This window comes from Oryctolagus cuniculus, chromosome 4, assembly GCF_051225735.1.
Source record: "Oryctolagus cuniculus isolate XC-2025 breed Fujian yellow rabbit chromosome 4, ASM5122573v1, whole genome shotgun sequence".
Classification (NCBI taxonomy): Eukaryota; Metazoa; Chordata; class Mammalia; order Lagomorpha; family Leporidae; genus Oryctolagus; species Oryctolagus cuniculus.
Window position 1 is genome coordinate 4125886 of NC_142870.1, and position 71378 is coordinate 4197263.

Below are 71378 nucleotides of genomic sequence, written 5' to 3' on the forward strand. Positions count from 1 at the left end.
GAGGGATTTGAAAAGGTGTGGAAAATCACGTGTTAGGCGTGTCACATGCTGAGTCACCTGTCAGTCATGTCACTCACCTGTTAGAGTGTCACTTGTTGAGTCACCTGTTAGAAGTGTCACATGTTGACTCACTTGTTAGATGTGTCACATGTTGAATACATGTTATATGTGTCGCATGTTGATTCACATGTTAGATGTGTCACATGCAGAATCATGTGTTAGGCATGTCAATGGTGAATCACCTGTTGGATGTGTCACGTGCTGAATCACCTGTTAGACGTGTCACGTGTTGAAGTCCATGCTAGACATGTCACATGTGGGAGTGGCAGCATGGCGTCAGCTCGGCTACACCCTGAGCACCGTGGGAAGTGTTTTGCAGCAGCCTGGGGCCCTCGGTGCTCCCCAACTTCACACGAGGACAGCAGCTTTACAATGTTCCTCAGTTCAGAGTTCACACCGACGTGAACGACTTTGTTCTCTTGGGATTCTCATGCTGAGACCACCCCGCAGCCGTGTTCCCTGTGTGGAGGCACCACGTCCCCTCGCTGGAGCCAGCAGCATCCTGCGGTGAGGCCGGTGGGTCTCCGCTCAGACGGAGGCAGCTCCCGGCCCAACAGATCCCAGCTTCTGCAGGAAGGCCCGGCCCTGAGAGCCGTGACGGATTGTGTGTGTGCATGCATGTGTGTGGTGTGTATGTAGTGTGTGTATATGTGTGTATGTGTGGGGTGTATGGGTGTGTGGGGTGTGTATGTGTGTGTATGTGTGTAGTGTATGTGTGTGTATGTGTGTAGTGTATGTGTATGTATGTGTGGTGTGTATGTGTATGTGTGTAGTGTGTATGTGTATATGCACATGTGTGTGTAGTGTGTGAGGTGTGTGGTATGTGTACATGCATGATGTGTGGTGTTTATGTGTATATATGTGTGTGTATATGTACACATGTGCGTGTAGCGTGTATGTTTGAGTGTGTGGTGTGTATATGTGTGTATGTGCATGTGTAGTGTGTATTGGTGGTGTGTGTATATGTATGATGTGTGGTGTTTATGTGTGTATATGTGTGTATGTATATATGTACATATGTGTGTGTAGCGTGTATGAGTGTGTGGTGTGTGTATATGTGTGTATGTGCATGTGCAGTGTGTATTGGTGGTGTGTGTATGTAGTGTGTGTATATGTGTGTACGTGTGGGGTGTATGGGTGTGTGGGTGTGTATGTGTGTAATGTATGTGTGTGTATGTGTGGTATGTATGTGTATGTGTGTAGTGTGTATGTGTATATGCACGTGTGTGAGTGTGTGGTATGTGTACATGTATGATGTGTGGTGTTTATGCGTGTACATGTGTGTATGTGTATATGTACACATATGTGCGTAGCGTGTGTTTGAGTGTGTGGTGTGTGTATATGTGTGTAGGTGCATGTTCAGTGTGTATTGGTGGTGTGTGTATATATATATGTGTATATGTGTGTACGTGTGGGGTGTATGGGTGTGTGGGGTGTGTATGTGTGTAGTGTATGTGTATATGCACGTGTGTGTGTGGTGTGAGGTGTGGGGTATGTGTACATGTATGATGTGTGGTGTTTATGTGTGTATGTGTATATGTACACATGTGCATGTAGCGTGCATGTTTGAGTGTGTGGTGTGTGTGTGGTGTGTATGTGCATGTGTAGTGTGCATTGGTGGTGTGTGTATATATATGTGTGCGTGTACATACATGTGTGTAGTGTGTATGTGTGAGGGAGAGTCGGCGGGAACTGGGCTACCTCTCGGTGGGTTTGGCGCCGGCCAGCTGTGCCCGTGCTGAGCCCAGTGAGGTCATGCGCTGTGTGTGGAGATGGCCTCTCCCCTCCTCGCCCAGCTCATTCCTCCCCCGGTGCCCACACCCAGCAGAACAACGGCTGCTAATGCAGGTCACAGAGGCCTCGGCTGCAGCCCAGCCCTGCTGCGGGCCTGGCCCTGGGCAGCCGCCCGTGGGGGGTCCTGCGGGTGGAGGGGCAGGGCCAGGCCTTTCAGATCTGTTTGCCCAGAGCGGCCAAGCCTTGGGTGGAGACTCTGGGGCCAGCCGAGTCTGGGACTGCAGCTCTGGAACCCTCGGCCCCGAGCCCTAGACAGGAAGTGGGCGGAGAGGGTGGCGTCCAGTGGTCAGGGAGCTGTCTGCGAGCCACCTGCCCATTTCCCGGGTGCTTTCACTCCTCTGTCACCCACGCCGACTCCCTCCCCGCTCATCCACCAGCTGCACCATTTGGGGTGCGCAGAACAGAGAGACGGAAGACTATTGTTCTGAGCCTTTTAGGGATTGGCTGCATAACAGGCCCTATAATTCCCAAGAAAATTGCTTATTCGATGCAAAATCTGCTGTGCGTTCACTCCTCACCTGAGCCGCTCCTCTCCGGCGTGGAGTACGCACGTGTGCACTGCAGCCTGGAACTCCCTTCTAGACCCGAGCTGTTTGGAAAATGTCACCTCTGCCAGACGGGCGATGGCGTCGACGTTCCTGCGGCCTGGCAGTAGGTGAGGGAGCTTTTCTCCCACTGCCTGGAAGGCGCCTGCTGGGGGCCGAGTCTGTGAGCACGTCTGTATTGAAGACTCGCTATCCTCAGAACGTGGCATCCGGAGTCACCGCCGGCGCTGGTATTCACGTCAAGTTGCCGAACACAGGTTAAACATCTCTCCATTGTGTGGGAACTTGGGAGCTCTAGGACTATTTCAGACCATTGCATTCCATGTAATTACTACGTCTTCGAAAGGAGTTTCTGCGTAATTACCATGCGGTTTATTTCATGGTAACTATGCAATTAACTTGTCTCATTTCTCTAAACGGAAAGTACTATAATTCTAATACAAATCGTTTGGATGTTAGCTTTCTTAACCATGCTTTAGGAATATCTATATTTGAAATGCTTTCAAATGCACTTTCTCCTTCAAATAACATAGCTGGTTTAGTTATTATTTTCTTTTTTTTGAATCAAAGAAAGGTGAAGCTGCTAGAATTTTACTGGGCAGCCCCAAATTATCCAGAGATCTTTTTAGGACGTACAAAAGGGCACCAGTGGTTAAACCAACCACACAAACAGAGTCTTGAAATGATCACTTGAGGTCTAACAGAAACCAAGGCGGGTGCACCTGTACTCACTTTTCCTTAGGTTGGGGGATTGTAGACCCTTCTGCTGTGAAGGTGAGGGGGCCATCTGGACATTGTCTCGGGGGACGTCCCCTCCCCCTGGGTGAGGCACAGATGCACAGGTGGCACTGGGCAGAAGTAAGTAGCTTTGAAAGGGACATGACCCCAGTGCTAACGCAGCGGGGAAATGGGGGGTGTCGACTCACGGACTGGGTCCAGGCACATGTTGCTGGTTCCTGGCTTCCTGTCTGGGTCAGCAGCTCAGATGACACTGGACGTGGCCCACTGAAATGACTGTCAAGTTAATTTTTAAAGACTTATTTATTTGAAAGGCAGAGTTGAGAGAGAGAGAGAGAGAGCGAGAGCGAGAGAGAGAAAGAGAATCTTTTATCTGCTGGTTCACTCCCCAAGTGGCTGCAACAGGCAGAGCTGGGCCAGGCTGAAGGCAGGAGTCTGGAGCTCCATCCGAGTGTCCCACATGAGTGACAGGGGCCCAGGCATTGGAGCCACCCTCTGCTGCTTTTCCAGGCACTTTGGCAGGGAGCTGTTTTGGAAGAAGAGCAGCTGGGACTCAAACCAGCGACCATATGGGATGCCAGCATCACACATGGCAGCTTAACTGGCTGCGCCACAACGTTGGCCCCCGAAGAGTTAATTTCTAAAAGTAAACCAAGTCACTGGTGACACCACGGGCCCTAGGACCAGCCCTCGGTATAATCCTGACTCATCTGTCTAATCAGACTGTCTGCCCAGCCACCCCTCCATCCAGACACCCAGTGAAGAGTTGGCCCTCTGCTCCCTGGGATTCCACGACAGAGGACAGGTGCACAGCCTGCATGCATACTGAGCCTGTGCAGCCAGAGCGTTCCACTGCGGTGGGCGTCACAAGTCGTCTAGAGTGGATCACAAATGCTGCGCCTTTTTGTAGAAGGGACTTGGGCGTGCTCAGAGGGGTTCTGGAGCAGTCTCCTGGGGGTCCCAAGGCCAACTCCATGTGCGATGTCTAGGAATCAGGGTCAGGATCCGCCCTTGACCCAGTCACAGCCCATCAGGATACAGCAAGAGGGCTCCACCATGACGCTGGCCGCTGTACTAGAACACGTGTGGGTGCTGTCCTTGGTGCTGAAGTTACAGAGGCAAATGAGGGCTGGGGGGCGGGCGCAATAAACAAGTCCACACGAACACGCGTGTGCCGACTGCAGGCACTGACGTGTTTTGTTCTGCAAGGGGACAGGGAGACGGGATGGGGAAGCATAGAACCATGTCGCTGTGGTGGTCACAGACGGCTTCTGCAAGAACGTCGTCCGAGTAGGACACCAGGAAGGCCCAGTGTGAGCCCCGGGGCTGTCCCAGGGCACCAGGGCTCTGCTTATGCAGCAAGTGCATAAGCACAGTGGCTTTCGTCTGGGGGAATGGGGAGGCCGGCAGTCCTGAGCCAGGGTGGGAGCTGCTGGGGCTGGGGCCAGAGGCAGGCCAGGTGGGGGCCAGGTGGGGCGGCCAGGGAGCTTAGGACTTCCCTGTGGAGTGCACGCTTTCCCTGTGCATGATGGGACGTCACGGCAAGATTTCCTGCAGGGGAAGGCAGAATGTGATTTTTATTTTTGGGAAAGAAGCTGCTGCTTTGGCTGCTGCATTGAACCAAGACCTCAGGTGGGACAAGAGAGGAGGTGGGCGTGGTGGGCGGAGCATTTGCCCTGGAGGGCAGCAGGGGCTGACGGGAGGCAGAGGAAGCTGTGCAGGGCAGAGTGGCTTCCGGCTGTGGTGAAGCAGTAAGCTTGAGCCAGGAGAGCTGGGCCTGTGGGGGCAGTGAGAGCAGGCAAAGCACCACCCAGAATTTGGGTTCAGGCTGCTACAGAGGAGACTCAGTGAGGTGGGCGCGGCGTGGGAGCGGCAGGGCTGGAGCGGGTGTGTGACGTCTGCGGGTGGATGTGGGAGCTGAGTTAGGCAGGGGTCTGCGCCGGCAGCACAGGTGAGGGAGATGCTAGATGCAGGGAGCACTCCGAGTGGTGAGCCTGGCTGAGGCCACTGAGGCGGCAATGCAGGAAGAGACCTGCAGCTGAGCCCGCGGCACCGGGTGTGGACAGGCCGGCGAGGGGAGGGTCAGTAGTGAGCTGAGCAGGTCCAGACAGGGAGAGGGGCAGGCCGGGAAACGCTACAGAGAGAGGGGTGGGCGAGCTCTCCGTGGTGGTGGTGGGGGGGCGCAGAGTCCAAGAAGGCTCACACACTGGCCCCAGGCTGGTGGGATGGAGGCCACTGCCGTTCCCAACCACAGCATTTCAAGGGAGAGTCTGGGGCAGAAACCCAGGAGGCGCGGCCTCGGCGAGGAGGTGGAGGTGGCCACGCACACTGAGTGAGCCGGATGTTGCTTTCGCAACAGCAGAGCCTGGGTGATTGCCACCATATCAGCGAGCGCTGCTTTAATGCGAGCAGAGAAAGGAGGCAGGTGGCTGGAGGGGACCCCGGGGCCGGAGAGCTCCTACTCACAAAACAGCCATTGCGGCGTGTTGTGGTTCACAGCACCAAGGACTACAAGAGTGTACAACAGTGAGCAGGTGGGAGGGAGGTGCAGGGAACCAGCGAGGGGTGTGTGCGGGGTGGGGCGGCCAAAGGCTGCAGAGTGACAGGGCTCAGGAAGGCACGTGACCGGAGACTGGCCCAGTTCACAGGGAAAGGCGGCAGCTGGGCTGCCCCACACCTGGTCTCCCACCTGCAGCCCGGAGCTCCTGTTCCGGTCCTCTCCTCCTCCACTCTGCCAGTCTCTGCACCCCTCTTCCTTTCTCCTGCCTCCTCCTCGGCGGCTCCTGGGGGCTTAGACCTTGTATTGGCCACCATTGGCAAGTGCACACTCTCCATCTTTGACAGACGGAGCCTCCTTCTGCATCCCACCCTGGTCTTTCGTCTTGGGACGGCCACGCGCCGATCCCAGCACCTGCAGCTACGCCACCTGCCATGGAAAAGGCGACTTTGCTGATGATTCAGGCGAGGCTTCTGAGATTTCTGGGTGGGCGCACAGCCGCCCCAGGGGTCCTGGTACGAGAGGAGCAGGAGGGTAGAGCCAGCAGAGGACGCTGAGCAGCTGTGCCAGGCAGGGGTGCAGGCCAAGGACGGTGCCCGGAATCCTGGCTCTGGGAAAGACCGACGGGCGGTTCCCCCAAACGTGGAGGAGCCTGGCCCTGAGCCCACCTACAGCTCAGTCTTGTGGTTGCCCAAGCTTCCCACCTCCAGTCCACTGGAGGAGATGAGTTATTCTGCGAGCCACGGGGACTGAGGTCATCTGCGCTTGCAGCAACATGGAACTCAGGCCCCCCATTTATGGGGACGCTCTGGTGTGAGGGCCACTTCCCTGAGCCCAGCCCGCCTGGACGGTGCGCTGACTGACCCCTGTGGAGCACCGCCCTGACTCCCGGCTGCCGGCGGCTCCTGTGCGTCCTGCATCCCGGAGGCCGGGTGAGCCAGAGGCATGGCTGCACTGGCCCCAGCTGTGGTGTCGCCTCGGCAACGCTCCTTGTGACGTCAGGGACTCCAGGGCAGGAGTGTGAATGTTCTTTGCGGCTGGTGAAGAGGAGACCATGAGCTCCCTTAGCTCCCACGCCTGTTCACACGCACGGCCGCACGCCGCGGGGAGGATCCGCATCGCGTCCAGGCTCTGGGGTTGCTGGTGCAGCCGTCTCCAGGCTTTGCTGAACGGGGTTCACTCTGCCTTCATGAGAACTCCCAAGCCCTCCATTCTGTGAATTACACAAAGAAGACAGTGCAGGGACGTGGTAGCGTAAGAGCTGCAGGTGCCTCTAGCTTAGCCACAGAGGAGGCCGTGCCAGGACCCGGTGTGGGCCTGGCGCAGGGCGGGCGTGAGGGGCGGGGAGCTGAGGATGGGGCACACCAGGACTGGGGCCGCAGCGGGGAGACACATCAGCCAGGCACAGGACCGGCCTCTGCAGAAGACACGGCTGGATCAGGCATCTGCAGCTCCTGGACATCTGTCGGTGAGGTCTTGGTGTAGACCACCCTCCCCCTGGTGTGTGCCGGGGGGCCCTGCTGCTTCTGTCTCGGCTTCTCCTGGATCTGCTCGGAGCTGTCGCCCTCGCTGCAGGCTGCCCGCTCCGTAAGATCTGTGTCCAGTAGCTTGTCCGGTGTCTCCAGACCCCCCAGTGCCCGGCTCCCGGTGAGACTCCAAACATGTCAGCTGCGAGAACCAGAGGTTTAGTGCACCACGGCCCTTGGACCAGTCTGGCCTCGGGCCTGCTTTTGTCAATAAAGTTTTATTGGAACACAGAGCATTGTTGATGGCCGGCTGCAGGCGTGGGATCAAGCGGTGGTTACTGCCTGGCTCACAAGACCTCAAATGTGGACTCCGGCCCCTGGGAGACCCCTGCTCTGGACAACTCTGTCTTTGTGATAGTGTCTCGAAGCCCGCTACGACGGTGCAGTGAGAAGCTTCCGTAGGCTTCCTCATTTGTCCCTGGAGATCACCAGGGACAGCCTAAGCCAAGTTAATTCCAGATCAGGAAGTGGCACCATTTGTCCCCTTTATCAGGGCTGCCCTGCCCTTGGACCCGGAAGGCCATCGGCCCCTGCAGGAGCTGCCCACGGCGGGGGATACTGGAGGGGCTTTCTCAGCCTGCCTGACCCCTGCTTCACGTGTGCACGGCGTCCAGAATTTCCTCCAAGGCTCCCGCGAGGATGAGGGATGTTCTGAACTTGACGTTCCTCTCGCCCACCCGAGGGCAGGTGAAGGTGTGTTTCCTGCAGTGGGAGCTGTGAGGATACTCACAGCTAGTGGGGAGTCGGGCTCTGTGGAGGAGGAGGGGGGCTGAGTGGTCATTCCGTGAGGAGAAGCAGCAGGTGCAGGGGCCCTGGGGATGAAGGGAGGGGCATGAGAGGAGGGGTGTCCCCAGACACACCCCGCCTCCTGGCGAGTGTCCTGGCCATCTGCCACACACACAAGCTTCCTCCTCACCAGCTGAGCAAAACTGTGTTACCCAGGGGTTCCCATTGGGGGTCTCTTTTGCCTCCAAGGGCACTTGAGTGATGTTTGGACGCATTTTTGGTTGCCAATGAAGTGGAGGTGGTGGAGACCACCCCCATAACACACAGGAGACCCCCACCCTCTCGAAGACCCTCCCTACACACACTCCACAGCATCATCTGGCTCCAGGTGTCAGGGGACCCTCGGCCCTGACCCTCGGCCACTCCCACACGCCCTCTTGGACCTCGGGAAAGACACTTGGAGGCAGCCGAGGAGGGAAAGGTGAGGCTTGGCTGGGCCTAGCAACCACTGTTGCCTAGACGGTGGCAAAGCAATTAGACGGGGCAGCTCCGTTCTGTTGTGGGAGAACGGGGAGAATTATCTTGTCATCACAGGGCGATTATCCCGTGAGTGTTTTGGCAGCACGTTCTGCTTTGCTGTGTAATTGCAATTAACAGGTAAGCGATCTAGTACTGCTGGTGCGTGTCACTCCTCCTCAAGAAATTATGACTCATGGTGCGGTGACAGCTCCACACGCGTGACACACGTCTAAGAGGAGAGCTGGCAGTGGTGGAGTCAGATGCTTCCTGCCCAGCCTTGGGGATCAGCTGCTGGGGTCCTGGCTCTCCTATGGGGCAAGCGTGCACCAAGCAGGCTCGGATGGCCACAGCACACTTTCCACGCTGGGCACGGTCACGGAATACCTGGCTTCCCTGGGTCCTACAGGCACCTTCAGCCCAGCACGGATTCTTCCGAGAGGTGGCAGGACTACCCAGTCCCAGGACAGTGGCTCATGCAGCTTCTCCCCGTGCACCTGCTGATGTCCCATCCTGGATTTCAGTAACTTTTAGCAAATGTGGGGCTCACTTTGTGTTAGCGGTCTCAGGGGTGTGAGCTGTGCTCTGGCGAGGAACCGCCACCGTGCAGGTGTGCAGCTAACCGTGGTACCCTTTGCTTGGGATCTTCTACTGGCCGACTTCCTCCAGGAAGGACATCTTCAGGAGCTGTTCCATCTTGAACTGGATTCTTTTACTCCTGCACAGGGTGGGGCAGCCCTGGCGTGTGCATGGGGGTTGAGGGAACTTTGGTGGGGTCCTGCTTAGCTGCTGGGGGCTAACGCCGGCGTCCTGGCTCCCCGCGGGCACCCGGTTGGGAGCAGGTGCAGGTCCTGCCTGATGCTGAGCGTGGGGTCTGTAGACTGCGTGTGATTAGAGATCTGCTGGTGGGGCCTCGGCTCTGTTTTCACGTTTCTGGATCTGGGAACTCGATTCCGTCAGTCTCTGGGGACCGCACCTGCTGAGCCTGCACCAGGTGCTTGTGGGACCCCCAGGCTGAGATCCCGACTCTCAGTGGGTGGTGTCTGCCGGCTCTGCCGGGGAGACTGGATGGGCTGCCGTCCACTGTCCCCTGTGTGGGAGCCCCAGTCCGGCTTCACCCCAATGCTCTCTGAGGCCTGGCTACGGCAGTAGCACCTTAAGCAGCCCAGGCCCACCCTGCTTGGTCCCTGATGGCCGAGGACTTTATTTCCACAGTCAGGCAAATGGCAAAAGTTCACAGAAAATGGAATGAAAAGGTGTTTATCTTGGTGCAAAAAATTAGAAATTCAAGCATTAAAAATACTTGAATTTTCACCTTACTTAGAGAAGCAGAGACAGTTTTAAAAAAGATGCATTTTCATAAAGTTTTTGAAAGATTCATGTAGGTAGGATTGAAAAAAAATTGTTTCTTGCACCAAAACCCTATCTTTCAATTTTATTTTCCATGGTGTTTTTGAAGTTCCCTTGTTCAATCAGCCCCAAATTGTCTTTGTTTTTGCCGTTTCTTTACCACGCGCTAAGAGTTTGGCTCCTCCCTCCAGAGCCCCGTGAGCTGGTTCGGACGGAGGCTGCTGGGACCAGCAGTGTCCACGCCATGCTTCCAGGTGCTCCAGCTCTGTTTGTCCTCTAAGGCACAGACAGGAAACCACGGGGACAGGGTTCTTCATTCGCAAGTGAGGGAAGCAGTACTCCACTGTCATTTCGCCCCTTGGGACTCTGGGTCGGGCTACAGCGACACAGCAGCTGTGTAGACCCTGCCATCAATTAGTGAGTATTTTTGGGCTTCACAAATTTTCAAAGCAATTGTGCATGTGTGACCTCGTCTGCATTGTAAGCAGTTCTTTTCACACAATTATTCATTCATTTATTTGTGATTTTTTTTTCAAAAACATGTATTTTATTTGAAAGGCCGAGTGACAAAGAGAGGAGAGACAGAGTTCTCCCATCCCCTGGTTCACTTCCCAGATGGCTGCAAAGGCCAGGCCAAAGCTAGGAACTCCATCTGGGTCTCCCATGTGGGTGGCAGAGGACACGCCAAGGACTTGGGCCATCTTCTGCTGCTTTCCCAGGGCGTTAGCAGAGGTCGGAACAGAAGCAGAGCAGCCGGGACTCGAACCGGCGTGCATGAGGGATGCTGGTGTTGCAGGTGGTGGCTTAACCGGCTGCACCAGCACGCCATTGCCCACAATTATTTATTTATTTATTTATTGACAGGCAGAGTGGACAGTGAGAGAGAGACAGAGAGAAAGGTCTTCCTTTGCCATTGGTTCATCCTCCAACGGCTGCCGCGTCTGGTGCACGGCGCTGATCTGAAGCCAGGAGCCAGGTACTTCTCCTGGTCTCCCATGGGGTGCAGGGCCCAAGCACCTGGGCCATCCTCCACTGCACTCCCGGGCCACAGCAGAGAGCTGGCCTGGAAGAGGGGCAACCGGGACAGAATCCGGAGCCCCGACCGGGACTAGAACCCGGTGTGCCGGCGCCGCAGGTGGAGGATTAGCCTAATGAGCTGTGGCACCGGCCAATCACCCACAATGATTTAGATACCTATAGAGTCTACTTATTGTAACTGTACGCGATGGATGTGGGGTTGAAGATACAGTCTGCTTATGGTTAAGAGCAGAGGCGCGGATGGGGCCTCCCTGGGGGTCCCCGCCCTTCCTCTGCCTGCACCCGGTAGCCCTGACATCCCAGCGGGCTCCCTGCACCCTGTCTAACTGGGCGCCTGTCTTACAATATTCCTCCTGTACAATCATTTCATAACAGTTGCATCTAGGCTGCTAGTTTAATAATCTCGATAATAACACACTCCGTACAGAATCATCGATGATAGCTGCATATTTATAATCCACGCTGCGGATGTTTTCATCCTGAGAAACACAATCACACGTTGCTCACACCAGTGCAAACCCCCACGTGGTCTTATTTTCTTCTTAACTGCTGACTGCGGCTCGCTACCTCGGCGCTGCCATCGTCACCGCGGCGGGGGAAGCCCCTCTCACTGGTCTCCCGCACACGGATGGGCCCTGCCCGCACCTCTTGCCCTCTCCTGGGGTCTCAGTCATGCCAATCCTCTTGGCCAGCACACACACGCCTCGGCCTTGGTCTGGGGCTGTATCGGTGGGGGTTCTGACAAGGCTGTGGGAACAGATGTGTGCGTGTGTGTGGCGGGGAGGAGGGTCAGCAGGGGAACTGGGCACAGCTTTGTGGGGGCTGAATCAGTCCCTGGGCGGGCTGTCTGCAGCTGGCAGAGGCCATGGCTGGGCTCAGTCCCTGTCTGACAGCTCAGGACCAGCGCGACAGAATGGATACTGGCACCCTCCTCAGAGGCTGAGAGCCTGGGGACACTGGGGTAGGTCGTGGGCTCCAAAGACAGGGAAGCTAGGAGTTCCCATGTCCAAGACAGGAGATGGAGTCATGAGAGAGAGAGGGAGAGAGAGAGAGGGAGAGGGGGAGAGAGGGAGAGAGAGAGGGAGAAAGAGGGAGGGAGGGGGAGAGGGAGAGAGAGGGAGGGGGAGTGAGAGGGGGCAGAGAGGGAGAGAGAGGGGGAGAGGGGGAGAGAGAGAGAGGGAGAGAGGGGGAGAGAGAGGGAGGGAGGGAGAGGGAGAGAGGGGGAGAGAGGGGGAGAGAGAGGGGGAGAGAGGAGAGAGGGAGGGAGAGGGGAGAGGGGGGAGAGGGAGAGAGAGGGAGGGAGGGAGAGGGAGAGAGGGGGAGAGAGGGGGAGAAAGAGGGGGAGAGAGGAGAGAGGGAGGGAGAGGGGAGAGGGGGGAGAGGGAGAGAGAGGGAGGGGGGAGACAGGGGGGAGAGAGAGGGGGAGAGAGGGAGGGAGTGGGGAGAGGGAGGGAGAGGGGAGAGAGGGGGGAGAGGGAGAGAGAGGGAGGGGGGAGAGTGGGGGAGAGAGGGAGAGAGGGGGAGAGAGAGAGAAAGGATTCATTTTCCCTGTGCGTTTGGTCTCCAGCCCCCAGCCCGTGGGACGAGGTGCTGGGTGGGTCTCTCGGACACCAGCCTCCTGCCTCTCTCTCTCTCTTTCTCCCTCCCTCTCTCTCCTCTCTCTCTCTCTCTCGTTGGCCTTCGATTCAGGGAAGTTAAGCCTGGAACTCTGGTCTTGGAGTTGAGCCCTCGCAGCGCCCTTTCTGCTCACCTCTGTCACAATCCTGTGGTTTGCCCGGAGCTTCCTCTCTGCTCTGAAGATGAGGCGGCGTCTGCTCACCTGAGGGCGCCCAGCGGCTGCCCCGCAGTGGAGCCTGGTGCAGTCACACTCTGCTTCCTGTGGCAAGTGAGTGCCAGGGCGCCAGCGGCCCCGCCCTGGTTCCCGCCCACCAGGCTCCCTGGCCACATCCCCAGTCAGTCACCAAAAGGTTTAAGAAACCCTGACACTGCAGGAGGCTGTTTTGTTCTTCTCAACTTTGGTGTGAAATGTTCATTAGGATATGTTTTGATATCAGCTTTGGTCTGGCTGCTATGGGCAAGGAACCCAGAAAGTTCTGGGTTTAGCTGATTCTTTTTGGAGCTGATGAGCCATTTGACAGTAAGCCAGGAACTCATCTCAAAGGTGGATGATGGGGGTTTACACATGCTCTGGGAGAGAGGTGTCTCTCCTCTGTAGCAGAAGGGGCTTGCCTCACGTACACCTGCTCCGGGGGACCGGGCGCCTCTCCTGGGGTGGCCTGGTGTAGCACGGGCATGCATATCATGGCTCTGTTACCCCTTTTTCTTTATTATTTTTTTAGATTTATTTATTTATTTGAAAGTCAGAGTTACACAGAGAGAGAAGGAGAGGCAGAGAGAGAGAGAGAGAGAGAGAGAGAGAGAGAGGTCTTCCATCCACTGGTTCACTCCCCAGTTGGCTGCAATAGCTGGAGCTGTGCTGATCTGAAGCCAGGAGCCAGGAGCTTCTTCTGGGTCTCCCAAGTGGGTGCAGGGGCCCAAGGACTTGTGCCATTTTTTTCCACCTTTCCAGGCACGTTAGCAGGGAGCTGGATTGGAAGTGGAGCAGCCGGGACTCGAACCTGCATTCATATGGGATGTAGGAGCTACAGACAGCGGCATAACCAGCTGTGCCACAGAGTCAGCCCCTGTTTTTAGCTTTTCAAAAATATGTACTTTCTTGATTTCTTAACAGAGTTGAGAACAAGCATATGTATTGATCCTGACAGGCGGACAGAAGTCAACCAAATAAATTCCGATAAGGATGAAAGGAAATTCTGACGTTTTATGCAATAACTATTTTCACAAGTATGAGTTTACAAAGGTCAGGTTTAACTCAAGTTTAAGTGAAGAACATCTGGGGTTTCACTTGACTGAGAACTCAGTCGGGGAAATATTGCCAACGCGATGTTAAATTGATCAAGGGAGAAATAGCGCCCAGATAAAGGAAGATGGAACATACTTGAGTCTATGCTGTCGTCATCATGGGAAGAATTAGAGCGTGTGCTCAATGTAATTATATACAACTGTATTTAATATTTAATATATAATATGATATACATATACAATAGAAGTTTCTGTAATTACGTGTATGTCCTGTGAGTATAAAGGATAGGTAAGATTCGCCGTATTTATTTCTTATATTGTGGTTAGTTTCTCATCCCTGGGGTATTTACACCTCGTGTTGGGAATCTTTGGTCTGAAACAATGTTGTCTACCCTGGACATTTCCGTCCCTGGAAGGAATCCGGGCTGGAGACTGATGCCCGGAAAATCAGAAAAAAAATTTTTTTAAATGTTTTTGGGAGGTAGTGAGATAGACAGACCAACACACACACACACACACACACACACACACACACGTTAGTTCACTCAGTAGATGCCCCTAATGACAGGCCCTCGGCTGGAAGCCAGGAGCTTCCTCCAGGTCTCCCACGGGGCTGACAAAGACCCAATCACTTGACCCATCATCTGCTGCCTCCCAGGGAGTGCAATGGCCGGAAGCTGGGTCCAGGCTGGAGCTGCGTCCTGAACTCAGGCACTCTGGGGCAGGTTTGGACACCTTAAGTGCCCGCCCCAGGTCTCAGAGATGGAATTCCTTAAGGGCCGATGGATGACTGGCTATGCTCTGCGAATCCTGTTCCAGACTTCAGACCTCCTGGGTCACTGCCTGTCCCTGTGACGAAGCATTTGTCACCTTCGTTCCCGTCCTCTTGGCTTTTTGTCTGCTTTTGTGACCATTGTACCTGTGGGATTGGTGATTGTGCTCCAGCATTGCTGCCGCAGGCAAGGCCTGTGCAGTCCCTCCTGCTATGGAAAGAACCAAGGAGAGACGTGAGGGATCGTGAAAGTGGCGCCCGTGAGCTCCCGTGCTCGGTGTGCACACTCCCACCCTACACAGCTACATGCCCAGGACACATCTTAAAAACCACATTCTTAGGGCCGGTGCTGTGGCACAGCAGGTTAACACCCTGGCCTGAAGTGCCGGCATCCCATATCGGCACCGGTTCGAGACCCGGCTGCTCCTCTTCTGATCCAGCTCTCTGCTATGACCTGGGAAAGCAGCAGAAGATGGCCCAAGTCCTTGGGCCCCTGCACTCACGTGGGAGACCCGGAAGAAGCTCCTGGCTTCTGGCTCTTGGCTTCGAATCGGCCCAGCTCCGGCCATTGTGGCCATCTGGGGAGTGAACCATTGGATGGAAGACCTCTCTCTCTCTCTCTCTCTCTCTCTCTCTCTCTCTGCTGTCTCTGTGTAACTCTGACTTTCAAATAAATAAATAAATCTTAAAGAAAATCTGCATTCTTGTTTCTGACACAGTTAGGCTTAAAGAGGATGCGTGGATGGATAACAAGGAGCACTGATTTTCTTCAAAGCTGTGTCCTGAGATGTTAATAAATTACCGGGTCCTTGAGAGCAGAAACTCACAGTGTTACTCAGGGAAAATCTACGGTGAGTGGTCAGGGAGCCGAGTTCCGGGCAATGCGCCCTGCGCTTGTCTCCCGGGAGAGGACCTCGTCCCTAAGGCTGCCTCTCCTTCTCCTCCTCTCCAGCCTTCTCACTAGCCGGTGGCTGGCTCTCATTCATTTATTCCTCTAGGAAGAAGAGGAGTTAATTGGTTCAAAACTGTTACAAGAAAGCGACACAGGGCAGAGAAGCATCGGGGTTCTGCGGTGGGGGCCCTGGTGGCTGGTGGGCTCACTCCCCCCCCGGCCAGGTGGTCTGCTCCGTGCTCCAGCCTCTGACCGGCATCCACCATGACCACAGTGAAATCACACATCACAGATGCAGGGCTGGGAAGAACAGTTTAACTGAATTCTTGAATCCTGAAGGGCAGTTGCGATGTTGTTTTTTAAAAGATTTATTAGTTTCAAAGAAAGAGTGACATGGAGAGAGAGAGAGAGAGAGAGAGAGAGAGAGAGAGAGAGAGAGAGAATATTCCATACACTGGTTCACTCCTCAAATGGCCACAGTGGCCAGGGCTAGGCCAGGGCCAGGCCAGGATCCAGGAGCTCCACCCCAGGTGGAGGTGGCCCAGGTCCCTGGGCCGTCCTCTGCTGCTTTTCCCTGGTGCATTAGCAGGGAGCTGGATCAGAAGCAGAGCAGCTGGGACTCAAACCGTAGCTCCAACATGGGATCCTGGCCTTGCAGGCGGTGGCCAAGCCCGTGGCACCCCAACACCAACCCCGCCTCTGCGGTTTCTTAGTTGTTGTACATCCTGGGGAGGTTCCCAGAGTCCTGGAGAGGAGGGAGTTGGACAGTAGCAGGGGCTTCAGTACCTCCAAGATGACCTTAGGGCTGTCAGTCACAACCTGTACTGCACCGTACGGCCCACCACCACCCTGTACCATGACGTGGTGGGGATGGGACTGTAGGCAGTCTACGTAACATACCCAGAGACGACCCCCAAATAAGCAGGCTTTCCCAAAGCAGGACCGAACCCCAGAGCTCCTGTGTCTTAATCCTGACGGTGCTTTGAAACGGTAGCCATGCCAATAGCCCATCTATCCAAGGCGATGGACTTGACCTGTGGCCACGACCATGGGGCTGCTGCTGCAATGTGAGAGGCACAGCGGCACTGTTCCAAAATCACTTTTTCCATTGCAGCTCTTCCTACGTGGCCATTTTTGAGAGCGCCACACTCAGAGGGAATGATGCCGTGTGCGGATTATGCCAGTCATGGGCATAATTTCCTGGCAGTGGGATATAAACCCAAGATCTCCCTGTAATAAACAAAAAGCATTGTGCATAATTTCCCACTGGTCTTTTTTGTTAATTGGGCTCTCACTGCTGAAGCCTTTAATGTCGTGAATAAATGAGTAATGGGCTTTTATGCACAGTCTCCTTTCATTATGTACCAGGACTCAAAATTTAAAGTGAACTATTTTTAGATTGTATATGATGATATAAAGGGTTGTTTATTGCTGGTAACGCAGGAAGCAAATCGCATTTCTGCTTCTGCCTGGCTTCCCCGTGGTGGTTTATGCGCGCTCGCATTCTTGCTGATTCATTAATTACGTCCAAAACCGACTTGAGTCAACTGTGATCATTTCTTACATAGAATGTGGTTCTCAAACATTCTAGGACAATCCAGTACAGGTCAAGTTCAAATTCTGCCTTGGCTAATCAGGATGGTGTGTGTTAGATGCATCTCAGTAGGAATCTCACGTTTTGCCCTCTGGGGTGAACCACAGGAAGGGGATGTCTTGCTCCAGGGTTATGGTTTCTTCGTCATGAGCTGGTTCTCCGCTCTCTCTCTCCACACCTGCCCTCCTCCTATTCTGTTCTCCTCTCCTCCTCCTGATTTGTGTCCCAACATTAACAACTGCTTTTGCCTGTGACAAAATGTCATGGAACCTCCCTGGACAGGTCTTGTACTTGTAGTAACTTCTAGAAGTTGACACTCAGAAGATCCTGACTGAACCCAGCAACCTCCATCCCAATGCTTTCTGTAAACATTTTAAACCCATTTCACAGAAACACTTGAGGATTTATTTTTCAGTTAATGGACGAGTATGGACCCAAGGCCACCTCACAGGGCATTACACCTGCCCCTGGGTTGGGAAGCAATGAACGCATGACACGTGTTTCCATTTGTGTATCTGCTAGTGCTGATGGGCTGCCAAGGATGCTCTGGGCATGGAGGGTAAGCAGATAAACGAGAGACAGTTTTGCCTTTAGGTAGACACCGGTGAGCCCCAACAGGGTGCTTCAGAGCTGGGGACGCTGGGGTGAGCTTTCTCCTTGGCGACACGGAGGTGACGTCAGTAGCCTCCTGCGTTGGACCATGTCAGGCAGCCAATGAGTGATGGTGGATGAAGCACTTAGAAGTGTTTTATGCGCAGGCTTTTGGTTGGAATCAGCACACACGATAGAGGTGTGGTGCCCGGCCCCAGCCTCCCCAGCTTAGGGTGCAGATGAGAATCTGACCGTTGAAATGAGGGGGGCTCCCAGCCTCTCTCCTTGGCAGGACCTGGTCCTTCTGGGCTTGTTGGGAGTGGCCAGCCAGGTGCACGGATCTCCTAGGCCACACCCCTCCGCAGGAGCGGGGTGGGGAGGGAGAGCCGAGGAGGGCGGGGCAGGGGGCCCTCGGTCAGCAGACTGGCACGCCCTGGGGCAGAGATGGCCGGTGGGAATCCTTCCCGGCTCTGATCTGCTGCCAAGCCCAGGCGTTGCTGGGAGCAGCAGGGGGAGCTGACTGTGGGAGGATCCTGCAGGTGGTTCAGCGGGAGGCGGGGCGTTCAAGGCGCCCTCCTGCAGTTCTCCCCGGCGTGGTCTGGGACAGCCTCCCGGGCCCTCCACCTGCCCTCTTACCCCTGAGTCTTTGGAATATTCCAGGTATGGGCAGAAATCTTCCCAACACCCTCGCCCCAGCCCCTAGAGGGGTTTGCGGCCATCAGGGCTGTCTCCTCCTGTGGCAGGAGCCTTGCGTGGTCCCAGGCACACGAGCCGTGGTGTGGAGGGAGTCTGCGTAAGCCCCTGGCCGTAAGGAGAAGCTCTTTGTGCCTGAGTCTTCCCCAACAGGCGTCTCTCAGTATAACTCCCGCGGTTCCCCGTCCAGCCCCTGCTTTCTAGCTCTCTCCTGAGCCCTCCCCTCAGCACAGGGACAGGTGGGGACCCTTCCCCTTCCTCCCTCCCCCTCTCTGCCCTCTTTTCCAAAGTGCCTGTAGGTAAAACAGGCTGCGCCTAAGCCTCCCTCCTCCACACTCACCCCTGCTGGTGCAGGACCCCATGATCAGCTGGGGACAGAGGCTAAGAGTCACCAGCCCTCCAAGAGCCCAGGGAAGCCCCCCACCAGGCGGGGAGGGGAGGGGTCCCCAGCTACTGGGCATTTCGTGGCCCAGGGGAGTCTTCCTCCAGGGAGCCTCCTGCTGATGCTGTGGCAGGTGGCACGCTCAGGGAAGTGACCTGCAGGGCAAAGAGACGTGGGTCCGCCTGTGCTGTCCACTGTACCCTTTCTCAGGCGTCTGCCTGTCCCAGCCTCAGCCTCTGGGGGACACGCAGGGCATTTCTGTAGGAAGGACGCAGCAGCTCCTCGGTGTCTCTCCCGGATCAAGGCTTAGAACGCGAACAGCGAGCGCTTTTGGCCGTGTGTTCTCCCTGTTGCTGTTAAGAGCAGGTGTTGCTACCGCACGGTGGGCGAGGTCAGTACAATCCCGGAGCCGCTTTTCTCCAAACTCGCGCCTGCCTGGAGCAGGAAGCTGTGTCACCTGGCGGGCACTAGACGGAAGTCCGGGCCCACCCCAGCCTCCCACGCCGTGGCTCTGGGCAGTGCCCAAGAATCTTCCTTACCAACACTCTCCCAGCTGGTCCAGGGGCTGCACTGGGAGAATGGCGAGGGCCACCGCGCCCTGGGCTATGGTGCAGTTCCAAGGGCTCTCCACAGAGGGCAGTGTCATGTCCTTTGTCTTCAGGGCAGGGACTTATTGACGCCGACATTTGATTGCTTCTTTGACGAGGACTGACAGCGCAGAGCCTCTTTCCTACCCAGCGGCCCCTTTCAGGGGTCTGCGTAGATGACTCCTTCCCTTCTCCAGTTCTGATTTCCTGTTTTGCCACTTTTTTTTCTTTAAGTTCTGCAGATTTGAGGTGTGCTGTTGACTGCAGGGTTCAAGTCCATCCATCCTCTCTCCTGGGTGGCACCCCAGCTGCACCCTTGCCCCTCAAACCTGCCAATTCCATCAACTCACTGGCCACAGTCCAGGGAAGGGGACCGGCCGGTTAATGGTCGGCCTGCGTGTGACTTGACGCCTCGCTGGTCTGGTCTGTGGCAGCTGCAGGTGAGCTGCTCTTTGTCCTTTGCAATCCTCCTCCTGGTATTCGTGGAAGGCCCGGCTGCTGCCCGGGAGGGTGGCTGTCGGGGTCAGAGGGACACCGTGGCTGCCATCCCAGGGGAGCCGAATTCCCTCTCTGAACACAGTGGGATGTTTGGAAATCGGAGCGTTTCCCTCTGTGAACGGCGGGGGCTTTCTACTGGGTTCACGAGAAGGCACAGTTTCTCTGGACTTGGGGCAAGAGCTTACTGGACATGGCTGCATTTCCCGCCCATCCCCCCACTCTGCTCTCTTGTACGCCCTTGAACTTGCAGCAGAGGTGTGGATGAATACCTGGTAGGAAACTCAGCCTTGCTCGGCTGTTCTGTGACTCAGAGAGGGCCTGTGTGTGCCCAGGTGTGCCTGCACCTTAAGGAACCTGCCAGCAGGTGGGGGAGCAGCCAGACTCCCTGTGTGTGCCCAGGTGTGCCTGCACCTTAAGGAACCTGCCAGCAGGTGGGGGAGCAGCCAGACTCCCTCCCAGGCCGGCCACCCATGGCCAATGCCAGGGAGCCGCAGTGCCCGTGCCTTGCTGTGCAGCCGTGCAGGGTGCAGGGAAGCCCTGCGGTCGGGGGCTCTCCCCAGGCTCGCACTGTGCTTGCTGTGCCTGGAACCTTCTTTTTGTCCCTCTGACCTCAGCCGCCACACACAGGTCTCTCCTGGGACTCTCACGGCCTCCCTGAGCCCCCCTGCCTCCAGTTGCCCTGTCTATTACTCTGTGTTCACTTCGCTTCTGTCCACGGTCCACCCTCCTCCCATCTTTGTTAAAGTTTAAATATCAAATACCTGTCATAGTGCGGCTGTCTTTTGGGGGAGAGCATGGTGGCAAACTATAGAATTTGTACCTGATTTGTGGCCAAATAGACTGCTGTTCCAAGGCTCTGGACTGGATCAGACATGGAGAAACACGACAGGAAACGGAAAACACGGTGTCACCGCAGCACGGGGAGGGGGGGCTTCAGGGACCCACGTAGGACATTCGTGGCCTCCCTAGAGATTGTGGCCCCCACGGGTCACGGTCACTCCCTGGGAAGTGGAAGAGTTGGCCACAGTTCGCATCCTTGGAATTTCTTTTCATAAATGCTGTGTTTTGTCATTTTTGTTACTGCCATGTGATTAAAAATGGCTATTTGTTTCACACAGGGGCATGAGAGGGTTCCAGGATTATTCCCAAGGCTGCCCACAGTCCCCCGGCTCCTGCCGAGGCTCAGCTCGGTCCCTCCCCAGGTTTATTTCGAAAGCAACCTTGAGCTACAGTTTGCACAGCTGTCAGAGCTGTGAGGCGACAGTGGGCAGGCGGCCGTCACGGGACCCCTCCATTCCCTACTTGCTTCCCTCCCCAGCACAGCCTTGGCCCCCTCAGCTGTGGGAACTCACTGGGTTCTCCTACAAAGACCTTGTGCTCTGGGTGTTGAGCCTTCGTAAGAAGTGGTGAGTCTCAGGGCCGGTGTTGTGGTGTAGTGGGTAAAGCCACTGCCTGCAGTGGCGCCAGTTCGAGTCTCGGCTGCTCCACTTCCAATCCAGCTCTCTGCTGTGGCCTGGGAAAGCAGTAGAGGATGGCCCATGTCCTTGGGCTCCTGTACCCGCGTGGGAGACCTGGAAGAAGCTCCTGACTTCGCATCAGCACAGCTCTGGTTGTTGTGGACAATTAGGGAGTGAACCAGCAGATGGAAGACCTCTCTCTCTCTCTCTCTCTCTCTCTCTCTCTCTCTGACTCTGCCTCTCTGTAACTCTGCCCTTCAGATAAATAAATAAATTTTCTAAAAAAAGGAGTGGTGAGTCTAAAATATACCCTCCTGCCAGACACCAGAGCAGGTAGAGCCTCCAGTACTCGGGGGGCGTCAGCTTCCCCGTGCATACACACAGGTCTCCCCGCAGTGTGTTTGTGCACAAATAGTCTCCCTCAGCGTTGGTGTTCAACCTTTCCAGGGCTGTGTTTCTTTATTTGAAAAGGAGAGAGAGAGAGAGAGAGAGAGAGAGAGAGAGAGAATGTCCCATCTGCTGTGCATACCCCAAATGCCCACAACAGCTGGGGCCGGGCCAGGCTAAAGCTGGGAGCCAGGGTGTGAGACATCGGGCCGCAGGCAGAGGGGGAGCTGTTCCCAGCCCGAGTGTGGGCCAGCCGGGGCTGGGGGCCGTGAGTGGAGCAGTGAGGTAGGAGCAGGAGGGGCCGCGGTCCGGGGACCTCCCCGGGCGCTGAGTTGGTACCAGGCAGCGGCCATTTCCATCTCTGCCCGCTCAGCCTCACTTGAGGACTTGCACCCCCCACTGCTTAGTTCCTCTCCCTCTGGGGTCCCCTGTGTGTGTGGTACAGGACAAGAGTCCAATTTCATTCTTGAGTGTGTGGGCATCTACTTTCCCCTACATCTTTTATTGAGCCAACTGTTGTGTATTCTTGGTGCTTTGCCAAAGGTTAGTTGAATGAGTTAACCACCCTGGGGTGCTTGGCCTGGGTGCCGCCTCTGCCTTGGTCTCCTGAGACTGCCCCTGGCCTAGAGAGCCCCTGCTTCCTGCCACCCCTGCCCCACCGCCCGTGGACTGTCCCTGGGCAGAACCTACCGCCTCCAGGAAGCTTTTCCCTACGCTTATGGTGCAGCACAAACGGACAGCTCTCTCTGTTAGGCTACTCTGTATCTGAGATAAATATCCATGCCTTCCTTTCTGAGAAACCACAGGTCCCTGGGCCAGTTAGGGAGGGGAGGAGAGGATGAGAGAGAGAGAGAGAGAGAGAGAGGACTTCCACCGATACACGAGAGAAAAGATATTGACCTCAAAGAAAGCAGGTGCAGATAGGATATTTAAGATTTACACCATGATGATCTGATCCATGTATGCCAGTCAAGCTAATTGGCACATCCATGGGTAGCGTTTTCTTGTGCGTGCTGAGAACTCTTGGATTTGCTCTCTAAGCAAACACAAGCACACAGGACAGTGTCACCAGCCCGGGATGGGTGGGATTTCCAGAACGTGTGCACCTTGCGGCCAGAGCCTCAGCAGCACTGGCCCCTCCCCCCACCCTCCCACGCAGGAGCCACCGTTCTACCCCCTGCAGGGTGATCGGACTATTTCCGTGCCGTGCATATCTGAGATCGTCGGTGTTTGTCTTCGTGAGTCTGGCTCATTTCACTTAGTGTAATGCCCCCTTGACAACATCCGAGTCTTTGCCAATGGCAGGACTCCATTCTTTTTAAAGGCTGAGTAATAGTTCATCATTCACCTGTCAACGGTCTTAGGTTGCTTCTTTACGTTGGCTACCGTGAGGGATGCTGCAATGAGCACGGGCTGCAGGCATTTCCGTGAAATGCTAATTTCACTTCCCTTGAATGCGCGGTTGTCAGCTCTTATCCACAGGAAATAGTCGTCCAAGATGCCCAGGGGATAGTATCGTGCTCTACATATACCGTGGGTTTTCTCCTACGTGTAATTAACTGTGATAAACACTGTCCTGTTTAAAGGAAGCTCTCACTGCTTCTCTTTGGCACATCAACTTGCCACATGGCTACTCTTGCGCTTTGGAACTAGGAAGTACAATAAGGACCTTGAAGGCAGGCCCTGCAAGATTGTGTCAGTGTATCTGTCACTGAGATGGTTGCTTGGTACCCATGGGTGGGTAGCACACACACTGTAGATCCTCTAGACAAAGGAGGAGAGCCTACACCTCAGTGGGACCATGTGAGATTGCCTTGCCCTGCTTGGAATCGCATGCAAAACTTAGGAATTGCTTATTCCGGAATTTTCTATGTACAATTTTTGAACCACAGTTGACTGGGGGTGATTGAAACCATGGAAAGAGAAAGAGCGATAATGATCCACTGTGCACTCGGAGGTAGGATTGCCGTGTGGTTTGCTAGTGCTATTTTTCACTTTTTGGGAAATCTCCTTACTTTGTTTCCATAGTGTTTCCAGAGGCACACAGACCTCCCTTTCTGCACAATCTTCCCTCTTTTTGAAAACAGTCATTCTATCAGTGGGGGGTGATGCTTCATGGTGGTTTTGGTTTGCATTTCCCTAAGGACTGGTGATGGTGGGCACTTTTTTCATACACGTGTTGGTCATTTGTATGTCTTCTTTGGGAAATATATCTATTTGGATTGCTTGTTTATTTTTAATTGGATTGCTTTTGGCTATTAAATTGTATGATTTCCTCAAATATTTTGAATTTTAACACATTATCAGATATACAGTTTGCAAATATTTTCTCCCACTGCATACGTTTCCATCTCATTTTATTGGTGGTTTCCTTTGCTGTGCAGAACAATTTTTGTGTATTTTTTTTTTTAATTTGAAAAGCAGAGTGACGGTGAAGGAGAGGCACTCCCCACATGGCCACAATAGCCAGATCTGGACCAGGCCAAAGCCAGGAGCCGGGAACTCCATCTGGGTCTCTCACACGGGTGGCAGGGGCCCAAGTACTTTAGACCATGATCCACTGGCTTCCCGGGTGCATTAGCAAGCAGTTGGATCAGAAGTGGAGTAGCCAGGATTTGAACTGGCAATGCTGAACCAGAACCATTTGAGTTGCTTTAGTTTTATTTTGGTGTCTGTGCTTTTAAGAACTCGATGCCAACAACAATGAAAGGAGCTTCTTGTGTTTTTTTCCAAGTGTTTTATAGTTTCGAGTCTCATATTCAAATCCAATCCACTTGAGTTAAGTTTTGTGTGTGGTACAGGACAAGGGTCCAGTTTCATTCTTGAGTGTGTGGGCATCTGCTTTCCCCTACATCTTTTATTGAGCCCACTGTTGTGTATTCTTGGTGCTTTGCCAAAGGTTAGTTGAATGAGTTAACTGAATGCTGATTTCTTGGCTCCGTGTTCCGTTGTGTCTGTTACTAACACTTTTTTGTATACTTTGAAATCATATAGTGTCATACTTCCAACTGAATGCTTTTTCTCAAGCTTGCATTGTCCATTTGGGATCTTTTATGGTTCCATGTGAACCATAGGATTGTTCTATTTCTGTGAAGAATGATGTTAGAATTTCCACGAGCATTATGTTGGATTTGTAGATTGTTTTATGTTGTAAGGACATTTTATTTATTTAAAGATCTATTTATTTAAAGATGTATTTATTTTACTTGAAAGTCAAAGTTACACACACACACAGAGGAGGAGAGGGAGAGAGAGGGAGAGGGAGAGGGAGAGGGAGAGAGAGAGAGAGAGATCTTCCATCCACTTGTTCACTCCCCATTGGCCACAATGGCCTGAGCTGCGCCAATCCGAAGCCAGGAGCCAGGAGCTTCTTCCGGGTCTCCCACGTGGGTGCAGGGGCCCAAGGACTTGGGCCATCTTCTACTGCTTTCCCAGGCCACAGCAGAGAGCTGCATAGGTGGTAGAGCAGCCGGGACTTGAACCGGCGCCCATATGGGATGCTGGCACTGCACATGGTGGCTTTACCTGCTATGCCACAGCGCCGGCCCCCAGGACACTTTAACAACATGAGTTTTTCCCATCCATGACTCTAGGGTATCTTTCCATTTATGTGTGTCCTTCTCAACTTCTTCCCTCATTTCTCAGAGTTTTCAGTGTACGAATCTTTCTCCTCATTGGTTAAACTTATTCCTAAGTATTTTATCCTTTTGGATGCTCTTTTGTACGGGATTGTCCTCTTAGTTTCTTTTTTGGGGGCTAGCTCCCTGTCAGTGCAGAGAGAGGCGGTTGACTCCTGTTGAGTTAGTGTGCCTCAGCTCTCCTGGATTTGTGTATCAGCGTGGTCGTCTTGCAGTGAAGTGTTGAGGGTTGTCTGCAGCTAGCATCACGTCCTCACACAGCACGCTAGGGCTTGAGTGTGGCTCCCAGAGTTCCTGTGTTGGAGACTTGATGCCCAGTGCATCGGTGTTGAGAGGTAGGGCCTTACAGAGGTGACTGGTCGTAGGGACTCTGTCCCTGTGAGTGGACTAAGGTTAGAGTCGCAGGTGTGTGAGGGTGGGTCGGCTGTGGAAGCAAGCACTGCTAACTCCCTCTGGTGCGCACCGTGCACTTTCTGAGACGGGGTGACACGGAAGGTCCTCATCCAAGCAGGCCCCCCGACCTTGCTGCTAGCCTCAAGCACAGCGGGAAATAAATCTCTTTTTCTTTACAAATTACCCAGTCTCTGCTTTTAGCGCAAGCAGCACAACATAGACTCTGGTTCAGAGACAATGAACGTCTGCCTTCCAATGTCAATGACTTTTTTCTCATCTAACTGCTCTTGCTGGGACTTACAGAGCTGTGCTGAATCGCAGTGTCACGAGTGGGCGTCCTGGGGGCAGGGAGGACTGTGCGGGACACTCACACCCCATCTCGGGTGCCTGGGATGGAGTCCCGGCTCTGTTTCCATTTCCAGCTTCCTGCTGACGTGCATCCTGGAAGGCAGCAGGTGGTGGCTCAAGTATTTGGGTCCCTGCCACCCATGTGGGAACCTGGATGGAGTTCTGGGTTCCTGGCTTCAGCCTGGTCCAGTCCTGGCTCTTAGAGGCATTTCTGGAATGAACCATCAGCTGGAAGATCTTGTCTTTCTCTGTCTCTCTGCTTTCCAAATAAATAAAAAATAAATACATATTTTACAAAAGAGTGGCACCTTTGTCTTGTTCAACTTTCAGCAACAGTGAAAGGCCTTCATTGTTGTATATGATATTTGCTGTGGGATTATCATACATGGTCTCTAGCATGTTGACATACATCCTGTCATGTATGACATATATGTCATGTATACATCCTGTATGTTGACATACATCTGCTTTGTTGAGTTTTCATCTTGAAAGGACATTTAATTTTGAAAATGTTTTCCTGCATTTAATGATGTGATAATATTATTTCATCCTTTATTCTGTTTTTGAGCTGTTTTGTAATCATTTATTTACATGCCAGAGATAAATCCCGCTTGGTCCTGGTGTATGTTCCTGTGCTGTATGGTTTTGTCTACATTCATTGTGGATATTGACCTGTAAAGTTTTTTTTTTCAGCCAGTGTCCTTATCTAGTGTTGTTATGAGGGCTCCCACGCCCTCAAGGGTTTTCTGTGAAGTGTGCGTTTGGTGGGGAAATTGTCCGAGAGGCCGCGCTTCCTGGTGCCTTGCTGAGCATGAAAACCAGCTTCCTGCTAATAGGTTTGTCAGCCCTGCTGGCCGCTCTGCCAGCTTATCCACCCCAGGACTGTTTCTGGCCCTGGGCAGGCAGGGCCTTGCACCTGCCCTCCGCCCCTCTGCCACGCTCACTGGGCTCGAAGTCCCCAGTGCGCACTGGGGGTACTCTGGACATCGAGGGGCAGCCCGCTAAGGATTCCCATGCTCTTCTCTCGTCCACACTCAGCTCTGTCTGGCAGCTGGGGAAGCTCCTCCCAACAGGCGCTCCTGTCCCGTGGCCCTGCCCCTGCGGGCCAGGTACACCAGAACTGCACTGCCCACCGCAGCGTCTGCACTGGGTTCCTTCCCTCCTGTTTGCATGCTCTCCTCTCTCCCTCTGGCCTTACCCTTCCTCCACACGTTCCTCATATCTGTGTGGTCCTCACCCGCAAGTTCAACCCGTTGCAAATTGAAACTATGTGAAGAAAATTACATTTGACCTGGACATGTGCAGACTTCCCTCTTGTCATTATCTCTCAAGCAGTGTAGTATAGCCACTTCTTTTTAAAAAGATGATTTATTCGCTCTTATTTGGAAGGCAGAGTCACAGAGAGACAGAGAAAGAGAGAGAGTGCTTTCCTCCGCTGGCTTTTCCCCCAAATGGTCTCAGGGGCCAGGGCTGGGCCGGGCTGAAGTCAGACATCTGCAACTCATCTGGGTCTCCCACATGGGTGGCAGGGGTCCAAGCACTTGGGCCATCATGTGGTGCCTTCCCAGGAGTGTTAGCAGGGAACTGGATTGGAAGTGGAGCAGCTGGGACTCGAACCAGCGCCCACGTGGAAATTGGCATTGCACGTGGCGGCTTAACCAGCTGCGCCACAGTGCCAGCCCCAACAACTTCTTCTTCTTCTTCTTTTTTTTTTTTTGACAGGCAGAGTGGACAGTGAGAGAGAGAGAGAGAAAGGTCTTCCTTTTGCCATTGGTTCACCCTCCAATGGCCGCTGTGGCCGGCGCACCGTGCTGATCTGAAGGCAGGAGCCAGGTGCTTCTCCTGGTCTCCCATGGGGTGCAGGGGCCCAAGCACTTGGGCCATCCTCCACTGCACTCCCTGGCCACAGCAGAGAGCTGGCCTGAAAGAGGGGCAACCGGGACAGAATCCAGCGCCCCAACTGGGACTAGAACCCGGGGTGCCGGCGCCGCAGGCGGAGGATTAGCCTAGTGAGCCGCGGCGCCGGCCCCAACAACTTCTCATGTAGCATTTACATCGTATTCATCATTACAGAGAGGAGGGTGCCATCGGTTACAAACACAGTGTCGTTTCTGTAAGGGCTGGGAGCATCCTGGAGTCTGGCATCTTCAGTGCCCGTGGATTCACAGGGACGATGGCACTTCCAGCTCCCCCAGCTTCCCAGGAAGCCTCCGCACCTTGCGACACAGGCGTCGTCCAACCTCACGCGGAGCTTTGTCAAGTGTCTCTCTCCTGATCTCCTGATCGGTGTCCCACATCTGACAGGGGAGAAATAAATCCCTCGGCTGCCCGTCGGCTGCAGAGTGCACGGCGCACAGAGCCAGAGCGAGTCTCCGTGTGCCCACCAGCTGGCGAGCCCTCGTCACGGCCTCCTGCCTCAGTGACTAGGGAGCTCAGTGCCAAGCTGGCCCTGCATGGAGAAGCAGCTCCACGCCCCCTCCGGGAGTGGAGATCCCGGGCGGGAAGAGGAGGGGCCTCCAGCGGCAGGTGGTTGTGTGTGTATCAGGAGAGCTGGGACTCGGCCTCCATCTGGGCACTTCCCAATACCGGACAGGGCCCCTCTTGATGCCCCAGATCCAGAAACCTCTCGCTGCACTTCCCCGTGAGGTTCCTTCCCTTTGCATCAACCGTGGGGTCTGATGACACTTTTAAAGCTCCCGTCTTAGGCTTGAGACTGAACACAAGCTTGGAGGCTGCGAGGATTATGTGGGGTGGGGAGAATAAAGCAAAGCCTCATCTGCTGAGCCCAAGAGCCGGAGCAGGACTGCAGCTGGAATCCCGCAGGGGGTCTCGGTGCGGAAGCCCACCCTACTCACCTTTGCTGGCTGTGACCTGGCCCCAAGCCCCGCCCATCCACACTGCCTCCCCTGCTTTCCTCCCTGGCCCGGGGACTTGTCCCATCAGAGAGACAGACTGGAGCCCTACCTCCCATCCCTGTTCTCACCCCGGGAGCCCCCAGTCGTGGATGGCTCGAGGTGCGGATGGAGGGAGGGCCCTTGGGGGAGGTCCAACCTGCATCTTCAGTCACATAGCTCTGTGTCTCTGTGTGCCTGGAAGGAACCTGGGAAATCATTAAAACTCAGAAGACAAAGAGACACAGGCGACTCTGGTTCTGGGCCCTGGAGCAGGTGCAGGTTCCTCCCCCAGGGTATGCTGAGGACCTGCCCCACTAATGAGGGACGTCTCCCTCTCCCCCCACTCCCATCCTGAGAGCCGCTTTGTGTGCATTGCTCGGCTATCCAATCCCTCACTTACGAGACGCCGTGTCACCTGCCTGTGCCCCCTGGATTCTCAGCAGACGACTGGCGTCATCGTCCCTCCCAGGTGAACCTGTGTGACACCTGCAGGGCCGGGGAGCGCACACCCAAGACAGCTCAGGGTGTGTCTTCAGGGCTGCCGCTCTGAACAAGCCCGGATGAGCTCTTTGCTTCTTACTTGGTTTGTGCCTCCATTCTCTCCGAGGCAGGCCTGGGTCGCAGCTCCCAGAGCTCCCGAAGAGAAGACGCCGTAGCCTTCTGTGCACCCTTCTCTCTTCTGTGATTGAGAGCACAAAACCACCCCACTTGGGGGATTTTTTAAAGATTTTTTTAAATCTATTTGAAAAGTGGTGTTAACAGAGAGAAAGGGAGAGATATCTTGCATCTGCTGGTTCACTCGCCAAATGGCCGCTATGATCAAGGCTGGGCCAGGCTTCAGCCAGGAGCCAGGAGCTTCCGGGTGTCCCACGCAGGTGCAGGGGCTCAAGGACCTGGGCCATCTTCTACTGCTTTCCCAGGCCACAGCAGAGAGCTGGATAGGAAGTGGAGCAGCCGGGACTCGAACAGGTGCACATATGGGATGCCAGTGCTATAGGCAGTGGCTTAGCCCACAGTGCCACAGTGCTGGCTCCCTCAGAGAGGTTTTTGCAAATGAGTTGGTTTGTTTGAGAGATACACAGGGAGACAGAGAGCTCCAATCCACGGGTCCACTCTGCAAATGCCCACAATAGTTAGGGCTGGGCCCGGCTGAAGCCAGGAGCTGGGAACTCCATCCAGTTCTACCCGAGTAGCCTGGACCTGAGTATTTCAACCATCGCTGCTGCCTCCCAGGAGTCAGGAACTGAGCCAGGACTTGGACCCGGCCACTGTGGTATGAGACGTGGGCGTTTTAGCTGCTAGGTGTCTGTAAGGCTGTCTCTCTCTGACTGTGGCCGGCACCAAGCACACTCTGCGTACACATGAGCTGACTTTGGACTTGTGCAGGACATGGTTAGCATGAGCCAGGTGGTGCCAGGAGGCTGACCCCCAATGGACTAAGCGCTGGGAGCAGGTGCCTCTGTCAAGGGCATTTGGGGTCGCTCCATAGCCCCAGGCTGGCAGGTGGACCAGCTGCTCTGTCAGTCAGCAGAGCATCGTAAAGGCAGATCTTGTACGACTTGGGACTCCCCGTGCCATAATCAGACGCTGTGGCCGGTGCATGGCTTGTCCCAGCCCCAGCTTGTGATTATCCTAGAAAAATGCTAAAAATCTCAAAAGCCCCCTCCCTCGACTGGCCCCCTTCTCCTTGGCCAAGGCGAGATTTTAAATCGATGTTCACTCGGGCATTGTAGCAGAGACATAGACTCTTATTACAAAGCCGAGGGCAGAGAGCAATTGCACAGATTTGTACGTAGCTTGGGATCGATTAAAAATGCATCAAGAAAAGCTGCAAAATTCTCTGCAGGCCCAAGGATGCCACCCCCTCGGGGAAGCCGTCACAGCTGCTCGAGCTCCCAGCAATCTGCTTGGTTCCCTGTGAACGGGCACTGAGGCTGCCTTCCCCTCTCCAGCCCTTCCGAGAGGGGCGTGTGGCGGCCCAGGGGGATTGGAAGCCCAGGGGTGTGGACACAGCTTCCTTTGGGACGGCATTCAGGAAGCCGTCATATTGGACTGATAAAGTCTTCCCCAGCTGGTTGTGCCCACTTCTCAGGTTGCATTGCCCACAAGGTAGCGTTTGCCTCCTGGGTGAGAGAGATGGATGGGAGCCCTGGGGTGCTGCTGGGAGACTTCACCCCCGTCTCCCAGCACAGCAGATGGGCTGAGGTTGTACTGGGATGTCAGGCAGTGTCCCAGGAAATGCGCCACTGTTTGTCCCTCCTGTTTGCAACCTCTGGGGGGAGCACTCCCTGCAGCGACTGCTCCAACGTCACGGCCACTCTGGGGTCTGTGTCCACAAGCCCAGTAGAGCAGGTGCAGAAGTCAGAACACCGATGACACAGCAAGCCGGGTGCAGTGTTAGTTGTGACGCCACAGCTCCTGCACTCAAGGGGTTCACCTCCTGGGGGGAGGGAGGCCGCAGGATGGAGAGGGCTCTGATGGCGGGCGGATGTGTCCCTGGGCCTGCAGGAGCCCATCAGGGCCTGGGCTGTGATGACAAAAGCACCTGGGGACCTCAGGGGCTCAGTGCAGGAACTTCCCTTTCCCTCTTCTTCCTTCATTCTGGTCCTCCTCTCTCGGCAACTGGTACTGAGTGTCTGCACTGGGCCCTCCGCAAGACGCGTTCTGTGTTTCCAAGGACTTCCTCCTCCGCACTCCAGGTTCCCCTTTGGGATAAATCCCCACGGGAAGGGTGCTGGCAGGACACGGTCCTCCTTCCCTTTCAGGTGTTCTTTCTGAAGTGGGCGTGTCACCGACAGGTGCATCGGGAACTTCACGATTTCAGCGGACGGACAGAGCCCAAAGGAAACACAGCCCCGTCGACAGCACCCAGGCGGAGACTGAGAGCCCGCTGCACACCCAGAGCCCTCTCCCAGCCGTTACCCCCCAGACTCACAACACAGATGGTTAAAGACCTGTTTCTGCCCCCTACAAGTGAGACCGTCCCTTACACAAGTGGGATTACGGGAGCCATGCATGAGGATGGCTCCTCCTGCTTGCCATTGTTTTTGGGAGAACCCATGTGGCAGGGGAGGTGGCTTGTCAATTCTCATTGCTGGGCAGGGTCCGACGGTGTGGACACACAAGCCACCCTGTCTTGCTCTCGGTGGACCATGGGGCTTCTCATGTCTGAGTCCTGCACACCACCCTGGCCGGACCATCTTGTGCACGTCTTTCTGTGAGCATGTTTCTAGGTGTGGAGCTGCGAGTTTGGGCGCATACTGTCCGGCTAGCTTCAGTGGGAGCTGCCGGTCTCCCACAGGTGTGGTGGCCATTCACATTCCCACGGGGAAGGTGTGAGAGCTCCGGGGGTTCCATGGCCTTCTCAGCAGCTCAGTGGCAGGCTTCCGTGTTAGCCCTGTCCTATGTCTCACTGCGGTTTTAATTGCCTTGCCCTGGTGAGCCATGGGGTTCTCTTTCTCACGTGCTCACTGGCCGCTTGGCACTCTCTTTCAGGAAGGGGCCATTTGCATCTCTTGTTGTTTTTCTGTGGACTTTTTCTTGCTGAGCTATAAAGGGACGTTGCCGCCGACGGGCTGTCAGAACACAGGCCCAGCTTCTTTCCAAGGGGGCCTCGTGGGCTACTCCGGAGGCAGCCTGCGTCTTCCAGGGCACCGGGTCCAGGAGGAAGCGGCTGGAAGGGCTCAGCTCTGCCCCCAGCTGCTCTGGCCGGCAGTGCCGAGTAACCAGTCGTAACCCAGAGGCCAGGAGCAGCCAGCTGTTCCAGCTCGCTGCGGGGTTGGAGGGAGGGCAGAGACAGGGATTGGTCAACGCCTGGAGGCAGCAGGCACCGCCCATCTCTGCTGGAGACCAGAACACGGGAAAGGCACAGGTTAGCAGGCAAAGTGCTGCTCTGGCTAAGTCTGGAAAAGCAGGGGTGCGGCACTAGGAAGACGAGAGGACCTGGGCAGCAGAGGGAGGGGAGCCGGTGCTGCAGGGGTGGAGGCCCCGAGGGGTGGGTGAGCAGCAGGAACTCACGGCTTTTGCCCTCACCAAGGGAAACCTGGTGAAGTCGCGCGTCTCACGCCATGAAGGGAACACGCAATGAAAACACGCAATGAAGGGAACCAGCGAACACACACCAGTGCTCCGTGTGGAGACGAACACACACCAGTGCTCCGTGTGGGGACGTTTCGCAGCTTCTTCCTTGAAACGCAGAAGCCTGGGTGTGGTGTAACCAACATGCCCTCCTCTGGGGCCCAGCTCCCTTGCTACTGGGGTCCCAAAGCCCTTGAGTGTGTAAATATTGTACCTTACGCTCATGCCCAATGCTCGGGTGGTTCCCGGACCTTCTGATCCCTCCCACAACCTCGCCCACTTCACCCCGCCCCGAGGGTCTTCAGCGTCACGGCTGACAGCAGGAAGGCTGCTGTAGAATTAGAGTCCTGCCTCCTCTCCTCTGCCTCAGGCCAGCAAGGACGGTCAGAAGAGACGGGGAGTGACCATCACCCCTGCTCCCTGCTGTGTGTGGAGCAGATGTGGGCGGGGAAAAGCTGCCTTCACCTGGTGATGGGAGTTAGCACACGCGGGCGGCCCCACTGGCCACAGGGGCACTGGCAGGTCAGGAGCATCGGTCGGGGTGGGCGGCCCTGGTGAGGCGGAGGAGGACGACGGTGCTGGAGCCTGGGGAGTCACACCCGTCCGTCAACATTCGCCTTGGACACAGTTTGCTCCTGTTTTTGGCAGTGTCCATGCAACAAACAGAGGCCAAGACGTCTTCTTGTCACCGTCCCTCTTCCTATCACACAACAACAGGCTTATTAGTGCATCCAGACTTAGCAGAGTGGCTAATTTTTGAACACTGAAAAATTGAAATTTTTTTCCTTTTTGCAAAAGGAAGGCATCCATTTAATAGAAAGCAAACAAACAGCACACGTGACCTCCCCAACCTCAGGCCGTCTGTCATATATAATTCTCGACGCTTGCGCACACAGATCACTACGATAGAGCTTTATACAACGCCTTTTCACTTTGGCCCTCAATGGTGTGGACGTTTGCACCATGGACGCATCTGCCACAATTCACTTTATCCTCATTAGCAACGTTCACTCGTGCAGTTTTCTGTGTGTGACATGGACGCGATGGCTACAATTTATTGAGTGCTCTGGCCCTGGTCCTGCTTTGACTTCAAGCGTCCAGATGAGGCAGACAGGATGGTGCGAGGCTGGGGACACGCCGTGGGCAGGAGTCTGTCTTCTCCGAAAGGCATCCGCTTTACCCTTTCCTGCGTCTCCAGCTGTCACGTCCAGGTCTCCAGCTGGGACCTGAGGGTGGGATCCGGGGAAGGAGCCCTGTAGAAGCCCTGCCAGAATGAGGTGCAGCTGAGTTTGCCAGAGCTGGCTTGCCACGCCTCCAGGGAGTCAGCAGAGGAATCTCAGGAGACGCGAGGGCCGCGGCAGAGGCATCCGTGCTGGGATGCTGCCAAGCCTTTGCACACGTCACTCGGCGTAGTCCACTGAGCCCGCGCTGGTGTTGTTGCCGGAGGCCGGAGGAGGTTTCCGTAGCAACCCGACCAATGCTATCACAGGGAAGGCCCTTCAGGGACAAGGAGAGAGGGGTCCGTGGGAGGCGGAGGGCCTGGCGGTTCCTGCATTGGAAGGGGAGCTGGTGTTTTGCAAAACTCAAGCTGGGAAGTTTTGTTTCCTGACTTCCTGCTCTCCCCTGACCCCGCCCCTTGCCCGCTCTCAATCTCACCCTGAACGGGTTGCTCAGGAGTCCCGGGACCTAGGAAACCTCCCCGGAGCAGGCCTGCCCCTCCTCGCCTCGCTCCCTGCCCCGGCGCTCAGCTCTGCAGTCTGTCCTGAGTGTGATGTCTTCAAGGTCATGGAGGACAAGCCTCCTCTTGCGCAGCATTGGCTTCAGCAGGGAGGCTCACAGACAGGAGTGTGCATTTGGGGCAGCCGAAGAGTCTCCTTCCAGAGGTCGGCTCTGGCCTTGATTGCTAGTGACTGTGGAGAACTTTTGCACTGAGTCCAGGCTGAGTAGGAAGAGTGCCTTGATCGTGTGTGCAGGACAGAAGCTGGTGGTGGTGAGCCAGGGCTGTAGCCCCACCGTGAGATACCAGCCACCTGGAAGGCTGCCTGTGGGGCAAAGGCAGAGTGGCTCAGCGACTGCACGCAGGGAGGTCTGGCTGGTTCCCTTCTCGTAGGACACATGCGTCCATCATTGGGGCCCCATCAGAGGGTGGGCAAATGTCTACACAGCTGGTCTTGAGTCTGAAACCTGTGCTGCCTCATTTCTAGTCATCTTGATTATTCCCCAACTCTTACCTTAAAGAGCACAGCTGGGAGCCAGTGCTGTGGCTCAGAGGGTTAAGCTGCCACCCACAATGCCAGCATCCATGCAAACACCAGTTCAAATCCTGGCTGCCCCATTCCCCTCCAGCTCCCTGCTAAAGCACTTGAGAAAGCAGCAGAAGATGGCCCAAGGGCTTGGGCCCCTGCACCCACGTGGGAGACCCAGCTGGAGTTCCGGGCTCCTGGCTGCAGCCTGGCCCTGCCCCAGCCATTGTGGTCATTTGAGGAGTGAACCAATAGATGGAAGATCCCTCTTTCTTTCTCTCTCTCTCTCTCTCTGCCTCTGCCTTTCCAATCCATAAATAAATATTTAGTAAACAAGTTGTGTATTCTAGACCGTGGCTCCTTGGGAAGAGCCAGTCTCTTGCTTTGGCGGCGCCAGTGAGAGAAAGCACCGGGCCACGTTTCCTTGTGGTTTGCACCGACGTGCGGGAGGTGGAGCCGCGTGTTCCCCCTAATTCGACTTGCATGTCTTTTCTAGAGTACGGTCTGCTAAAGCTGACACATGAGCCTCGAACTCTGTCTCTATTTAGTTCTGCATCTGCCAGTGATGCAGCCTGGGCCTGCCGAAGCGAATCGCATTTCAGATTGAGCTTTGCTGCTGGGCAGGGGAGAGGCAGGGAGGTTAGCCCGCAGGGAGGAGGCAGCGAACGCCCCCGAGCGCGGGAAGGGCATTTGCACCTGATCTCTGCATTCCTCGGCGGGGGAGGTTCCTGTTATCCTAACTTGGCTAAGGAGAATCTACAGGCGCTATCTGATCTGGAGATCCCGGGAGAAGAGTTGGCAGGCACTGCCTGACACATCCGGGGCAGCAGGAGAACAGGCAGGCACCACTCAGTGGCTGGCGGTCCCTGTGCCACCTGCCTGGATCCTGTCTGGTCTCCAGGGGGACTGTGCTTCTGTAACTTTTCCGGCTTCTGGAAGCTGTCTGCATTTCGTGGCTTGTGGCCTTGTGAGCAGATCCCGCTCACGAGACATGGTCGCCTGCATGAGTTACGTCTCTCCACAAGGCCAGGATATTTTTAGGAGTCGCAGATAAATCAGTGTGTGAGCCACACTGAGCAAGCTGTGTCCCAGCTACTCGCTGTCTCACTGGGTAGCTGCTGGGCTGAACTGGCAAGGCACACAAAGCCATGGCAGTCATGAGTTCATAGCGACTGGGTACGTGTTAAGACCTGTGTGTGCTGTTCCTTAACCTGTATCACACCCTTAACAGGCATCACACAACTAGAAAGAAGGTGGGTGCTTTTGTGTAGCGGTGAGGATGGAGCTTGCGATGCCTGGTTTGGTCCCTGGGTCCATTCCGATCCCAGCTCCCTGCTAACGTGCACCCTAGGAGGCTGCGGTGATGGCTCCCACATGGGAGACCCCGATTCACAGCCTGGCCCTCAGTGTTGACCGGGCTATTGCAGACATTGCAGAGGGAAACCAGTAGGTGGCTGGTCTCTGTTTGTCTTTCAAGTAAATAACATTAAAAAGGTAAGAAATGAAAAGAAAGTAAGGTTAAGGAATGAGAGAGAGAGAGAGGGAGAGAGAGAGAGGGAGAGGGAGAGGGAGAGGGAGAGGGAGAGGGAGAGGGAGAGGGAGAGGGAGAGGGAGGGAGGAGAGAGAGGGGGAGGGGGAGAGGGAGAGGGAGAGAGAGGATCAATCCTTGGGGAGTTGTGATCAGGGTCCTCATGTCCCAGGGATGCCAGCACTGAGCCAGACAGAGCCTTCTGTCACTGATGGCTGGGTTGCAGGAGTCACAGGCATCGGGCGTGGCGTGTCTGGTGGGGAGGGTCGGCCTTTTTGTGGCCCAGGGTCAGGGAGTGCTGGTTAAGCCTGGTCTCCACTGGGTGAGCCCTGGCTGTGTCTGCTTGTGCCCTGCTGGACACTGTTTGAGTCTGGCTTGTCTTCGAGACGTCCGGGCCGTCGGCCTCCGGGCTCTGTGTCTGTACAGGGAGGCAGTCTTGCTCTGTCCCGAGGGTTTCCTGCACCTGTGAAGCCGTTGCAGTGGCATCTCCTCCCTGTCACGTCGGTGTCTGTGTCTCAGGCCCTCCTACCTCCTTCTTGCAGCCACCATTGCCATGACGTGGGCCCCTGTCTCGGGGACCCCCATCGCTGCACATCCCAGGAGCCAAGGATTAGGAAGTGAGCCACACGGCGGCACACCGAGGGCCGGAAATCGTGCCGTCAGCCAATGCCACTGTGGCTGGGGCCCCTGGCCGAGGCATCTCCACCTCCCACTTGCTAGTGGCTGCACCCTGGGTGAATTTCTGCCTGGACTGTCATGCAAAATGGCTCTTAACACAATCTGCACAGATTCAGTGAAAACCAGCGTGTGTTTCCTTGGGAGGGACCTAGAATGTGCTTTTTAGGGTAACACTGAGGACATCTGAGTGGGCGACAGAGGTTGCTTGACAAGAATTCCCACTGGAGAGTAAATGGACTTTTCCGGCTCGTTGGGCCGGCACAGACCAGCCTGGCCACCCCACGGTCATAGGAAAGAGTTCTGACTGTGCCACCCCGGGCTGCTCTCCTGCACACAATTTCCCACGGGCGCCTTGGCCAGCTCACAGAGCAGCCGCGGCTGCGCAAGGTGGAGTCCAGGCCACAGACGGAGTCCCTGCTGTCAACCACACAAAAGCTTTCAATATTTTTGAAGGGAATAGAGAGCATCAATTCTGCTGTTAAAAATGAATTATGTCCGGGCCGGCGCCGTGGCTCAATAGGCTAATCCTCCACCTTGCGGCGCCGGCACACCGGGTTCTAGTCCCGGTCAGGGCGCCGGATTCTGTCCCGGTTGCCCCTCTTCCAGGCCAGCTCTCTGCTATGGCCAGGGAGTGCAGTGGAGGATGGCCCAGGTGCTTGGGCCCTGCACCCCATGGGAGACCAGGAAAAAGCACCTGGCTCCTGGCTCCTGCCATCGGATCAGCGCGGTGCGCCGGCTGCAGCGGCGGCCATTAGGAGGGTGAACCAACGGCAAAGGAAGACCTTTCTCCTCTGTCTCTCTCTCTCACTGTCCACTCTGCCTGTCAAAAAAAAAATGAATTATGTCCAATCTACACACTATACGCAGTAGCTCTTCACAAAATAAGACGAACGGAGCTTTGGAGGCAAAACCAGCACTCGTAAGAGAGCCTCTTCAAATAGGCAAATTTCCCCAAATTACAGTCCCAGGGCCTCCTGCCACAAAAGGAGCTTCTTCTCTCTAAAAATATGTGTTGAAGGTCAGGGTTAGAGAGAGAGAGGGAGACAGAGACCCTCCATCCGCTCGTCCACTCCCCAGATGGCCAAGCAGCCAGCTGGAGCCAGGAGCTTCATCCGGGTCTCCCGCGTGGGTGCAGGGCCCCGAGCACTTGGGCCATCTTCTACTGCTTTCCCAGGCCACAGCAGAGAGCTGGATCAGAAGTGGAGCAGCCGGGACACACACCGGCGCCTGTCTGGGAAGTGGCAACTTAAGCCGCTGCGCCACGGGGCTCCAGGGGCAGCTTCGTGGTGTGAGCCCAGGGATGCTCACTTCACATTTCATTTTGCTTTTACAGGATTCCTCCTCTGATATGGCCAGGGCTTCCCAGGAAGCCCCGAGGTCTGAGCCCAGCCCAGGGTGCCTCTTGGTGCTGTATTCCCGCCTGCAGTTTTGTCTCCCACAGCTCAGTCCCTGTCAGCACCGCAGGCACACAGCTTTGGTGTCCTGGAGAAGTGGCAGGCTCAGGTACGCAGCGACGGCTTAGCTGGGAACGCGGGTGCTGAGTCCCGGGGGTGGCGCGAACGCCTTCCTCTTTGAGGGGCCCCCATGTGGAGCAAGGGAACCCCAGGCTCTCCCGGGTGAATGAGCCGATCTGGGCAGTCGACCCAGCTGTGTCAGCTGCACCGTTCTCAGTGATTCCTGAGAGGACGATGAGGGACAGAAAGAAAAATGACTTTCCGGGCCAGCCTGCTGCTGCTCACTACACTGCTGTCCTGCAGGACAGCACCAGGTCTTCGCCTTCCAATCCAGCTCCCTGCTAATGCCCTTGGGAGGGTGGCCCAGGTGCTTGGTCCCCTGCCCCCCACATGGGAGATCAGGACGGAGTTTCTGGCTCCTGGCTTCAACCTGACCCAGCCTGGGCTGTTGCAGCCATTTGGAAAGTGAGCTAGCAGACAGAAGACCTCTTTCTGTCTTTCTTGCTCTGCCTTTCAAATGAATAAATGAATGAATAAATACATAATAAATAAATCTTTTTAAAAAATACCCTGTGGAATTTCCCACCCAGAGCTGTCAGTGTTGGGGCTCAGCAGGGCTGGTGGGTGGGAGGTGGCCCAGCCCACGTGGGCAGGACCACTGCTGCGTGGTCTCAGCCGCTGTGCACAGTCCACAGAGCGACGCTTGCACATGCTGATTCCGGCTCCACACAGGCAGCACCCGGATCCGGGGGCATCTGGGTCCACGTTGCTGCAGGGCTGGTCAGAGGCCGCCCACGTGTTTTTGCCACCACACCCGAGTTTTGTCTATCAGAATGTCACGCGGGTGGCATCACCCAATGGGTTTCTTCGGTCTGACTGCTTGTGCTTCCCGGGTGTCCGAGAGTCACGCACGCCATGCGTGTGTCAGCGGCTTCGTCCCATTTTCCCTTCTTTCTTTTCTCTAAGCTGTGTTGTGCTGTGTTCATGCCCCAGGGATCTAGGCATGCACCTGTTCTAGGCATCGGGATGACTTCCAGTTCGTGGCTATTCTGAGTGAATCTGCTGAGAACATTCTTCAGCGCATCACCATGGAGAAAACTGTTTTTATTCCCTTTGAGTAATACTTACAAATGGAATCAGGGCTGGCGCTGTGCTGTGGTTAGTAGTCTGGGCGCCGTGTGGACGCCGGTTTGAGTCCCGGGTGCTCCTCTTCCCATCCAGCTCTCTGCATGTGGCCTGGGAAAGCAGTGGAAGGTGGTCTGGATTCTTGGGCCCCTGTACCCACATGGGAGACCTGGAGGAAACTCCTGGCTTTGCATCAGCCCAGCTCCGGCTGTTGTGGCCATCTGGGGAGTGAACCAGTGGATGGAAGAGCTCTCTCTCTGTCTCTCTCTCTCTCTCTGTCTCTCTCTCTGTAACTCTGCCTTTTAACGAGGAAAATTTTTCTTTTGAAGAAATGGAATGTGGGTGCTATGAGAAGCTTGTGATTGTGTGAGAATCAGCTCACGGGCTTTGAAGGAGGTGGCACCATTACTTTCTCACCAGCGATACATGAGAGAGGCAGATGCACCCCATTCTTACCAATATTTGATATTATCCTTCTTTCCTAAACTTACCCATTCGACTGGCTTTCAAGATATTTAAATTTTTTTCTTACAATAATTATACATATTTACGGATGTCACTGTGACATCTCAATGCCATCGTACAAGGTCTACTGATCAAATCGGAGCGATGGATGGCGATGGATGTATCCCAGTCTTCGCCGTGATTTATAGTCGCAGCCTTGGCGCTTCTGTCTCTGTCTGTTCCTACGACGTGGAGCCAGCTGTTGGGAGCTGTCCTCTCCCCACCGCGCTGGGGAGCATGGGGGAATTATTCCGCTGGGTGGACTCTGCTTCGGTACCTGTTATCCAGACCCCTCCCAGCCTCTGGTCATTGCTGCTCTGCGTTCACACTGGTTTGCATGCATTTTTCAGCTGTCACGTGTGAGTGAACACATGCAGCGTTGGTCTTTCTGTGTCTGGTTTATTTCACTTAACATGATCTCCTCCAGTTCCATCCGTTTTGCTGCAATGACAGCGTTTCATTCTCTTATGATGCTGAATAGTACGAATACACCATGAAATGCTATTCGAGATACACTTAGTTCTATCATGTGTATTGTTTTCTTGGTTCTTCTAGAGTTTGAAGTACTTAGCTTTAACTTATCCTAGTCTGTTTTCAAATGATGTGACACCATAACTTAAGGAACTCACAAAATCTTTATTTGCTCCCTGGCATTTGTTCTATTATTTTTACCTACATTATTTCTGAATGTTACAAACACCACCATAGATTACTGTAATTTTTGCTTTGAATATTTGTGTATTTATGTATTTTTAAAGATTTTATTTATTTAGTTGAGAGGTAGAGTTACAGACAGAGGAAGAGAGAGACAGAGAGAGAGGGAGAGAGACAGGTCTTCCATCCACTGGTTCACTCCCCAAATGACCACAATGGCCAGAGCTGTGCTGATCCAAAACCAGGAGCCAGGAGCTTCTTCCAGGTTTCCCGCGTGGGTCCAGGGCCCAAGGACTTGGGCCATCTTCCACTGCTTTCCCAGGCCACAGCAGAGAGCTGGATCGGAAGAAGAGCAGCCGGGACTCGAACCAGCACCTATATGGATGCTGGCACTTCAGGCAGAGGATTAACCTATTGTGCCACAGCATTGACCCCTGAACATTTTTTTAAAAAGAAATTAAAACATAAGACAGGGGCCAGTGTTGTGGCATAGTAAGTAAAGCCGCTGCCTGTGACATGGGCATCCCGTATGGGTGCTGGTTCCTGTCCCGGCTGCTCCACTTCTGATCCAGCTCCCTGCTAATACACCTGGGACAGCAGTGGAGGACGGCCAAAGTGCTTGGGCCCCTGCACCCACGTGGGAGACCTGGAAGAAGTTTCTGGCTCCTGGCTTCAGCCTGGTCCAGCCTTGGCTGTTGTAGCCATTTTGGGGGTGAACCAGTGGATGGAAGACCTCTCTCTCTGCGTCTCCCCCCGCCTCTAACTCTGCCTTTCAAATACATAAATAAATCTTTCAAAAAATAAGACAGATATGTTATACATCTACTCACATACTTATTATCTTTACTGCTGTTCATTTGCCCAGAATTAAGCAGCTAGCAGCATTTTATTCTGAAGAACTCTGGTGTTTAGAGAGAGAGGGAGAGAGAGGAGAGGGAGAGAGAGGGAGAGAGAGAGAGGGAGAGAGAAGACGAGAGTTCCCCTCTGCCGGTTCACTCCCCAGATGCCCACACTGTAGCTGGGAGCCGGGAACTGAACCCACGTCCTCAGTCCAGGTCTCCCGGGCGGCCGGCAGGACCCCAGCTACTGAGCCACTGTTGCTGCTTCCCGGGGCTGGCAGGAGCAGGAAGCTGGAGCCGGGAGCCGGGGCCAGGGTTCAGACCCGGGTACGCTGAGGTGGGATGCGGGCTTCTTCACCCCCAGGCTGAATGCCCACCCCGTTCTCAACTCTTGCACACGTCATGTCTTCCAGGGGTCTGTTGGAGTAAGTTCTCGCGTTTGCCTGTCGGAGACCTTCTCCCTTACATTAGTGTTGGGAGCTGTCCTTGCTGAGCGGAACATTCCGAGATGCCACTCTTGTATCTCTTCAGCACTTTAAAGACGCTGAGTCACTGTGTTCTGGCTCAGGTAGTTTCTGCTGAGTCACATGCGGGCACTGCAAGAAGTTTGTAGAAAAGTGGAATTAAAGGCAAGTTTGCTTTAGTGCAAAATATTTTAAAAATCCATACGTAGTTTTAATCACACATTTTCTGTGAACTTTTTGAAGACCCTTGTTTGTGTTTTTCTTATTTTTGTTCTTCAATGGATATTGTTTTTTTTTTTTTCCCTTTGGGTGGTTTACAGGTTTTCTCATTATCATTGGTTTTCGGCAATTTGTGATATATCTTGGTGTGTTTTCTTCTAGTTTGCCCTAGTTTTTTTTCTTTGAGCTTAGATGTTTAAGCTTTTTGTTTTCTTTAAGTTTTGCAGCAATAATTGGACCTATTATTTCTTCAGATATCTTCCCGTCCCTCTGAGATCTCTCATGCGCCGGGGACTCCAGCCATCTTCTCTGTAAGTGGGGCACACAGCTCACTGAGGCGCTGCTCATTTTTTCAGCCAGATTTTTGTCTCCACCTTTGGTAGATAGCTCCTCTCTCCACGGCTTTAAGTTTCCTGACCTTCTCTTCAGCAGTGTCTAATCTCCTGTGACTCCTGTCCGTCCAGTGAAATGCTTACTTTAGAAACTGTGTTTTTATCTGTCAAAGTTCCACGTGGACTTTTTTGAATCTTCCATCTCAGAACATTTATGCTTTCCTTTAAGTCTCTGAACATATTTGTGATCTTAATAACAACTTTTTTTTACATCCTTTTCTATTAGTTAGATCATTTATATCATTGTTAACTTCTTTATCTTGGTTCTTGGTCATGTTTTCCTTTTTTGTAATTTTATGTTGGAAGTAGACATCAAACTTTTTGCTACCGACTGTTGGATTGTGTTGTATTCCTCTAAAGAATACTAGATTCTTGTTCTGGTAGGCAGCCAAGGCTCTTGTAGAAATGCTTGGTATTTTCAAGTTCTTTTTTTTTTTTTTTTTAATTCTACTTAAATATTTGAGAGGTAGAGAGAGAGAGAGAGAGCTCTCACTCATTGGTTCACTCCCCAAATGTCTTCAAAAACTTGGGCTTGGCCAGGGCCAGAGCTGAGAGGTGGAAACCCCACCCAGGGCTCCCACATGGGTGGAGGAGCCCAACAACTGAGCCACCGCTGTGGCCTCCCGGGGTCTGCACCAGCCGGAGCAGGAATCCGACCCAGGCTCCCCACGTGGGATGCGGGCGTTTTCACCAGAGTCTCCACGGATCGCTGCTTGCTGCTCAAGTTCTTGAGGGAAGATTTGGGATGGGGTCCGGAGTCGCCTTTGCACCCAGGGTTGTTCTGTCCCATCTAGGAAGGCAGAGGTCTCTGGTGTCCATGAGTGTGTCACGCCTTTAGGGAATAATCTCTGGTTCGAACATCATAAATCCCCATCACACATAAGTGCTAGCAATTTTTCAGCTTATTGTGACCACAGATGATTTTCCTTTCTTGAGTGGTTGTGCTTTACATAGCCTTGTGGGGTTTAACCCTGGACAAGTGCCAACTCATATTCATGGCCTTGTGGGGTTTAACCCTGGACAAGTGCCAACTCATATTCATGGCCTTGTGGGGTTTAACCCTGGACAAGTGCCAACTCATATTCATGGCCTTGTGGGGTTTAACCCTGGACAAGTGCCAACTCATATTCATGGCCTTGTGGGGTTTAACCCTGGACGAGTGCCAACTCATATTCATAGCCTTGTGGGGTTTAACCCTACATAAGTGCCAATTTGGAGCAGCTTTTTGGGGCTCTCTCTCTGTGCAGCTTGGTTTTCCCTGGCGTCCTGCTCTGCCTCCAGATTCCTGAGCTACACTCTTCTGCTTGGTCGAGCAGGATCCTGGTTCTCCTTGAACTTCCCCTCGCCACCCTGGGATCGGGAAATGGTCTCCAGGCAGAAAGCATGGGGAGGCCTCAGGTTCATCTCCCATCAGGAGTCGCAGTCCTGCTGCGCCTGCAGTCCAGGGTATGAAAGCATGTATTCACGTAGTCTGTACAGTTCTTTTAGTGTTTCCACTCGCGAGAGTGTAAACACTACGTCAATTCATGGGCAAAAGCAGGCATCTATACTTGTAAATTTAATTCTTAGAATAAAAAGGTTGGTACTATTAGTCCCATTTTACATTTAAGAAAGCTTAGGTGAATGTATACAACTTAGCTTACAGTTTTTAGGATGGTACAAATCATTCATTCATTCAACAAACGCTGAGCCCTTATTTTGTCCCAGGCCAGGGGTAGAGTCCCTGATGCCGAACAGAACATGCATGACCTTAGTGTTTAGAGAGCTTGCAGCTCCTGGCTTCTGCAAACACTGAATCAAAGTTTGGCGCATTGATGTTAATACAAGGGTAATTCTAAAAGGTTGTGGAGAAACGGAATTAAAATAAGTTTATTTTGGTGCAGAAACAATTTTGGAATCCATCACGGTCTTTTTTCACAATGCGTCTTTCCCGCCAGCTGTTGGGAGGCCGTTAGTGCAGGTGCTGCGCCGGGGCCTCGCCTCCTGGGGGTGCAGGGTCTCCGCTCTGCTTCCCCACTCAGCACCTTCTGCAGGGCCCTTGGCCCACGGTCGCAGTGGCTGGGCGGCTTCCCGTGTCAGGAGTTTGTTATCACAGGAGGAGGTGCCTCCCTTATGGACCCCAGTGGACTGCCCAGTTCCCCAGGTAGGGTCCACGGTAGGGACTGGGCCAGTGAGAAGGCGTGGAGATTGTTCCGTGTCACCTGGGGGCTGGGAGGCGCTGAAGATGGTTCTTCTTTGGCCCTGTGCTGGCTCGGGGTCCGCTGGCCTCCTGGCCTCCTTGTCCGATCCTCTGTGCTGCTGTGTGAGCAGTGGGCGGGGCCAGGCCAGGGAGAGACCTTTCAATCCAGCTGGATCTCCCAGCTCCACTTCCGCTCCTCAGACGCTCCGTCCACGGTCGGATCTACGGGGCGTGCAAGGCGGCCCCCGCCAGGGCACACATCTTCCCGCACCTTTGTCCCCCTAGAGTTAATCAAGGGATTCTTGACAATCCCGCCAGTATTTTTCTCTGCACCATGTGACATGCCTAATTGCATTCGACTCCTTTCCACGCGTTTCCTCTTCTATTTCAGAAGTCTTGCTTCCAGCCTCAGAGCCTGCTGGGTGCAGTCGGGCTGGAGTCGCAGAGGCAGCGAGACCCTAAAATCCGTCTTCATACAGACGGGTCTATGGTGGATGTGATGTGTGTGTAACCCGGGAAGGCGCTTCAGAAAGGTTATTTATTTATTTATTTATTTTTAATTTGCCTTGGAACAAACCAAGAAAAGTAATTGAAAATGAGGAACAAGATTCCACTTGAACGCCACCCTCTATCATGGTGGCCCCAGGCTTTGGATAACCTTGTTAATTCAATTCAACCGAGCACTGGGGCTGGCTGAGCTGACGCACACCCCAGGGAGAACATGCAGTAAATGAAATTGCCGGTAGGTGAAGCAGCTCAGGCCCTGCTGCCCCCTCGCTGGCCTGGCCGGGGGTGGAGCATCTGGTCAGCTGGCTGGAAGTGCGTGTGGCTGGGAGCCCGCAGGGCCAGCACACAGCATGAGTGCACGCTGCTCTCCCTGTGTTTCTACCAGAAGGGCTGATCACACCACGCAGATGACGTCTCCGCTCCGGAGACACGGTGTCCTCTGAGGCTCAGCTTGCAACCCTTCAGCTGGGGTTGGGAGTCTCTCAGGGACTCTGGTAGGAGGGCCGTGTGACCGGACGGTGCAGCTGGACTTTCCCAGCGTGGGCAGGACGTGAGGCTGGAAAGACTCCGTGTGGCTGAAGCCCTCAAAGGCCACAGGCTACACACTAAAATTGTTTCTGCTTAATTTAATGACGTTTGCTGTGTGCACTTCTCCCTTCCCCCAACCCCATCACCTAGGCACACCTGGGAACCCTCGGTAGCCAGCAGCGGGGGGCCTCGGGGGGCCTCGGGGCGGGGCCCTGCAGGAATGGTGCCCCACATTGCACCCCTCAAGCTCTTTCCTGACCTTTTCTCTTTCTTCCTCCTAAAAACTTGGCTCCATGCATGAGAGCAAATTCACTCGCCCAGGGAGAAGGTGACTTCCAAGGTTACCCAGTTTATCGTTTCGTCTTTAAAAGCTTTATGGGGCTGGCGCTTCTTCTGGGTCTCCCATGCAGGTGCAGGGGCCCAAGCATTTGGGCCATCTTCTACCAGTATCTCAGGCCACAGCAGAGAGCTGGACTGGAAGAGGAGCAACTGGGACAGAATCCGGCGCGGATGCCGGTGCCGCAGGTGGAGGATTAACCTGCGGCACCACGGCGCCGGCCTGTCTGTAGCTTCTTAAGTCTTCTTTCGGCTTTCAGGTGTTCCCTCTACCCCCACCCCTCCCCTCTTTCCTACAGGTTCCCTGTGGGGGCAGCCAAGCTGTTTGTGTGAGTGCAGTGGCTCTGGCTTTGCGGGTGTGTCCCCACTGGCCGCCCAGCTTGTCCGCCTTCCTGTCTCAGTGCTGTCGCTGGATGCTGGGTGCCAAGTCTCGGTTGTCTTGGCCCCGAGAGAGGTGCCAGGTGCCAGGCACTCTTCCCCAGGCACAGGGAAGCCTCTTGTCTTTTTTTCCCTCGGCTGTCGTTGGTCCCTGGTGCTCATCACCTCACTCTATCGACCCCACGTGTTTTTCTGGAGGGGAAGGATTTGCAAAAAATGATTTCCATTTGACTTTTTAGCTGGAATAGTTTTATAAAGAGACATTTTCCAACATTCCTATTTGGTTGATCAGTGGGCAGTTCATATAAACACAGTAATAAATGTATTTTGCCCTTGTTTTGGACGAATCCTCAAAATAAATGCTATGTTCTTTCTCCTTATTCACCAAAGATAAAGATAAAAAACAAAGACAAATGAAAAATGACCAACTTGTTCCTTATCATTGTCCAAAGGTAACAGGTCAGCTTTGTGGAACATTTTGTTATGAAATAGTAGACTGGATGGGAGAGGGAGTGGGAGAGGGGAGGGCCATGGGAGGGAGGGAGGTTGGAGGGGGAAAGCCACAATAATACAAAAGTTGCACTTTGTAAATTCACATTTATTAAATAATAATAATAATAATAAAAAGAAATAGTAGACTAAAGTGTTCTTGGATCTGACAATTCCAACCCAGGGTGACTGTTGCCGAGTGGAACGGAGCTGTCCCGGCGCCGGCCTCTGTCTGCAAGTCACTCTTGCCTGTGTGACGCACCCCTTGCTGTTTTAGTAGCTCCTCCACATTTCACAGAGAAAAAGGATATTTTAAGCTCATCCTCTGCATTTCCTGCTTCAAACCTGGAACCAGACGATTCTGGAAGGAGCCCTGGCCCCTTTCGCTGGGAAGGTGGTGTGGCGGCAGCTGGGCTTGGCCGCTGTTTCTAAGGTTTGAGCCTTTCCGATGGCAAAGGAGAAGGCAGACGTAGACTTGGTTAGAGGAGATCGGCACATGGCTCGTGCATAGGAGGAGGAGCAAGGCCCTTCCAACAGTCTGTGGAAATGAGGTAGGACATGCTTATTTTGGTGTAAAAAGTTTTGAAGTCCATGCATAAGTTTTTTTTTGTCTTTTGAAATATTTTTATTGATTTATTTGAGAGGAGAGAGAGAGAGAAAGAGAAGGAGAGGGAGGTAAAAGGGGAGGAGGAAGGAGAGGGTGAGGGGAGAGGGAGAGATCCACGCAGGTCACTCCCCAAACGCTGGGAAGAGAGGGAGGAGTCACATCTGCAACCCTGGGGAGCCCCCCTCCCCATGGGAAGCAGGCACCTAATCACTGAGGCCCCATCCCTGCCTCCTCGGGTCTGTATTGGCAGGGACCTGAATCAGGAGGGGCCTGCGTGGAGCCAGCTCCCCGTCAGGTGCTCCGGGGCGAGCCGCCTGCCCCAGTGCCGTTCTCTCTTCCTTCTTTTTTTACCTAAATCTCTTCACTCCCTTTCCATGGCTTCTGTGAAGACTGCACACACACACACACACACACACACACAGAGACACACACAGACACACAGACACCCACCCACCCACACAAACACAGACACACACAGACACTCACACTGACACACACACGCACACACACACACACACACACACACGTGTAGGCAGATAGAACCGCAGGAGGTGGTGCTGACACGCCTGCTCCTAGCACATCCACGGAGCTACAGGGACTTCAGCAAAGCTCTTCTCCCTCATCTTCATCTTCATCTTCATCTTTCAGACTAAGAATTCCGACTCCCGATGGCGCAGGAATGACAGACGTGAGCATCCCAGAATCTCCTGTGTGTGCACCCTCCATACACACACAGAGACACACAGACACACACACACAGACACACACACACAGACACCCACACAGACACACACACATAGACACACACACAGACACCCACACAGACACACACACACAGACACACACATAGACACCCCACACACACAGACACAGAGACACACACACAGACACACACATAGACACCCACACATACACAGACACACACAGACACACACACACACAGACACACACACAGACACATACAGAGACACACAGAGACACACACACACACAGACACACATAGAGACACACAGACACATACACAGAGACACACACACAGACACACACACACATAGACACCCACACACACAGACACACACAGACACACACACACACACTTGTGCACTGCTGCAGCCGACCCGCTGCTGAAAGCGTTGCCCTGGCTGGCGCAGCCCCTGTTATGACGGGCTCCCCTCCGAGATTCCACGTCTGGGCTCCCCGCGGAGATTCCACGTCTGGGCTCCCCTCCGAGATTCCACGTCTGGGCTCCCCGCGGAGATTCCATGTCTGTCGGAGCCTGGCGCCCACGCCCGCCATTCTCTCTGCCTTCCAGGCCGGGCCTCGGGACCCAGTTCCAGAAGTTGCTACCTGCAGCGTGCAGTCCACGCTCGCCTCCGTGCCCCCCCAGGCCCCAGGCTTCGGGATTTCGGAGGCCCCTTGAGGAGGGCGCTGTGCCCCCGAGGTGCACCTGCGACCCGTCATGCTGCCTGTGACCCTTGCGCCCAGTGTCTCGGCTTGCGCAGGACGCCGTGGTGAAGCCCGGGGATGCCCCGCAGGGCTCCTGCCCTCCCCCACCCCCCGGAGGCCACAAGCACTCTTCAGCAGGGACTTTCCCAGGACGGGGCTGGGGGGACCCGCATGGGTGCTGCAGGGACACAGCGTGTGGCCCAATGTGTGCTGTGCGTGCGTGCCGTGAGCGAGGTGTGTGTGCTTGTGGATGTGGGAGAAGGTGTGCGTGTAGGTGAATGGTGGACGGGTGTGTCAGGGATTGCGTTGTGAGTGCATGTGTGACTAACGTGTAGGTGTGTAGATTATGTTTTGAGCGTGAGAGTGTGAGTGTTGGTGCGTGTGTGCTGTATGTGTGTGTGCGTCTGGGTGTGTGAGAGTATGAGTCTGAGTGCATATGTGCTCAAGTGTGTGTGCACGAGTGTGCATGAGTGTGCAGGTCTGAGTGTGTGCGAGTGTATGAGTCTGAATGTGAGTGGATTCAAGTGTGTGTGTACAAGTGGATCTGAGTGTGCATGAGTGTGTATGATTGTGTGGTGTGAGAATATATGTGTGTGTGGTGGGTGTGGCAGGTGTGTGAGTGTGTGTGTGACTGTGTGTGACTATGAACAAGTGTGCGGTGTGGGAGTGAGGTGTGAGGTGGCAGTGTGTGTGGGCGAGAGTGGATGGGGCGTTGAGGCTGGGGTAGGAGCCGTCCCAGCCTCTGCAGCCGGTGGGGGGATCGCTCCTGAGCTGTGCACGGGCTGTGTCCTCCGGGCCCGGCGCTGGCTCCAGGAGGGAACTCCTCGCCCGATGACGGTGACACCAGGAAGCGGGTGTCAGGTGTTCCGAGAGGAGGGGCCCATGCCAGGCCCCCCGCACCTGCGACTCCCCTCCTCTCCCGTCCGCAGCCGGGGCTGGGAGGAGCAGGCTCTGGGGGCTTCTCAGACCTGAGGAAGGGGAGGTTGTGGTTCTTGCATGGGGAGATGCCCTCGTCTGAAACGTGCTGTCTCCTAGAACAGAGGTAACTGATCCTCTGGGGGAGGGTGTGGCCGTTACCTGGGAAGCAGCTGGACAGAGTGCGCACGTGCAGTCAGCCACTGAATATTGTTTCAGTACCGGAGTGGAGCAATTAATCAAGGAGACAGAACACGGGGTCCAGAAATAGATTCAAATATACAAGAAAATTAAGTTTATGATAAAAATAGGCTTGACATTTTATTTGGCAAAACTGGCTTCTTTGAAAGTGGCGCTGGCACGCGTTACTGGCCGTCCATCTGGGAAAGGATAATGTTAGACCCTTACGTCAGTCCACATCCAAAAATACGGTACAGATGGATTTAAAGACATATGCTGAAAAAAAAAATCACTAAAAATTAGCAGAGCCGTCGCGCGGCCGAGGCGACTGTTACAGAGAACACGGAAAGACAGGTGCTGGCGTCCTGCGTGCGCGGCCAGGGCTGAGGGGGGCCTGTGAGCCAGGAGCTGGGGCAGGGGCTTGAGCGGGGGCCGCAGCTCTGCCATCTATGTAACGACCGGAGAGGGAGGAGAAGGCAGAGGGAGGTGGGCCCAGGATGCGGCCCAGGAGAAGGCCCGGGTCCCCCTTTCACAGCAGGAGTCTGAGAGGCCCTGTGCCGTCTGAGGTCAGGACCTCAGATTCCAGCCCCAGCGCGCTCTCAGTGGACATCTGGGCCTGCCCAGCAGCGCCCCCTGCCGGGCCGTGCTGATCCCGCACGTCCTCTGGGTCTGGGCTCCTGGGCCCAGCCTGAGCCAAAGCTTCCTCCCCCCCCCCCCCCCCCCCAGCCTCGAAGCTCTCAGGTCACTTTGCGCGCCCCAGGGCCCAGGAGCACCAAGGGCAGCTCCGTCCACGTCGACTGTCCACGTAGTGGGGCCAGAATCGTCCGCACGCCCGCTGTGCCGGCCAGGCCCTCGGCTTTGACAGTCGTGCAGGTTCCCTTTCTCAGAGGAAAGATCTGGCTGCTGCACCCGTGTTCCGGAGCTACCCGCGTGGGCCTGCAGGCTCTGGAGCCCGGGAGACCGGCTCTGCCTCCCAGCATGCCCTGGCCCCGTCCCTGCTTTAGGCCGATGGTTAGGGTGTGGGGCTGGACTTTGCTAAGACCTAACCTCGCCCTGCTGGGTTTTGCCGCTAGCCCGAGTGCCGAGGTCGGATGTGGCTCCTGCAGGCTCCCGTCTGGTAGCTCAGTTCCCACGCTCCCCCGTTCGGCACGCATGGAGGCAGGGTCGTTGGAGGTCTCTGGGAGGAGGTCGGGAGTCGGAGGTCGGCGGTCGGGGCCTCTGGGATGGCGGTCGGGGGTCGGAGGCCGGGGCCTCTGGGACGGCAGTCGGGACTTAGTAAGAACGGGAGGAGAGACCTGACCAGCAGGCACGCTCCGTGCCACCGTGCGAGGTCGCGGCCGCAGGCCCTCTGCAGGCGCCGGGCAGCTGCTGGGCCCGGCTCTTGACCGTGGCCTCCAGGACTGCGGCCAGGAAGCCTGCGGTCTCCCGGACTGCCCAGCCTCAGGTACTTGGCAACAGAAGGCAGAGGAGCCACTCGGGGTCCTCGGCTCCTGCACTCCAGCTCTGGAAAATGCCGGCTTTGTGCATTATAGTTGTCACTCTGTGCACACACGTGCACGCACACACAGATTCACACGTGCACACACACAGGGATGCACATGTGCACACACATGCAGATTCACACATGCACATATCCACACAGGCACATGCATACTTACACAGAGATACATGCACACACACACAGATACACACATGAGCAGCAGGCTCTGGGGGTTTCACAGAACAGGCCCTGAGTGAGGGGAGAGATGCACATACCCACAAATGCACACGTGTACACACCAGTACATACAGATTCACATATGCACACATGCACACACATGCACACAACACACATATACCCACATATGCACCTACACACAGATACAGAGACACACATGCAGGCACACGTACACACAAGCACACATGCACCCCCCACACTCATATACACAAATGCACTCCCATGCACATGCTCCCACATGCACACACAAGCACACACTGATACACACAAATGCACTCCATGCACACGCTCACACACACACACCAGCACACACTGACACACACACAAATGCACTCCCATGCAACGCTCACACATGCACACACAAGCACACACTGAGACACACACAAATGCACTCCCATGCAATGCTCACACATGCACACACAAGCACACATTGACACACAACACACATATACCCACATATGCACATACACACAGATACAGAGACACACATGCAGGCACACATACACACAAGCACACATGCACCCCCCACACTCATATACACAAATGCACTCCCATGCACATGCTCACACATGCACACTCACACTGATACAAAGTCACACACTCATACACACACAGATACACACAAATGCACTCCATGCACACGCTCACACACGTACACACAAGCACACATGCACCCCCACACTCATACACACAAATGCACTCCCATGCACACACTCACACACGCACACTCACACTGATACACACAAATGCACTCCATGCACACGCTCACACACACAAGCACACACTGATACACACAAATGTACTCCCATGCACATGCTCACACATGCACACTCACACTGATACAAAGGCACACACACACACACACACACTGAAGCCCACAATTGCACTCCATGCACACGCTCACACACGCACACACAAGCACACACTCATACACACAAATGCACTCCCATGCACATGCTCACACACGAACACTCACACTGATACAAAGGCACACACTCACACATGCACACGCACACACACTGAAGCCCACAAATGCACTCCATGCACACACACATGCACACACAAGCACACACTGATACACACAAATGCACTCCATGCACACGCTCCCACACGCACACGCTCCCACACGTGCCCAGGCTGGCCTGCAGGCTGTTCTCCTTCCAGGAACTCTGACTTGATGTTGCCGTGTGCTGAAGCAGGGCAGGCAGGGGCGGGTCCCCTGCTGCTTCTGTGGGGGTGAGGGGTGCACTCACAGCCCCCCCTCTGCTGCCCTCGCTGCCCGCCCCCCAGCAGAGCTGGAAGCCTCCACAGAACCTCGGGGTCCCCGGCCTGACAGTCCTGCCGAGGGGCTCTGGCCCTCCTGATTCTCATGGGAAAAAACTTCTGACTCATGAAAAATTGGAGTTCATTTAAGAAGTCTTATTCTTTCTCTCAGGATAAAATATCCATGGAATCTATTTTTCCTTAAAGAAAAAAGTATAAACAATAAAAGGATAAATCATAAAATAAATATGACTATTGCAAAAAAATATTTATTTATTTATTTGAAAGGCAAAGTTATGGGGGTGGGGAGGAGACAGAGAGCGAGGTCTTCCATCTGATGATTCAGCCCCCAAACGGCCGCAGTGTCCAGAGCTGGCTGATCAGAATCCAGGAGGGGCCCAAGCACTCGGGCCATCCTCCGCTGCTTTCCCAGGCCACAGCAGAGGGCTGGATCGGAAGTGGAGCAGCCGGGACTCGAACCTGAGATCCTGGTGTCTCAGGCGGCTGCTTAATCGCTGTGTCAGAATGCCGGCTCTAAGGTTCATTTTTAAAAACGCTCTGTGCAGAGCAATAAAAGGAACCTATGAGATGAGATGAACACTGAACACATGGATGCATTTGGTTTTTAATTCCAACTTTTTGACAGGCAGAGTGGACAGTGAGAGAGAGAGACAAAGAGAAAGGTCTTCCTTTGCCGTTGGTTCACCCTCCAATGGCTGCTGCGGCTGGCGCACTGCGCTGATCCAAAGCCAGGAGCCAGGTGGTTCCCCTGGTCTCCCATGGGGTGCAGGGCCCAAGCACTTGGGCCATCCTCCACTGCACTCCCTGGCCACAGCAGAGAGCTGGCCTGGAAGAGGGGCAACCGGGACAGAATCCGGCACCCCGACCGGGACTAGAACCCGGGGTGCCGGCGCCGCTAGGTGGAGGATTAGCCTGTTGAGCCGAGGCGCCGGCTTTAATTCCAACTTTTAGCCAAGCTTCCGGGTCTCTCGCCAGCAGATAGGGACCGACCATGCTGGGAGCAACCCGGGGCTCCCGCGTGACCCTGAGTCTCCTGCACGCACCAGTGCCTCTCGTGGCCTGGGGACCAACCTGAGGTCTGGACACATCTGCAAGACGCCCTCGGCTGCCCCATTAAGCCCAGACGTCCTCCCAAGGTCTAATGGGCCCTCGTGCTGAGCTCCGGCCGTGCGCCTCCCGAGACTCCTCGGCCTGTGCCCTAATCAGCTCCGATGTGATGTCCAGGCTTGGGGTGAGGAACGTGGCTCTTTCAGAAACGGCGGTGGTTGGGGGTAGGAAACCATGGTTTTAGTAACCCCTGCAGTGGCTCTGCTTGTCTGTGTCTCCGAGTCTCCTAGCAACGTGCACCAAGCGGCAGGGCCCTGAGAAAAGCGAGGGACGATTCCTTGATGGGCAAAGCTTCGCGGGCAGCGCTGCGGTGGGGCGCTGGGGCTGGGGCGAGAGGGCTGCCGGGCGCCCTGCCGTGAGGGCTCCTGGCTGCCCTTGGAGACCGCAGCGGCCACAGCGAGTATGGAGATGCGACTCCAGCCCTCCCAGAGCACGCAGAGAGCCACCCTCTGTTAGTGGATTCCCAAGGACCCGCTCCGCTGGCTGCTCCGCCTTGGACCCTCACGCACACCGATGAGGCGGGCGTCACCTGTTAGCAGAGTGACACATGAGCAAGCCACGCCTCTGACAAGTCAGGTTCAGGGGCGTGTGTCAGAGCTGGAGTTTGTGCCCGGCCTCACCTCACTCCCAGGCTAATGCTGGCCTGTGGGGGCTCAGAGGTTGGGAGCTGGCCTGGGCTGGGACCTTGTCTCCCCTCCTGCTGCCTGGGCAGTCCCGACCTCTCACGGCCTGCTTCATTTCCTGCAGAATGGGGAGGCAAAGTGTCCCCTGGGAGCTGGAACACCCGAGCCCTCCGTGTGGCGCCGGGGTTGGTTAGCTCACAGGAGCACCAGGGGCCATCAGGGCTTTGTCTGCTCAAATGGGGGAGTGAATTCCTTATTTAGAAACTGGTCATTTTTCTTTGAAAGAAAAATTAGTTATTTGACCTGCAGAGAGAGAGAGAGAGGTCTTCCATCTACTGGTTCACTCCCCAGATGACCTCAACAGCCAGGCGCCCAGAACTCCATCCAGGGCTCCCACACGGTGGCAGGGACCTAAGTACTTGGGCCGTCACCCGCTGCCTTCCCAGGCATTGGCAGGGAGCTGGATCAACAGCCGAGCCGGTCAGACTCGAGCCAGTACCCTGATAGGTGATGTCAGTGTTGTAAGCAGTGGCTTAGCCCATGGACCACAGTGACAGCCCTGGGAGTGGGTGACTTTTTAGAGTTCTGTTACATCAGCATCCATGATGACTTTTTTCATTAGTTATTCCTGCTTTTTAAATAAATTCCAACCATGCCCAGTATTTACTCTCCATTTCCAGATCACGAGCGTGTGCACCCCACCCTGTGCGGCTTCTCGGGCCGCGTCTGCACAACTGGGTGTCCGTCTCTCACGTGGGACTTCGGCTGCGTTTGGGCAGACAGAGCTTCGGAGAGGAGCAGCCCCGTTTCCGGGTGGATCCCGACGTCCCCTGGTCACAAGGGCCGCCATCTGCACCATGGATCCTCTGCTCCCGAGCTTCCGGTGGGCACATCAGAGGCACGAGGCCATGGGGCCAGCTCAGCGTCTCCTGCTGGGTCCTCTGTGGCTTCCACCCCTGCTGGCCACAGCTCTCGTCCTCCCTCCAGTCTATGCCGGCGTCCACTCGAGGGTGGACCCAGGAGTCTGGGCCAAGCGCTCACCGGTCCTGCCTTTTCTCTCCAGAGCTGTCTTGGGATCATGCACAGCCCTCGTTGCCATGTCGACACCTGCTGGGATTGCGGGGTGCTGCTGGGAGTCAGGTCACGTCCCCCAGAACGGACGTAGGACGCACGGAGTGGGACCGTGTTGGGAGAGAGGGCTTCTAAAGCGGTGATTAAGAGTAAATGAGGTCACCGGAGTGGCCCCTCCTCCTGTCTGGTGGAGTCCTTACGGAGAAGGGGACCCAGGCATACACACAGGACGACAGGGGAGGCCTTGGGAGAGGTCGGTGCTGCAGCGTCGCGGACTTCCAGCCTCCAGGCTGTGAGCGAGCGCACCCCAGCCACTCAGGCCCCCGCTCTGTGACACTCGCCCAGGTGGGGCCGAGCTTGGTCTTAGTGCATCGTCTGTTGCTGAAATGAACCCGAGTCTGGATGTAGGTACAGAGACGTGTTTGGCTCAGGGTTCCAGAGGCTGGGAGGCCCCAGATCTCGGCCCCAGTGTCCGCCGAGGGGCTTGGGCTGTGGCATAGAGTGGAGGAGTGGGGCAAGGACAGTGGGGGCGTGGGAAAGAGACAAGCAGCAGGGCCAGCCTTGTTCTAGAACAACCTGCCTCTACCCACCCAGCCCTGCAGGAGTGGCACTGTCCTCGTCACCACCCAGACACCTGGTGTCCACACTGCGGCGGTGTGCATGGCATTTCAGCAGGACTGCTGGAGACGGCAACGCACGGCCAAGCCCTGGCTCTGAGTCAGGGTCCAGAGGCGGCGTGGTGCTCTGTCCCGCTGAGCGGTGGAGCCCCAGAGGCGGGTGACGCTCCGCCAGCTGAGCAGCAGAACCAGAGAGGCAGGGTGACGTCCGTCCCGCTGAGTGGCAGAACCCCAGAGGCGGGGTGCAGTCGGCGGGCGCCCGGAGCCCCTGCATCCACTCAGTCGCTGTCCGTCTGGGAGCAGCCGGGAGGGACCAAGGGCATGGCGCATTCCCTCGGAATATCTGACCTGGAGTCGTGCCCTCCCTCTGCTCCAGATTAAATCCCCGCAATCACATTTATGTAGATGAGGTGTACATTTAAGGCCAAAAAATGCCATTTTCGTTGTTAGACATTTTCACTTTTTTTATGAATGTGATATAGACTTCTGGCAATAAATTCTAAGAGTCTTCATGGAGTTAACCAGAAAAAGTGCGCTCCCCGGGCCTTCTTGCCTTAGAGTCTGCCTTGTGACGTGGAATCGAGCAGAGGAGAGCTGTAAAACAGTTGAGAGAGGGAGCAAAGTTTACTTCATATTCGCAGGTTTCTAGTGAAATAACACATCGTGCTAATTGAATCTCTCCAAGAAAATAAAATACCCCGCTGGGTTCCCTCGAGACGTTGAGATGTCTGAAGCTCACACCACGCGCTGCTTCTGGAATATTCCACAGCCTCAGGTGAGGAGGCTCAGGCAGATCACATCACCTCCGGCTCCTCTCACAGCACCAAGGACGCCCCACCCCCGGCCCGGGCCGTCGGCCCTGTGCGCCCACCGTGGGAGCACAGTGTGAGAAGTTCACAGTGGCGTCCACTTTCTCACGATGCTGGACACGCCACAGAGTGGAGTTCTAGCGCCAGGAACCTGCATGCGAGGGGTGACACTGAGGGGTGCCCTCAGAATCTGACATCGATTAGTGATGCCTGCCTATCGCTGATCCCGTTGGAGTGGACACCTGAGACCGGGGCTCTCCGTGCTCAAAGCATAGACTCCAAGCTCCTCACCGGTGCCTGGATTTAGACCCTCTGTCCTCAGCGTGTGCGCCCTAAGCGCCGTGGCTGGCTTTTCACATACTCGAAGCCTCTCCCGTGTGAGTGCTTGGGGCTCTGCACACGCAGCACCTGTGCCAGGCGCGGGTTGTCTTTCTGGTCATGTTTGCAACCCACAATCATGTGTGTCCACACACACACACTTGCAGCAAGGTGTGTGTGCCTATGTACAGCATTTACACACATGCACACACACATGACCACAACCTCCTCAGACACACGCCCACAGATACATGTATGTGCACATGCACACACACCTCCTCAGACACACGTCCACAGATACATGTGTGTGAACATGCATACACACGCAGGTACACACATGCACACACATGTGTACACATGCCCACACCTCCTCAGACACACGTCCACATGTACATGTATGTGCGCACACATACACACGCATGCACACACACGCCCACACCTCCTCAGACACACTTCCACAGATACATGTGTGTGCACATGCATCACACATGCAGGTACACACACGCATACACACATGCACACACACGCGCCCACACCTCAGACACGCGTCCACAGATACATGTGTGTGCACATGCATCACACATGCAGGTACACACACGCATACACACATGCACACACACGCGCCCACACCTCAGACACGCGTCCACAGATACATGTGTGTGAACATGCATACACACATGCAGGTACACACATGCATACACACATGCGCACACACGCGCCCACACCTCCTCAGGCACACGTCCACAGATACATGCATGTGAACACGCATACACACACATGCAGGTACACACACATGCAGCAAGGTGTGCTCGCCTATGTACAGCATTTACACACATGTGCACACACACACACGCCCACACCTCCTCAGACACACTTCCACAGATACATGTGTGTGAACACGCATACACACATGCAGGTACGCACACACACACACACATCGCGCTCCCCTCCGCCACCCAGCACGTTTCTGCTCCTCTCCTCAGTAACAGGGAGAAACGGAGGGCTCTGTCGAACTGCCTGGGGGTCCTGTGTGGCACCGGCCTTTCTTACGAAATGACGCGGCCGAGGGTTCCGGCCTGCTGGGTCTGCCTGTTTCCCTCCGCCAGCACCGGGCCATGCCGTGGCCGTGGCCCTGGCTGTGGGGCACAGGAGACGAGGGAGTGCAGATGCTATGCACTGTGGGTCAGCTTTTCTCCCTTCGGGAACGCGCGCTGTCCGGCCCCTCCCCGCTCCGCTAACTGGCGTTCGTTAGCAGCTGCGAATGAATTTTTAAGTAGTTTGAGCTGGAGGACGCGTGCCTGGCCAGAGGAGAGGAAATTGCTCCTTCATCGTCTTAAATGAGGTCTCTGAAGAATGATTGGGGCTTCGCTCCCTTGACCTTGGGCAACTGTGAATTTTTCTTACATGCAAATGAGGAAACTCAGACCCTCCTCCTGGCCCCGACACTCAATGCTGGCTAAGATCATAAACAACTCTAACGGAAAGCCCTGGGTTTGCTCAGCACTAACGGTTTCCAGGCTGCAGCCTCCACCTGCAACGCACACTGCAGGGCAGAAAAAAAAATCCTCCCCTGGTGCTGCAGCACACAGCGGTCTGGCAAAGTTTCAGGGCCAAGGCGTCTCAGGAATAAAACGATGCATGCACTTCGCAGCTATTTTTTTTTTTGCACCAGAATAAACATTTTTTAAATTCCTTCCCCCCCCCCCCCCCAAGAACTTCCTGCAAGTAGTCCTGAGCTGTGAAGGTCTTTCCACCTTGCTGAACGATGCTGCCCATGAGCCCCTGGTTGCTATGTATTTGTGAGCTAAGTGAGGCTTTCACGGTTTAAGTGGTTGGAATAGAGACACCTCGTGACAGATGACAGCGATATAAACTCTAATGTCAGCACCCCCAAGCAAAGTTTCCCGGGGGCCGGGTCACTCCCCTGTGTGTAGGCGTTGTCCACGGGCTCCCCTCTGGCTGTGGAGTTGAGCAGGGGTGTGTGAATGCGAGGCACAACGTGTTTCCTGGGAGTCACTTCTGGGCAGCTTTGCCGGCGCCCTGCTGACGTGAGGATGGCTCCCTGGGTTCCCGTCCTGCACCTGTCGGCCGAGCTTCTCTCTCTTCCTCCATCTTCGCAGATCCAAAACCAGTGCCTCCTGGGAGTCCTTCCTGACCCCCGGCTTAGTCCGGGGCCCCATCCCCCACATTCCTGGGACCTGTGCGGCTCCCGCTGTGGCTCTCTCGCCACCCTGCCTCTTGCTGCAGCCAACACCATGGGAGTCGGCGGCAGAGTCGCTCCTTCCCCAGGGACTGGGCTTTGTGAGCAGAGGCTCCTGCTGTTGCTCACGAGAGTGTTTTCAGGGTAATAACTGTTGAGGTTTTCAATATCACCTCGTACAGAGGGTGAAAATGGCTGCTTGTATAGGAGAAGAGTCCCTAGGAACTTGGCTGACCTAAAGCCATCCTCTGTACCCTCCCATCAACTGCGCACACTATGGGGCCCAGGACAGTATGGCGAATTACATCCATGGGCGATAAACCTCCAACCGTAAGCCAGGAAGCTAGGGTCACTAACCAGAAGCTTCCACTGCTTGGTAGGGATTTTCTGGAGTAGGCAGCCCCAAGCCACCCGAGTGACAAGTCCATGTTAGCTGGGTCCTTCCCGGGCATGCATGGGGTCTGTTTCCCAGGCATTGTATGCAGTGGTTACAGGAGCAAGATACAGGCGGGGCAGTTATATCTTTGTCCAGAGCTGGGATTAAAGTCTAGATCTATTTGGTGCATTGCCCCATAAATGAGCAGGTGCAAGTCCCTACCACCAAATGTTCATTCCCAGAGTTTGTCCACACCTTGGCACCCCGAGGGCTGGAGGGTGCGGCCAGGGGTCTGCAGACAATGGGGGGGGGCCCAGGGTGCTGAGACTGGGCCTCCACCCCAGCGGCTGCCAAGGCTGCACAGTGCTTTGCTTGCAGCCAGGGACGCGTTTATAGGACAGCGCTGTTGAAATTCCCCACGTATAGGTGTTTTTTCAGGTTTTCCCTTGGGTAACTCTGAAGGACACAGTGGTTTTGCACCCAGAAGCACGAGGGTGATTTGACTGTGCCACTTTGTAATGGAAGTACTGTCAGCTTAACTGCTCGGCCTCTGAATTCAGAATTGAGCTGAGGGTAACAGGCAGTGCACAGCTTCCGTTAGGCCAGGTAAGGCTCCTAGACCACGAATACCGCATTCAATGAATGTGCCTGTTTTATCACCCTCAACTAAAGAATCATACCACCACCCACCCCCGTCCCCACCATCCAAACCTGACGGGAAGCCATGTTGCAGAATCTTAAAAACTACATTAGGGACCCTGGCTTCAGCTTTGAGGTGTAAACATCTCGAAGGTCGCCCCAGCCATCATGACGGCAGGAAAAAACTGAACAAGCTTCAACCCTCCAGAGAAGTGGGGATTCCATCAAGACCCCCTCCCCTGCGGTGGAAGCTGCTGGAGCCACACACTGGCTGCAGCATGTAGGCTAGACTCCTGGGGACGTCAGGTCCTTGGGGGTTTTACCTCCAGCAATGCCTCCAGCCTGTCCCATCGAAGAGCCAAGAAAACGCCCCTGTGTGCCTGGTGACAGAGGTGGGTCTCTGAGAGCCCTGTCCCAGTGTGGGTGCCCTCTCATCAGGGAGAAGACAAAGACCCGAGTAACACCTGCAGAGATCACAGGCCAAGTCCACGGCCCCACACACATGAATGTTTGACCATAGGACGTTAGACCGTGTTCCCTTCTCATAGTTCACCCCACACAGACAGGCGCCAGTGGCTTGGAGCTGACAATGTTGCAAGGTCCAAAGCTGAGGGAAACTGGTTGGGGTAGCGCTAGATGACAGCAAACAGAACAGAACAGAACAGAACAGAACAGAACAGAACAGGGGCACTGCACAAGCATTAAACAGAGCCCAACTCCGAGCTGCATTCACCTAAGACCCAGCACCGCCACCTAGGAAAATCAGTTCCTATTACTTCATGTATTGCGTCCAGCTTTCAACCCGAATTTACAAGACATCAGCAAAAGACAAGAGAAAAGCCTTAGTCGGCAGCATGAGGACAAAATTAAGACAGGACACAGACTTTGGGGTTAGTGGTTGGGGTTGATAAACAGGCTAAAGTTTCTTATTTATTTATTTGACAGGTAGAGTTATAGACAGTGAGAGAGACAGAGAGAAAGGTCTTCCTTCCTCTGGTTCACTCCCTAAATGGCCACCATGGCTGACGCTGTGCTGATCTGAAGCCAGGAGCCAGGTGCTTCCTCCTGGTCTCCCATGCAGGTGCAGGGCACAAGCACTTGGGCCATCCTCCACTGCCCTACCAGGCCACAGCAGAGAGCTGGACTGGAAGAGGAGCAACCGGGACTAGAACCGCTGCCCACATGGGATGCTGGTGCTGTAGGCGGAGGATTAACCAAGTGAGCCATGGCGCCGGCCCCAAGGCTAAGGTTTCTACTGGAAAAACTGGACAACATGCAAGAGCTCCAGTGGGCGGTGTCAGCGGAGACAGAGCGAACAGCAAGTGTTAGAAAGCTCTGAGGGCGCATTCGAAGGCTGGACCTTGTGGAGGAAGGTGGTGATGAGCTCGGCTCCAAGTCAGAAGAGACTTCTGTCTGGAATGCAAGGAGGAAAAGATGAGATAGAGAGAGAGAGGGAAAGAGAGAGAGAAGAAAGAGGGGGGAGAGAGAGAAGGAAAGAGAGAGGGAGAGAGAGAAAGAGAGAGAGAAGAAAGGGGGGAAGAGAGAGAAGAGAGAAAAGGAAAGAGAGAGAGAGGGAGAGAGAGAAAGAGGGAAAGAGAGGGGGGAGAGGGAGAGAGAGAGAGAGAGAGAGAGAAACAGCATCTCCAAGGACCATGGGACAATTTCGAAAGACACAACACAGAGAATTGAACACCAGGAGAGGGGCAGAACTGAGAAGAAATTTATGAAATTTATGATTGTTTTCTTCGGCTTGCTTTGAAATTAAATTGTTCCTGTTTTTTTTTTTTAAGATGGAAACTTGAGTTCTTGGTTGTAGATTTTCATTCCTTTCTAACATATGAATTGATTACTGTAAATTTCTCTCTGAGTTCTTTTCCCTGCATCCAACTGATTTTGATTCAGTATTCTCATTTTCATTTAGATAAAAATGCTTAATTTCTCTTGAGACTTCTTCTTTGAACCAGATGTTATTTAGAAATTTGTTGTTTAATTTCCAACTATTTGGGGATTTTCCAGCTTTCTGTGATTGATTTCTGGTTTAATTCCATTGTAGTTTGAAAACATACTTGGCATGATTTATACTCTTTGAAACTTTAAAAAAAATTTAAAAGCTTTATTTATGTATTTGAAAGGCAGAATTCCGGAAAGAGAGGGAGAGACAGAGAGATGGAAAGAGAGAGAGAGAGGGAGAGAGAGAGAGAGAGAGAGAGAGAGGTCTTCCATCTCTGCTCTACTCCCCAAACGGCTGCAATGGCTGGGGCTGGGCCAGGCTGACGTCAGGAGCCTGGGACTCTGTCTGGTTCTCCCACGTGGGTGCAGGGGTCCGAACGCTTGGGCCATTTTCTGCTGCTTTAGCAGGGAGCTTGATCAGAAGTGGAGCAGCCGGGACTCAAACCAGTGCCCGTGTGAGATGCTGGCATCGTAGGTGGTAGCTTAATCTGCTGAGCCACAATGCTGGTCCCCCTTTTAAACTTTTTTTTTTTTTTTGACAGGCAGAGTGGACAGTGAGCGAGAGAGACAGAGAGAAAGGTCTTCCTTTGCTGTTGGTTCACCCTCCAATGGCCGCCGCGGCCAGCGCACTGCGCTGATCTGATGGCAGGAGCCAGGTGCTTCTCCTGGTCTCCCATGGGGTGCAGGGCCCAAGCACTTGGGCCATCCTCCACTGCACTCCCGGGCCACAGAAGAGAGCTGGCCTGGAAGAGGGGCAACCGGGACAGAATCCGGTGCCCCGACCGGGTCTAGAACCCGGTGTGCCAGCGCTGCAAGGCGGAGGATTAGCCTAGTGAGCCACAATGCTGGCCCCCCTTTTAAACTTTGAAGGAGGATTTTATAGGGGCTGCGGAGGGCCCTCTATTGTGGCGAATGTTCGCTGGGAGTTTGAGAAGTGTGTTCTGTGGTCTCTGAGTGAAGTGCTCTAGAGACGTCTCCTTGGTAAAGCTGTTGCATCGCATTTCAGTTAATCTGTCTCTTCACTGAGACAGACAGACAGACAGACAGATGATAAATAGATAGAGCGAGCTCCTGTCTGCTAGTTCATTCCCCAAATGCACACAGAAGCCAAGGCTGGGCCAGGGCTGAAGCCAGGACCCAGGACCTCAGTCAAAGTCTCCCATGTGGGTGGCAGGGGCCCCGCTGTTCAGTCGTCACCGGTGCCGACCAGCGTCTGCACAAGCAGGAGGCTGGAGTCTGGAGCTGGAACTGCGACCCAGGCCCGGGCACTCTAACAGGAGATGTGGGCACTCCAACCCCTGGGCGCAAGGCTGACCCCAAGAAGAAATGTGTGAGGTAATAATGGCTTATAGTAGCCAAAGGTAGTGACACACTCCAAGCTTAGGATCCAGAAAAAATCCACACACACAACACAGTATCTACACCTATATACATGAAACTCAGACTGCGGGAAACCAAAGATGTAGAGGAAATATTGAAAGCAACAAGAGAGGTAAAAAAATCTGTTTTTAAAAAAGTGTTTTTTTTTTTTTATTTGAAAGTCAGAGTTACAGAGAAGGAGAGGCAGAAGCAGAGGGAAAGAATTCTGTATCCAGCAAAGTTGTCCTTCAAAAATGAGGAAAGGCCGGCGCCGCGGCTCACTAGGCTAATCCTCTGCCTGAGGCGCCAGCACCCCGGGTTCTAGTCCTGGTCAGGATGCCAGATTCTGTCCCAGTTGCTCCTCTTCCAGGCCAGCTCTCTGCTGTGGCCCAGGAGTGCAGTGGAGGATGGCCCAAGTGCTTGGGCTCTGCACCCCATGGGAGACCAGGAGAAGCACCTGGCTCCTGCCATCGGATCAGTGCAGTGCGCCGGCCGCGGCGGCCATTGAAGGGTGAACCAACGGCAAAAGGAAGACCTTTCTCTCTGTCTCTCTCTCTCTCTCTCACTGTCCACTCTGCCTGTCAAAAAATAAAAATAAAAAAACAAAAGTGAGAAGAAATAAAACCTTTCTCAGACACATGAAAACAAGAGAATTCATCACCAGCAGACAGACCTTGCTTGGAAACATGCTAGGAGAAGTTCTTTAGAAAGGCAAAGAATGATATAGGTCAGAAACCCAGAGGTACATAAACAAACAAGAACTTTAGAGAAGCAATTAATGAAGATGGCATACAACCTTTTATTTTTATCTATATTTGATCCTTATGATAACCTGATAACCTCTTTTTTTTTTTTCTTTTTTGACAGGCAGAGTGGACAGTGAGAGAGAGAGACAGAGAGAAAGGTCTTCCTTTACCATTGGTTCATCCCCCAGTGGCCGCTGCGGCAGGTGCACCGTGCTGATCCGAAGCCAGGAGCCAGGTGCCTCTCCTGGTCTCCCATGGGGTGCAGGGCCCAAGCACTTGGGCCATCCTCCACTGCCTTCCCGGGCCACAGAAGAGAGCTGGACTGGAAGAGGAACAACCGGGACAGAATCCGGCACCCCGACCGGGACTAGAACCCGGTGTGCCGGCGCCACAGGCGGAGGATTAGCTTAGTGAGCCAGGGTGCCAGCCCCTATGATGACCTCTTACAGTACTAGCAGCAGCATGCTGGGTGATGAGCGCACACAGTAAGTGGCTGGGTTGTAGCAGTGTCGCAAAGGGTGGTAGGGCAGATGGGGAACATCCCGAGTACACGGGAAGCAGTGGGCTACGACTTGGAAATGGGCTTAGGCAAGTTAACATGCACACTGCAAGCCGTGGACAAAACATTTTTAAACAAACAAGTCTAACTGATTTCCTGCAAGAGTTGATCAAAAGTTTCCTTTAAATACTCAAGGAAAGATAGAGAAGACAGAAACGGGAAGAAATAAAGACATGAGGAATTACAGCAGAAGGAACATTGTTACAAACATGGTAGATTTTTTTTGAAAGATTTATTTATTTATTTGAAAGTCAGAGTTACACAGAGAGAGAGAGGGAGAGAGAAGTCTTCCCATCCGCTGGTTCACTCCCCAAGTGGCTACAATGGCTGGACTGCGCCAATCTGAAGCCAGGAGCCAGGAGCTTCTTCCTGGTCTCCCACAAGAGTGCAGGGACCCAAGGACTTGGGCCATCTTCTACTGCTTTCCCAGGTGCATTAGCAGAGAGCTGGATGCGAAGTGGAGCAGCCGGGACTTGAACTGGCACCCATATGGGATGCCGGCACTGCAGGCAGCAGCTTTACCTGCTGCACCACAGTGTTGGCCCCACAAAGGAGATGTTAATGCCACCTGTCAACTGTCACTTTCCCATAAGCAGTCCACCTGTAACTACAGGACAGAGGCTGTCAGACGGGACGGGAACACAGACCCACGTCTCTTACACAGACTCAGAGAGGCTAAGTAAAGGGATGGAGAGAGACACATTCTTCCCTCCATTCAAATGAAACCTGGAGCACCTACTTTACTCCGGCACAGAGTTCAAAATAAGGAAAATGATCAGGGATAAGGCAAAGCAACGCGCGATGATAAAGGGGTAAATTCTGCAAGACAGTGTAAAAATCTTTGATATGCACCAGCCCAGCAACAGAGCACCCAAACGGGTACACAAACCGATGTCACTGAAGGGGGAAGCAGACGTGGGTTATTCTAGATGGAGAGTTCCGTGTGCCTTTGTCATGGACAGGTCGCAGGCAGAGAGTCGCTGAAGGTACGGGTGAGCTGATTGGCAGTGCCAGCAAGCCCCACCCAGGAGACATCTCCAGAATACCCCAGCCAGGGTCAGCAGCACACACTTCGTCCCAAATTCCCATTGAGCGTTCCCCATGGGAGATGGCCCTCGGGCCACAAAACCCACCTCCAAAATGTAAAAGACTAGAACTTATTTCGAGTATGTTTTCAGGCTACAAAAGAACTAAGCCAGAAATCAATCAGTGAAAACTGGAAAATCCCCCAAATACTTGGAAAACGAAGAACACATTTCTAAATCACATCTGGTTCAAAGAAGAAGTCTCAAGAGAAATTGAACATTTTTATCTAAATGAAAATGAAAACATTGTGTCCAAAATTAGTTGGAGGCAGTGAAAACAGAGCTGCCAGAGAAACTCACAGCATTAAACTCAAATGTTAGAAAGGAAGAAAAGCCTGTAGCCAAACCTCAGCATCTGTCTTAGACAACCAGAGGAAGAGCAGCAGTAGAATCCTACAGCCAGCAGAAGAGCCAAATAACCACACAGAGAGGAAAAGTCAGTGGCATCAACAGGAAAGTGATAGGAAACCAATCGGCAAAATCAAAAGCTAGTTTTTTGAAAAGATCAATGCATTTAGAATTTTCTAGCCATGGACCGGCACCATGGCTCACTTGGTTGATCCTCTGCCTGCGGTGCCGGCATCCCATATGGGCACTGGGTTCTAGTCCTGGTTGCTCCTCTTTCTGGTCCAGCTCTCTGCTGTGGCCCGGGAAGGCAGTGGAGGATGGCCCAAGTGCTTGGGGCCCTGCACTCACGTGGGAGACCAAGAGGAAGCACCTGGCTCCTGGCTTTGGATCGGTGCAGCGCTGACTGTAGTGGCCATTTGGGGGGTGAACCAACGGAAGGAAGACCTTTCTCTCTGTTTCTCTCTGTCTCTCTATAAAAACCAAAACCAACCAAACAAACAAAATACAAAAAAAAAAGACTTTTCTAGCCAGAATAGCCAAGGGAAGAGAGAAATTACCAATACTGAAAATAAAGGGAGCACTCTCACTATTAACCTCTGCCTTTAGGAATGCCACGGCTAACTCTACACCCATACATCGAACAACTTATTTGAGATGGGCCAGACATGTGAAATGTGGAAAGACACAAACTCCAAAAAAGTCACGTGAAAATAAATAGGAGGACATGTCTGCAACTTGAGAGAGAACACTCAAAAACAAACCAGCCCTACAGCTGACGTCAGACTTGAAAATGAGAAGTTGGACCTTTAACCCCTCGTGTCAAGATTAAGGCCAGGGCATCCCTCTCCCCACCTGCTGGATACAGTGCTAGGACTGCACTGTGGCACAGTGGGTAAAGCAGTTGCTTACAGCATTGGCATCCCAGGTAGGAGCTGGTTCGAGTCCCTGCTGCTCCACTTCTGAACCAGCTCCCTGCTAATGTGCCTGGGAAGGTAGTAGAAGATGGCCCAAGCGCTTGGGACCCTGCACCCACATGGGAGACCCGGATGAAACTCCTGGTTCCTGGCTTCAGCCTGGCCCAGCCCTGGGCCATTTCGGCCATTTGGGGAGTGAACCAGCAGATGGAAGATCTCTTTCTCTCTCTGTCTCTCTCTCTTTCTCTCCTCCTCCTCCTCTTCCTCCTCCTCCTTCTCCTTCTCTATAAACCCCGTTTTTCAAATAAAATAAAATAAATATTAAAAAAAATACCCAGCACTCTGCTGGAAGGCTCAGCCAACACTAGGAGAAGGAAGCAGAGGCTACACATTGGGAAAATGGCACTGTGTCTGTTTACAGATGGGAGGGTTATCCATATGGAAAATCCCGAAGAACTAACCAGAGAACCTCCTAGGACGAGCAATAGAGTGTGGTGAGGCCACAGGCTGTCAGGTAAATGTGGAACATTCAACGCTTGTGTATTTGTCAGCAATGAAAGCTGGAATTTAACGTGTAAACAGCACATGTACATTAAGTTACCGCGTTAGTCTTTTTTCTACTCCCGTATCAAAATACCCAAAGCTGAGTACTTGAAAGAGAAGAGGAAGAAGAGAGGTTTATTTAGCTCACAGTTTGGAAAGTCCCAGGTCAGGCAGCCCCATGGATTTGGCCTCTGGCAAGGGTCAGATGGCAAAGGGCATCATGGCTGGAGTGTGTACGGGACGAACAATCCCACTGCTATCTAGGAAGCCAGAGAGGGCGTCAGGGGTCAGTCCTGAGCTTACAACAACTCACTTCTGGGGTAGCTCACCTGGGGTCTCATGAGAGCTGCTGTAACCCCACCCCCCAGGGGCCCGAGGGCCTCTCACTGGGCCCCACCTCTTGAAGGGTCCACACAATTCCCTAACATCACCGCATTAAGGACCAAGGCTCCAACACAGGGACCCTTGGGGGACCCACTCAGCCCATGTGCCTGTCCTAACAGTTGAAGTCCTAAGAATCTGGAATGCAGAGTGTGGCTTTAGTTGGAAACCAGGTCATTGCAGGTATGACTCACCAACATGGGGGTTGCATTGCATGGGATGGGCGCGTAGCGCCTCCTCAGAAAACACCACGTATACAGGAGAGACAACACAGAGAGGATTACATGAACACACGGGGAAATCACCATCCACAGCCCAGCAGCACCTGAGGCCACCGGAAACCAGGGAGGAGGCCACAGACCCCCCCGCCCCGCTATCAGAGAAATCACCCTGCTGGCAGCTGAGACCTCTGGACTCTGGGACTTGGGACAAGACCGTGTGTGTCCCCCAGTTTGTGAGGTTTTGTTACGTATTCTGCATATATTCTAGGAAACTAATACGTAACAACAGCAAAGCAAACAAATGAAAGAGAGAACATAAAACATAATAAGAAGAAAAGGAAAATACTATGTTACAAATCTAACAAAGTAGCTGGAACTACATCTGGGTCTCCCACATGCGTAGCAGGGTTCCATTCCCCGCTTATTAGCAGGGCAAAACTACAGAGAAAATAAAGTGGTCAGGGGTTTCAGTGGCTCAGGGGAGGGCTGAATCAAATAGCAACAGGGGATGCTTTGGGGCAGTGCAGCTGTTCTGCAGGGACCATTGTGATGCATATGTGATGCCATCCATTGCGAAAACCCAGGTAATTTTATTGCATCAAGAGTGAGGCTTGGCCAGCGCCGCGGCTCACTAGGCTAATCCTCCGCCTAGCGGCGCCGGCACACCGGGTTCTAGTCCCGGTTGGGGCGCCGGATTCTGTCCCGGTTGCCCCTCTTCCAGGCCAGCCCTCTGCTGTGGCCCGGGAGTGCAGTGGAGGATGGCCCAGGTGCTTGGGCCCTGCACCCCATGGGAGACCAGGAAAAGCACCTGGCTCCTGGCTCCTGCCATCGGATCGGTGCGGTGCGCCGGCCGCGGCGGCCATTGGAGGGTGAACCAACGGCAAAAGGAAGACCTTTCTCTCTGTCTCTCTGTCTCTCTCTCTCACTGTCCACTCTGCCTGTCAAAAAAATAAAAAAATAAAAAAAAAAAGTGAGGCTTAACGGCTGCACATTTCAAGGAGTTGTTTAGAAGTTTGGGAGAGTCTAGGATGGAATGCAGAATATTAAAAGGATTCTGTGCAACAAACGTATGAGACACCCGTGGGGTCCCGCACTACGTGGCATAGTGGGATGGACACCAGTTTGTGTCCTGGCTGCTCCACGTCTGACCCAGCTACCTACTAATGCGCCTGGGAAAGGCAGTGGAGGATGGCCCCAGTGCCTGGGCCCTTGCCACTCCCCTGGGAGACCCAGATGGAGCTCCTGGCTCCTGGCTCCTGGCTTAAGGACGGCCCTGGCAGTTGTGGCCATTTGGGGAGTGAACCAGCAGATGGAGGACATCCTCTCTCTCTCTGTAACTCTGCCTTTCAAATAAATAAATAAAAAACTTTAAGAAATAGAATATAAGGAAGAATCTAACTGCACTACAAACATCTGAGACATCCTCAATGAAGAGGGTTTGGAAAAATGTTGGAAGTGATTGGAGCCTGTAAAACAAACTAAATGCAAAAGAAGTTCTCCGGGGACACTGTCCTCTCCTTGACCATTACCTCCCACTTGGATGCAGTTGAACGATTCTGACAAAACGACGCAGGTCAACTGGACCTGAAAATTAAAGAACATGGCAGTTGGTGGGGGGGGGGGGGGCTCTGTCACTGCCGAAGCGGGAGAAGAGGGAGGAGCGAGGGAGCGAGGCTGGAGTGGTCCCTGAGCTGCTGGGTTCATGTCTGAGACATCAGAATAAAGTCCCAGTTAGCGTCAGACGAGGCTTCCTCAAAACACCTGTGCAGTGGCCGGCACTGTGGCATAGTGGGTGAAGCCGCCGCCTGCAGGGCCAGCATCCCATGTGGGTGCCAGTTTGAGTTGAGTCCCGGCTGCTCCACTGCTGATCCAGTTCCCTGCTAATGTGCCTGGGAAAGATGGCTCAAGGGGGTGGGCCCCTGAACCCACGTGGGAGACCTGGAAGAAGCTCCTGGCTCTGGGCCTGGCTGTTGCGGGCATTTGGGGAGTGA